At 39.5% G+C, this 70,985-nt stretch overlaps 6 protein-coding genes, 1 long non-coding RNA gene and 6 pseudogenes across 10 annotated transcripts in view; 6 read left to right on the plus strand and 7 right to left on the minus strand.

The window, feature by feature from the left end:
- Positions 1-1,477: 1,477 nt before the first annotated feature.
- Positions 1,478-3,133, plus strand: LOC149101909 (uncharacterized; annotated as a pseudogene).
- A 2,305-nt stretch (positions 3,134-5,438) lies between these two features.
- On the minus strand, positions 5,439-10,254 carry LOC149101910 (52 kDa repressor of the inhibitor of the protein kinase-like; annotated as a pseudogene).
- Positions 10,255-11,907: 1,653 nt separating this feature from the next.
- On the plus strand, positions 11,908-14,314 carry LOC149101911 (uncharacterized). Its single transcript, XM_089274851.1, has one exon. The coding sequence runs from the start codon at positions 12,755-12,757 to the stop codon at positions 13,277-13,279; it is 525 nt and encodes a 174-aa protein (XP_089130977.1). The 5' UTR covers positions 11,908-12,754; the 3' UTR covers positions 13,280-14,314.
- Positions 14,315-16,087: 1,773 nt separating this feature from the next.
- Positions 16,088-17,877, plus strand: LOC149101912 (uncharacterized). The gene has a single exon (XM_089274852.1). It carries the CDS (start codon positions 16,247-16,249, stop codon positions 16,760-16,762), a length of 516 nt encoding a protein of 171 aa, XP_089130978.1. The 5' UTR covers positions 16,088-16,246; the 3' UTR covers positions 16,763-17,877.
- A 10,591-nt stretch (positions 17,878-28,468) lies between these two features.
- LOC149101913 (uncharacterized) lies at positions 28,469-33,994 on the minus strand (annotated as a pseudogene).
- A 1,332-nt stretch (positions 33,995-35,326) lies between these two features.
- LOC110064569 (substance-K receptor-like) lies at positions 35,327-37,596 on the minus strand. Its single transcript, XM_020771630.2, has 3 exons — positions 37,425-37,596; positions 36,934-37,045; positions 35,327-36,598 (listed from the first exon to the last, which is right to left on the minus strand). Exons 2-3 carry the CDS (start codon positions 37,013-37,015, stop codon positions 35,637-35,639), a joined length of 1,044 nt encoding a protein of 347 aa, XP_020627289.2. The 5' UTR covers positions 37,016-37,045; positions 37,425-37,596; the 3' UTR covers positions 35,327-35,636.
- A 3,088-nt stretch (positions 37,597-40,684) lies between these two features.
- LOC149101914 (uncharacterized) lies at positions 40,685-41,452 on the plus strand (annotated as a pseudogene).
- A 2,392-nt stretch (positions 41,453-43,844) lies between these two features.
- LOC149101915 (uncharacterized) lies at positions 43,845-55,471 on the minus strand. Its single transcript, XM_089275259.1, has 3 exons — positions 55,448-55,471; positions 55,020-55,355; positions 43,845-44,858 (listed from the first exon to the last, which is right to left on the minus strand). The coding sequence occupies exons 1-3, from the start codon at positions 55,469-55,471 to the stop codon at positions 43,845-43,847; spliced, it is 1,374 nt and encodes a 457-aa protein (XP_089131385.1).
- Positions 47,084-48,277, plus strand: LOC149101916 (uncharacterized; annotated as a pseudogene).
- LOC149101917 (uncharacterized) lies at positions 48,330-51,384 on the minus strand (annotated as a pseudogene). The gene is made up of 2 exons (XR_016202389.1): positions 51,192-51,384; positions 48,330-49,416 (listed from the first exon to the last, which is right to left on the minus strand). The product of XR_016202389.1 is annotated as an uncharacterized LOC149101917 (transcript).
- LOC149101918 (uncharacterized) lies at positions 49,950-52,837 on the plus strand. Of its 3 annotated transcripts, XR_016202397.1 has the most exons (3): positions 50,012-50,190; positions 50,797-51,156; positions 51,484-52,837. It is a non-coding gene; the product is annotated as an uncharacterized LOC149101918 (long non-coding RNA). The 3 variants fall into 3 exon arrangements; XR_016202398.1 differs by having other exon boundaries at positions 49,950-50,596; positions 50,797-52,837; XR_016202396.1 differs by having other exon boundaries at positions 49,950-50,190; positions 50,797-52,837.
- A 7,400-nt stretch (positions 55,472-62,871) lies between the features above and the next one.
- Positions 62,872-63,833, minus strand: LOC149101919 (putative G protein-coupled receptor 19). Its single transcript, XM_089274854.1, has 2 exons — positions 63,609-63,833; positions 62,872-63,328 (listed from the first exon to the last, which is right to left on the minus strand). Exons 1-2 carry the CDS (start codon positions 63,688-63,690, stop codon positions 62,919-62,921), a joined length of 492 nt encoding a protein of 163 aa, XP_089130980.1. The 5' UTR covers positions 63,691-63,833; the 3' UTR covers positions 62,872-62,918.
- Positions 63,834-66,851: 3,018 nt separating this feature from the next.
- LOC110064568 (substance-P receptor-like) overlaps positions 66,852-70,985 on the minus strand; it is a 6,760-nt gene continuing 2,626 nt past the window's right edge. Inside the window, exon 3 of the mRNA XM_089274861.1 lies at positions 66,852-69,419. Coding sequence (XP_089130987.1) covers positions 68,428-69,419 — 992 coding nt within the window. The 3' untranslated portion in view covers positions 66,852-68,427. The remainder of the gene's footprint in view (positions 69,420-70,985) is intronic.

Below are 70,985 nucleotides of genomic sequence, written 5' to 3' on the forward strand. Positions count from 1 at the left end.
CCTTATCTTCATGGCTTATTTTCGCGGCTTGTTTGAATACTTCATGGAAAGACAAACCATAGGACTCTCCATCTTGCTTGTCACATAATACTCTGCTGACTGCTTGATAGCATAGTTTCTTTATTGAAAATAACTTAATTTAAAAGATAAGGGAAATCATCGTTTCTGTTGAACGTAATGTCCAAAAACAGTTCCTCTGCTTCGCCCAGCAGTTTACACTAATATGGTGACATAAAAAAGGCGTGTTTTCTTCTAGGTTTAAATAGATACTCCACACCCTCCATTTGGTACTTGCCCATCATTTTGTTCACTTGTTCACTTAGTTCAGATTCTGAGGCTTCTTGTTCCTTTTCGACTTTTTGTCATATCTTGTAAAAATCAAGGATTTTTAGTAGTGGCATGAGCTCTTTACTAGATTGGCTTGTTGTAGGAAGAATATTTGATCTTTCATGAGGGACCCTCTCAGGATTTGCAGCAGCCAGCAACACTTCCCCAGGTATAATGCCAATGCCGCACCGTTTTTGCACATCTTTGGTTGTTAAGAAAGTGTCCATTTTCAGAGCATGTCCAATTTGACACTTGACCTCTTGGCTGATACAATGTGGTGTTGGCTTTCTGTGATTGTGCTTTAAATCGGGACCGGAAATGAAGCCCATCCACCTCTGACCATCATCATTTGTTGGCCAAGCATATGAAATTTGAGCTGGACAAGGAACAGTCATTTGAAGCGTGTGTGTTTTAGCATGACTTTTAGATTTGTTTCTCTTCTGGCGATTTGACACTGAGTAATTGAAATCTGGATAACTGCACACTTTTATCCCCTCATGTGGTGCTCGCTTAAGGGTGATGCCGGTATTGTTGCCTGCTATTTTTATTTGACTTTTTTTTGTTGTTGTGTGCCTCTTCGACAGCTGGTTATCAGCCCACATGAAATGGGGTCTCTGGTGTGAACGAAATCCTTTCATAGCTTTAATATTCTTGCAGTAGGCAACATCTTTTGAGGATTGTGAGTAACCTGGATATTCGTAATCTCCCTTTGTCATCTCGCACCAGTTATCTGCAGAACTTAAAGCCGTTCGTATTTTGGGTAGGTGGTGAAGAGCCCTTCCCTCTCGATTTACTTGTTGCTTGTTTACCGAGGGAGCCTTCTTCCCAGGTTTGAAAGGGTCAACGGAAGGGGACAGAACAAGCAGATCTGAGGGGTTTTTAAGAAACTCTTCTCCCTCTTTAGACACTCTGTGCTTTCTCGAGGTTGCTTAAAACGTTTGGTTCCTGATGATCTTGGAGTTAATCACAACCAATCTCAAGCTGATAAGTTGGCGGAGATGCCTTGACCACCTTGACCATTCAAGTGTTTCATTTTCATACATTCTCCCTTTTCTAAATGTCGATAATTTGTCAATGGCACTTTGGATTTCCGGCTTAGAAATCCAATCTCTTTTTGCACCAAGAAGCCTGGACACAATGTTGTCTTCGTTTACGCCATCACTTGTGCAGAATATTTTCTCTAATTCCTTTATTGCTGTCAGCAGTAAAATGGCAAGATCCTTGGTATTTAAGTCTTTTTCCTGTTCAATGTCACAACTGCTGCAACATTCTCCTTCTGTTTGATCAAGGATGACGGTTGTTTCCTCATAGGACCAAAGGAAAGTTTCTCTGAGACAAGTCCAGTTGTACACCATAAATCCATCTGCAGGAGTCCTCGCAGTTTTTCTCAATGCTTTCCAGTTCTTGGCTATTACATCGCATTGTCAAGTAAGTCAAGCGCTGGTCATCTTTATATTCGTTGAACCAAAGGTATCGATCACCTCCTTCACCTACTCTCCCAGCTCTTCCGAATTTTTGTAACAGCACCCCTAGGTTCTGCATACTACCCAACCGTGTTACACTGTGCACATGCGGACTATGCGTACCAACTTCATACGACTCAGTAGCCACAAGCAGTTGGAAATCGTTTTTTCTGAATTGGGTATCTGCAGTCATCTTTTCAAGGTGTGATAAGCCTCTACCAATCCCAGACAAAAGTAGTTGGGACAGTTGAGCTAGATCACATATTCCCCGTCCCCCCTAATCAATGTTGGAAAACGTCGTGTTTTTTTCAACAAAAAGGGAAAAAATCTCCTGATTATCAACATTGTAAGTGGGGGAGGGGAGAATTGCCTCGTGTCCCAACTTTTTTGTCTGGGATTGTCTGAAAGGAGAATTTACAGAATGTCACACCACTCGCTGTAAAAGGGGAGTTGTAATGTCTCACAGGTACAGCTAATGAGCACTACTAAAAAGAAACAGCATGCAACGACAAGTTTTACCTGGGTAGGCACGTAAGAACGTAAAGTCATCTTTCTAAATGACCTTCTACGGTAGACGATTGATAGGTCGGTGTCATGAACCTCTATTGTTTCTTGAGGGGCCAACGGCGCACTTGCTTGCCCTTAAAATCCAACTATGCAACACTTTAGCACACCGGTTACGTGGACCAGTCCTGTACTGCAGCTTTCTGTGGCAGTCAACGGGAGAATGTCTTTTAAAGAATTTGGTGACCTGCTTATACCTCTTTACGGCGATAACATTGTCTCAGATGAAGAGATTTTACTTCTGTACGATACTTTCAAAACAAAAAATCCTGAATTTCCTCATGGAAACTACAAGCAATTTGATCTGGATTCTATGAACTCTCTTGAATGCAAAAGCAGCGTTTCGGGTCGAGAAGCAAGACCTCCATTGCCTGGTTGCAGCACTCCAACTACCACCGGTGTTGAGATGTGAACAGAGAAGTACCGGTATTTGTGACGACATAGAAGGGCTAAGCATGCTTCTCAAAAGAGTTGCCTACCGATACCAGCTCAGGGATATGATTCCGCGATTTGGCTGACCAGTTTCTGTAATAAGTCTGATCACAAACGATGTGATCGACTATATCTATGACGTTCATGGGCACCTTATAACCCAGTGGAATCAAGATCTTCTGAACCATGGGGCTTTACAGCATTATGCAGATGCTATATCAGGACATGGAGCTCCATACATACATACATACAACCTTTATTTATACACGATGAAAGACGTCAAAGCTAACAAGCTTGTGGGGTCGTGTACTAATAAGATACATAAAATAACTACAATTAATAGATAAGTAATTAATACATTTAATAAAAAATTAATACAAGAATTAAGTAATTCTTATAAAAAATATAATTTTGATAACAATGAATGAGATCAATAGTTAAAAATAAATAAAATTTTCCGATCTTTTGTTAATTATTTGTGGGGCTAAAACATTAAAATTAAATTCCTTAAAAGTGTTACAATTAACAACATTCTTCTTCGATTGCTTCGGTTTCGTCGATGGGACTGTCAGACCCATTTCAAGACCTGATGAACGTCAGAGAATTGTTTATAATGGTCATAAGAGGGTCCACGCCTTGAAATTCCAATCGTTGTCTCTACTTAATGGACTCATTGGAAATTTATACGGACCAGTTGGTGAGTTTTTTTTAAAGAAAATTCTTGGTATTGTTATGTTAACTTTCTAAGCAACTTCTATTCTCATCTTTGTTTTAGAGGGGCATAAACATGACACAGGGATGTTAGCAGATTCTGGACTATTACATGACCTCCAACGGCATGGTTTTTCTCCAGCAGGTCAACCAATGTGCATATATGGTGATTTGGTGTACCCTCTGTACGTGCATCTTCAAACCCCGTTTAGCCATGTCCCACTTGCACACCTCATGCAGGAGTGTAACGAAGCTATGAGCGCTTTAAGGATTTCATTGGAATGGCTTTTCAGGGATGTCATCAATTCATTTAAATTTCTTGACTATAAAAAGAATTTGAAGATCGGACTTAGCAATGTGGGTAAAATGTACATTGTCTGCGCACTGCTTCGTAATGCCATAACATGCCTTTACGGTAATACCACCAGTGATTATTTTGGTATTGAGCCGCCCACTCTGGAACAATACTTTCACTAATTCGGGCATAAAATATAGAATGTAGGGAGGGTACATCACACACTGCAGAGACACAAAAAAACAGACCACCCTCTTCTACAAATAATGGCCCTTTAGCCCAAGTTGGCTTGGGCATTGTTGTTTTTCTTGGGCCTGGGGGTGGGCTCAAAGTTTCCCACCACCACCCTCCTAAATGAAAATATATATTTATAAAAGGGGAAGGGCCATTATGTTCAAAACGGCTTAAATGTGTGGGAAAGAGGCAGATAAAACACAAAATGTTAAAATTTGGCCAAAGCTTTGTTGCCATGGAAATGCCAAGTAACATAGACATGAAATTGTCATACGAGAATGTCTCCACATAAATCTCAGAAAAAGTCAAAAAATGTGGACCTCAACCAATGATAACAGTTCCATTGCTCAGCATAAATTATCATATCTTAAGAAACAGATTATGTTACAACATTTAAAGTTCCGCCATCCCCAGCCCCCTCCCTCACTGCCCCCCAGGAAATACAGTTAAATATCCCAAGACCACATAGCAATAACAGTCCGATTCGTCAAGAAAGCACTCAAAAGCAGATGTTTAATGTAATTTCAAGATTAACAATGATTCTGTACCTCAATTTCATTCTTAAATTGTAAGAAATGGAGGATATCTTCATTAAGTTCCTAAATTAAACCCTAAATGACAGCTCCAATTTCAAAACTTCAGTATAATTTATTGAATCCTGGGTGGAAACCATGTTAATTTTTAATTGCTATTCCAATTTAAAGCTATCCAGAAGTACTTTCATGCCCTGCTGTTTTAATTTTTCTCAGTGTACTTTTAGCAAAATGAAACTTGGAATGTTGATCTTTTCAACTCGTACAATGTAGGAGTGAAAAGGTTCACTTAAGTTACTTTAGCTTCAACTATATATCTTTGATTACTGTAGACATTCTATTTCCCACACATTGTCATTCTTTTTAGTAAGAGTATTTGAATTTTCTTTCCCTTCTAAATCAGCCGCCTGTTCTTTTTCTATGATTTCAGACAATGCTATCTCTATTTCTGTTTCATCATTACATGCAATGCCAGAACCTTGCTCTTCCTCTCTCATCTTTTCTTTGTATTTGGCAAGCAAAAGAGTAAGCATGTCCCTCACAGAGGGCTTACTAACTTTGAATTTCTGTGAACTGATGCTATTCGAGCTTAGTGCTATTTCACCCCAGATTTCCCCTCGCTCTTCACTTTGTCTTGGGTGCTTAAATGGTTCAAGAAGAAGAACCTCCCTACAAAGCATAACATCATGTTCTTCTCACCACTTTATGGAATAATTTCTGAAAACAAATGCGATTTTTATTACGTAAGGAATTACATCTCCTACTTATTGTTATTGCAATAAACTTTATCCTATGGTAAAATTAATTTCATTTTGTGTACTTAAGCTTATTTATAAGCTGTAAATATTTGTAAATTAATTTTTGTTTTAATTTATTTTCTTAAGTTTTCAGTCGCCGCAATGTGCTAAACGTTTGCTCACATTCTGCAGAGGTAATTGGCAATGTACATAAGATGCGCAACAACTTATGTACGTTTGGAAAGAATTCATGGTTGCATTCTTCTAATGCCTGAACTGCACTGCTGGGTAGGTCTTGATCTGCGTTTAGCCACTTGCGCGGCCAACGGAAAAGTTCCACATCAAAAACCTGGGGTGATGGTAGGTCATCTGCATAGTACTGCAAAGCGGCTTGTACAGGGTTTCGTTCTCCAGAAACTAGCAAGGCTGGAAGTAGGCACAGGAGGGAAGACATCACAGCATCATTATTGGGGTCAAATTATGTGTCTATCTCAGTAATAAGATGATCCAACAGAGGAATTGTGAGCGCTCTTTTGTAGTAATCCTTCGGTGTTCCTGCTTCAACATTGCTTCGGTACTGTTGCCGACCAACAATGCGTGACATAGATGGCTCGATGTTTGCTTTCCTCGCTGTGGTGGTAGCCATGCTGTACCAATCCGAGCAATATTTCTCGATGTCTGCTCTGATATCTTGTAGCTCACCTTTTAAATCTCTGATGTGGCTGCATGCTTCATAGACATCGATGTCTCGCTTTTGCAGCTTGATACTGAGTGGCTTCAGTATCGAAAGGTATTTCGTCGTCGTAATCTGGGTGATGATAAATTCAAATTAAAACAGGCTGTTTGCCTTGCTTTTGCTGTCACTGTTTCAATTCCAGGCAGGTTCCCCGAATTGATTTGCAAACAGCCGCTCATTTGACATACCTTCTAGTGCTCTTAGTATGGCAAAAGCGCAAAGAAAACTTCATGTGCCTCATGCCTTTCAACCCACCGTGTTCGACACAAGCTGAGCAACGTTGTTTTACTTATTTTAGGATTCGTACAAGTACACGTGCTTAACAATAGGACATAAGTCCCCTACTTGGTTAATACACCCACACCCAACCCCCTAAAAAAAATATCCCGAAAAATATCTCAATTACGGCAAGCAAAAACTTGTTATGCTTCGGTGAATACCTAAAAAATTGCAAACGGCTTCATTGAAAATTCCAAGCATGTTTCTGATAAGGGGTTTATCACAAGAGTGAACGATTGTAAGGTTTAGACAGTGAGCCCAGCAGTGTGTGTACACAGCCTTTGGAATTTTTTCCCGTGTCAGTGCCTGTGTACCGTGCTAAGAGGATGATATATTAGACGCTCCAGCGTACCCTTGTCCCTGACAGTTTTTATGTCTAAGTTCCACTGTGGTAGGGTATCCAGTATCGAGCTAGCGATCGCCTTCCCCGTTATCCTCTGCAGACTGTTGAATCCTAAAAATTCCCCGTGAATATATCCATCACTGTCAACAAAGCGTAGGACAAGTGATAGCCAATTTATGCACCCGTATAATATTGTAACCTGCGATAGAGCATGTGATGCCTTTTATATTGATTTTCTTTTGTTCTTCTTCAAAAACGAAAATCTCGTCTCGCGGAATTTCGAAAGGGGGGTTCCGATACTTTTTTCCTCTTGAAATAATATTAATTTTCATAACCCAAAAGGGGGGTTCCAGAACCCCTGGAACCCTCCCCTGGCTACGCCCCTGTCAAGGGTATCAGTTAACCTGCTAGGATTAATTGTGGGCCGTCTTCCTTGTCGAACGTGGTGAAAAATTAGATCGGTTGAAGACACTTCACCTTCCCAAGGGTGGGACCGCTCAGGCATGATAAACTCAATCATCACCATGCCCATGCTGTAAACATCACTTGGGAAGTTTCTTTTAGCGCCGAGCTCGATCAGTTCTGGTGCTGTATACGGCGCTGTCCCAACTTTGTTTCATTCACTTGAACCCCCTGTTGCTACAAAAGTGCTGGTTTGCATGAACGAACACTTACCAAAATCTTCAACCGATCTAATTTTTCACCATGTTCGACAAGGAAGACGGCCCACAATTAATCCTAGCAGGTTAACTGATACCCTTAACAGGGGCGTAGCCAGGGGAGGGTTCCAGGGGTTCTGGAACCCCCCTTTTGGGTTATGAAAATAAATATTATTTCAAGAGGAAAAACCTATCGGAACCCCCCTTTCGAAATTCCGCGAGACGAGATTTTCGTTTTTGAAGAAGAACAAAAGAAAATCCATATAAAAGGCATCACATGCTCTATCGCAGGTTACAATATACGAGTGCATAAATTGGCTATCAACAAGTACTTTTGCAAGGTTCCATCTGAACATGCATCTGATCTGCCTAAAACAGATCGCCGTGCTTCGTCTTATGTGAATAGGAAAAAATGCACGTTCCACTTCACTAAAGTAAGTGAAATGGAGGTCTTTTTACTATTAGCATTGATTGTAAAAAAACATTTGGTTTTGATAAGATTCATCCTTTCTTATTGTTCTCTGCAGCGTTGGAAATATTTAAACCACTGACATACATTACAAATTTAACACTTGAACAACGTATATTTCCAAATAGTTTAAAAATTGCCAAGGTTATCCCGATTTTCAAACAAGGCTCTCGTTCCTCATGCAATAACTACCGGCCCATATCAGTCCTTTCTGCGTTAAGTAAAATTTTTGAGAAGTGCATTCTTAATCAACTAAAATTTTATTTTATGACCGAGAATATCTTAGTATCTAATCAATATGGCTTTAGATCTGGGAGCACTACAACTGATTACTTGGTAGAATTAATGGATGAGACAACAAAAGCCCTTGATGAAGAAAAATATGCGGTTTCTATTTTTCTCGATTTAAGTAAAGCATTTGACACGGTTAATCACTCTATTCTGTTGTCCAAACTTGACTCATATGGTATTCGAAGCATTGAAAATCAGTGGTTTAAGTCTTACTTAAGCAACAGGAAACAAAAAGTATTTGTTAACGGTATCGAGTCTAGCTCTCTTTTAATAAGCTCAGGTGTACTGCAAGGGTCGAGTTTAGGTCCTTTTCTTTTTCTAATTTATATTAATGATATTGTTAAATCAACCAACTACTTCTCCGTAAGACTGTTTGCTGATGACACTTCTTTAACTGCGACTGGTAAAGATTTAGACGTACTTTTACATAGAATAAACTCTGAATTGCCTGCTATTTATGAATGGTTATGCTCAAACAGATTAACCTTGAATTTAAGTAAGACAAAACACCTGGTTTTTCAACCACGACAAGAAAGAAATTATAATTTACATATCCCTCTTAAACTAGCAGGCCGGTACCTAGAACAGTCTTCCAGTGTTAATTATTTAGGACTCATTATTGATTGCTCACTGTCTTGGCACGACCATATCGATTATATAAGTAATAAAATTAGCAAAAGTGTAAATGTTATTGCAAAACTAAAACCCTATGTGACATCCCAATCCCTAACAAGTATTTATTATGCACTTATATATCCCTATTTAACTTATGGTTGCGTACTTGTGGGGTAATAATTACGAGGCTCCATTGTCACAATTGGTGAGACTACAAAACAAAGCTATTAGAATAATCAACAATGTGCCACTTCGTGGTCATATCACTCTCCATTATGTAAACCTTGGTCTTATTAAGCTTCCTGACATTGTTAAACTATATACCTGCCAGCTATTATATGACCGCTTAATTGATGAAAAACCGCCTAATTACACCTTATCTCTGGTATCTGAGCAACATAACTACGTTACTCGAAGTGCATCCCTACAACACTTAAATCCCGGTTTCTCCAGAATAAATATAAGGAAATTTTGCCCCACTGTTATTGGATGTTACTACTGGAATGACCTTCCTTTATCTATACGTAACTTAGCGACTAGAAAACGTTTTAAAAAAGCACTCTTCCAGTATTATTTTGCTCAGTATTAATTAATTCATACCTCTTCCTCTCCTATGTTAAGTTAACTTTTTTTACCCTAATTATTATTGTCAATTAAACAAGGGCATCTAATTAGCTTGCTATATTTTTGCCCTTTTCCATTTCTCCTCTTACTTGTCTACTTTATATTTATCTTTGTAATTTTAGAATGGAATAAATAAATAAAATGAAAAATGAAATGACCAAAATCGAAATTTGCCTGCCCGAAATCACCAACGTTTTCAACATATTCACTCTCGCAACCACCTCCTGTGAAAATGTTGCCAGCTTTAACATCACAGTGAACAAGGTCGTTCTCGTAAAGGTACTCTAAGCCTGCGCAGGCTTTATGCACGATATCCAATCGATGTACCCATGGTATATCATCTTCTAAGGTGTCGAGTAGCTGCCGTGCATTGTGAACATACTCGATTTCCCCATCCCCAAGTCTTACTTCTTTCCACAAAAACTCGGTGACGAGTATTGACCTTTCGAATTCCAGACCAAAGGGCCGCAAAACATTAGGGTGGTTCAACTTCATCATGCACTTGACTTCTTTTTCTATCCGGCGTTTATATCTCTAGGTCATTTTTACCAAGTATTCTTTGCAGGCAACATCTAAACTGACTCTGTTCCTTTGCAGTGAGCCTTTGAAGATCCTGCATGTTGCCCCAGAATCGAATGGATTCTTATCTAAGACAGGGTCTGCACTGGCAATGTATACGTTTTCTGTCTCCCCTCCTGCGGGAACCATAAGGCTGTCGCATACTGGTTTTGTTATCTCCTCACTGGGATAACAATTTTTGTATTCCCAGAGTCCAGACGGCGTCATGCGAGGTCTAAAGGCTCCAGGAAGATTGACATGGACATATTTACAGTAAATAACACCGCAGGTGTTTTGGGATTTCTTGGCGTCAGCAGCATAAGAAGTAGGGTAATACCTATCGAACCACTTTGCGCATTTCATTAGGTCATCAAACGTGCACATGGATTCTTCAACACAATCGAAACTGCAAGGCTTGTTTGCTTTGTATAGCACCTGTAAGGAAAGGGCGAGACATGGTTAGTGGTTTTTCTTCATGTAAATAGTTGATAGTTGTGTTGCGGGGTACGTTCTAACTGAGCAGGTAGAGGTGTAGGAAGTGTAGAACAAAACCGATGAAAAACTTTACGCTAGGCCGGAATCGCTCGTCTATCATAGAAACTTGTAAATACATTTCGCTCAGGACATTTCCGGTGTGACGAGTATTTAGAGGTAAGAGGATTGACTGATACAGTTTTACAATCTGAGAGAAAAATAAATCACTCCTTTCTAGTTTATTTTTCTTGAGGTGTCTTAATAGTGGAACTGTAAAGTTCCGTTAAAAACTACCCTCGTTACGCGGAATCAATTTGCAAGATGCCTCGTTAGAGAGTTTATGACCCAGTTTATCGTCAACAAGGGCGCAGATCTGTTAAAAACTTACATGGATTGGACAAATTATTTGTTCAACCGTTAAAAGGAAGAAACAGTAAAAGGTTTGAGCCTAGTGTTCTTGGTGTTGTCCGAGTGAGAGTAGTGCCGAGCAAACTTCACTTTACTGATTGTCTGAGGAGTCGCATTGTCATCTTCGGAGTCAGTTGAATACTGCTAATTGCCAAAGTATAGTGGAATAAGGTTATTGACCAGATTGCGTTGCTTTGTTTTGATGCGATTGCTAGTAAACAGCTCAGTGTGATTGCCTGAAGTTGTGTGAAATAGTGTCCCCGTTTTTTTGTTGTTAGTGCCTTTTGTTCTGATGTTTCAGTTTCTGCTGATATTTGTTGGGTTGTTTAAGATAGTGAATAAATCGTCCATTTGTGAGGTGCAAGAGGTCAATTGTGTCGTTCGGCTTATAGCTGTCCACTGTAATTCTTCATTGGTTGTTGTTTCTTTCATAATTCCATTCCGTTTTTTGTTTTTTGATAGCGTTCCGCGATTTAAATGTTAATGCAGTTCCAGTCACTTGTTTGCAATGACAGTAATAACTCTTGATGAATCAAGCAGGCGTGTCTGTGATCAGGCTGGAAAACAAGAGTACCTATGGTAATTGGTTCTTGAATGTGGAACTTTATCAGTATGCGTGTGAATTTAATTGCCTGCTAGTCCAAAGCATTGAAGATAGCTCTGGACTTCCATCTGCTGCCACTACACCATAGTGTAGCTAGTACAACATGTAGAGTCCCATTACTTTCCTCCTGCTTTGAATCGATTTCCATCCCAGCCGATCAAGTATTTCTCCTACACTAGCCGTTGATCATTGTATTGATTTGATAAACGTATGTAAAACATCGATTGCGTCAAGTCTTAGAGTGCGTTCGTACGGAATATTGCTGCTGTGTTTAGTAAAGTGTCGGATATTACGAAGACATGATGAATCATCGCAGTTAGATACACAACGTTATATGGTCCTATATTCACAACTTGCTTAGTTGTGTATGTGACTGCGACCTTTCATGCATTTACTTGTATCTTCACCATCTACAGGTATATTGCGAACTCACAATGTGACCAACTCCCAGTTGGCTTAACATCTCAGTTGGTAGAGCACTGCACCAGTATCGCAGAGGTCATGGGGCTCGAATCCCATTCAAGCCTGAATGTTTTTTGCGAGCTTTAATTTCAAAAATGCTAAGTTGTGTGTATAACTGAAATGATCAATCCGCATGTCTTGATATCTTTCTCCGCAGTTCAAATGTTTGATATTTCATATATTCACTTGTATCAGATATTACTAAACAATCTCTCCTCTTGCCGTTGCTTGTCGTCTTTGCTTAGTGCCTGAGGATCGTACTCCTTTCAATTTCCTTCCCCGTATTTGAAAATAGACGATATTGCGGCTCAAGTAATGATTCTTATATCAAGTGTTTTTTTTTTCTTTAGAATGAAATGAACTAACTGCTTGTCACGTACGAGAAACCGAATGACACTGGGACAATTGAAATCCTTCTTCCAAGACAAAATAAATGTAACCCGGCAAGGAGCCTGTCAAAACTAAGAATCTTTTGTAGAAAGAACCTTCAAATGCGAGACACAACCGCAAGGCTACATTGCCAAATGGAAACCTACCGAAACTGACTGATGATAATAAATTGAATAACTGATGGCAATTAAAAAAAAAAAAAAAAAAAAAGCCCAGTTATGGATGAGCTATATTCAGAGATGGTTCCCACGGTACAAGGTGTCTTTTATGTTCGTTTATGACTATTATCTTGAAAACAAGTCACCCTCAGGCAACAATATTCGGATAATAACGGGATGTCGGCACTTGATTTAAATGTGACATCACGTAGCGAAATTTCTTTATAGCCTGAAGCTGTTACTTTCTCGCCATACAAATTGTTCGCGTTTGTAACAAACCACAAGGCACTTAAATCCATCAACAGCAAGATGTGCCTTTGTAAGAATGATCTTCTGAAGGAACGCTAGAAACTTTTCTAGTCTCTACAAAGAACACCCAGCCTGGAACATGAAATCGAGTAACGAAAGGCCGTCGTCGAAACTGCTATCAAAGAGAAACGCGAGAAGTTTACTTGTTCGAAATGCAATTGATGCGGCAACGTTGGAGAAAGAGGCAAGGCTGCTACAGTCAGAAAGAAAGTCTGAGGAAAGGTTATTTCGCAAGAAAAAAGAAGTCATTCTACATCGGCAGTCCAGAATTTTGGAAAGACAAATGTCTTCGGTTTCTTTGCCTGAGAAAGAATCAAACCCTTCTCCAAGCAAGGAAAAGTTGTCGTCTTTGAGACGTAGTCATTCTCTGATCACTCTTCCTGATATACATGCTGCACAAAGAAAAATAGTAAGGCAGTCAAAGAAACACAGTGACACAGACGTGAAGCCATGGCAAGTGAGGAAGAATGGAGAAGGGTTTTCCACAGAGCTTTGTCCCATAGAAGACTGGACAGAGTTAAGAAAGTGTAGGTATTTGCGCTCTTGTTCAAGAACCCAAAAAATGTTAGATGTCGAGCAATTATCTGACCGGTTATCCCTTTAACGACGACCTCTCGTCGATTTAACCATAAAACGAAAATACTGGAAAGTTTGGGAAACACTTTCAAATAGTGATGTCTGCAGACATCGAAGACAGTAGGTCATTAACGTTGAAAAAATATTCTGCTACTATTTATTTAGACACTTAACAGTAATGAACCATGTACGACCTACTTTGCCAAGTTCTTGGTTGAGTTTCTTGACTTAATCGATTAAATTAATATCGCATTTTATTTTGCCCCTTTCAAGCTAGTTTGATACTGATTGTTGACGGGTTTATGCACTTAAAATTTTATTTCACGCAGTTTTGTGAGGTCGCTATGCAGAGATGAAGTAAGGTTGTACTCATTTAAAGACTTATTGAGAGAATGACAAAGGACTTTGTAGAAATATTGGGCAGAGCAAGTTGATAACAGTACGTGACGATCATTGATCGGTAGGCTTCTATTGTTAAATCGTTTTATATGTAGCCACAATGATATTAGCCGACCAGCACAGCGGACCCCCAGTGCTATTTCCTGTCGTAATGCAAAGATCAAACACTAATTGTTGTTGCTGTGAGCAGACTCTAGACTTCGTTTGGCGAGAATTCGTCTCGGGGTAGGGGGAGAGGTTACTCCGGTGACGGAAGCTTTTATTTATGCATCTAAACTAAACCCCCAAAATCCTCCATACCGTGAATGATCCACGGTAACGTAGCATGCATGTACCGCATTGTTATTTGTACTGACATTTTAAGGCCAAAAGGTTAAAGGGTAAAGTCGTAAAATCGGAAACTAGTAGCAGAAAATAGCATAATCGGAGAATGAGTGTAAAAACTTTAGTGGTAAATCGGAGAATAGTAACCATAAATCGGTATACTATTCCTCCGATTTAGCCGCAATAGCACTACTCTCGATCGAGCGAGTGAGCGACTGATTTCTAGTAACCGGTATAAATTCGCATCTACGAGTTTAAAAATGATTTCACCTGATTACTTCCTTACTGAATTAAGCAGCAATCAATCACTAAAGAAATACAGTTAGGATATTATACCTTATCACTTGACTACTTGATGTTGTTTATGCTTTCCCTTGCTCTTTGCCCCGCTCACCAGAACCTCGCAACCAAGCCGCCACTTTGTTCGTGGAAGCCCTGGCATCAGTGTTTTGTGTATCCCCCATGGGGGATACACATATCTCAGGCCGCCATTTTGGAGGGGATACACATATCAATGTGACACCGGTCTCTTTGAACATTTGGTACATTTTGGTCATTTTTGATACTGTCAAACCAACCGGTCGCACGAGAAAAACCTGTGTGACGACAGATGTTTTTGTGAGACAAACCACATTTTACGCTAGTGCGACCCGGCGCTTAGTTTAGATCCAAAATATTTTGTAGCAGGGTTGGCCTTTACGTAACATAGGGTGTGAAATATGACTTTACTGGCACCATTTGGTCCAGTTCAAAAGCGAAAAGTCGCCCAAATCGTCAATTCCGCCAGGCCGATTTCGCTTTGACAAACAAGACAAAATCGTCAAGAAAGTCAGTTTGAAGAAATTTCATCAAATCCGTCATTTTCTTTCCTGCGTGCATATATGGACAACACTGGAAGATTTCAAGACTCAGTTGAGTCCACGGGAATAGGGGATGCGTTGAGGGTTCAGATGCATTTTTCAAGTGCTCAGTACGCGATGTCTTGATGTCCCCAGTTTGTACACAAGGCAGCAATACAATAAACCATATTCGTAATCCCGTTAGTGGACTGGAACTAGCTTGCAATGGAGGCTCATGTTGGGGAATATCATGAAAAAGAGATAAATGTCATTTGCGTTTGAGAAGACTCCCTGCGTTAGCCTCAGTTCAGTGCAAGCTAGTTCCAGTCCAACACCGAGAACACTAATATTGTCTTCAGTGAAACATGTACGACTGTATTTCAATGACGTTTGAATTCTTTTCTGTTATTCGTTTCATTTGCATTGTAACATTTTTAAGATGTCGCGTTGAGTCCTCGCTACACCAGGAACGGCGGCCGTTTTGAGAAATATCTCGGCGTTCATTAAATTCGCCTTAGAGTCAGAGAAGGGTTGGTGAATGAGGAACTACATCTGAGTGAAATGCAAAGCCGTTAGATCACTTCAGCGGGCGGGTTTTGTTATTTTCTTGTTGAGCGGGTGGAGAATCATATCCTCTAATAACAAGTTTAGTTGTTGAGTTGTTGGTTAGAATGAAGTGCATGAACTGCTTGTGACGTAGGACAAAACGCATGACGCTAAATTACTAAGTCATTTCCGAGTTGCTCTTTGGCTTTGTATCAAAACGAGTCCGACTTCGTGACAAGCAATTGTTATGAAAACGCGTTTCATCTGTAAGTTCAGTCATTCTCGTGCAAATCAAACTCATTTTCATAAGAAAGGTTTTGCACGAGGACTCGTTGTTAAACAGGGGCAAAAGGCAACTCGGAAATGGCCTATTGAAAACCTTCTTCCATGACAGAATAAATGTGGCCCGGCGAAGGGCCTGTCGAAACAAAGAATATTTTGTGTAAAAACCTTCATACACGAGACACAAGCGCAAGGCCACACTGACAGATAGAAACCTTCCGAAACTGACGGATAAGAATAAATTGGAAGAATATTTTGAAAGCCCAGACAAGGATGAGATATATGCAGAGATGGTTCCCACGATGCACGGTGTCTTTTATGTTATTTATGACTTATCGTCTTGAAAGCCAGTCACCCTCAAGCAATAATATTCAGATAATAACGGGATGTCGGCACTTGATTTAAATGTGACGTCACCAAGCGAAACTTCTTTATAGCCTGAAGCTGTTACTTTCTCGCTATATATATAATTATATTGTTCGTGTTTGGAACAAACCACAAGGCACTTACGTCCATCAACAACAAGATGTACGTTTGTAAGAATGATCTTCTGAAGGAACGCTAGAAACTTTTCTAGTCTCTACAAAGAACACCCAGCCTGGAACATGAAATCAAGCAACGAAAAGCCTTCACCGATACTGCTATCAAAGAGAAACGCGAGAAGTTTACTTGTTCGAAATGCGATTGACGCGGCGACGTCAGAGAAAGAGGCAAGGCTACTACAGTCAGAAAGAAAGTCTGAAGAAAGATTATTTCGCAGGAAAAAAGAAGTCATTCTGCAACGGCAGTCCAGAATTTTGGAAAGACAAACGTCCTCGGTTTCTTTGCCTGAGAAAGAATCAAACCCTTCTCCAAGCAAGGAAAAGTTGTCGTCTTTGAGACGTAGTCATTCTCTGATCACTCTTCCTGATATAAATGCTGCACAAAGGAAAATAGAAAGGCATTCAAAGAAACACAGTGACACGGACGTGAAGCGGTGGCAGGTGAATGGAAAAGGGTTTTCCACCGATACTTGTCCCATAGAAGACTGGACAGAGTTAAGAAAGTGTAGGTATTTGCGGTCTTGCTCAAGGAACAAAATGTTAGATGTCGACCAATTACCTGACCGGATATCTCTTTAACGGTGACCTCGCCGATTTATTGACAATTCTACTAGGAGAAATGAGGAAGGAAGCACAAAATGAAAATACTGGAAAGTTTGGGAATCATTTTCAAATAGCGATTTGATGTCATCTGCAGACATAGAAGACAGTGGGTCATTAACGTTGAAAAAATATTCTGTTTCTATTTATATCTTCCACTTGCTCTGATAGAAACTTAATAGTAATGAACTATGTATGACCTACTTTGCATGCAAGTTCTTGGTGAGAGACAATAACATTTGAGTTTCTTGACCTAATCGAGTAAATTAATAATGTGTTTTAATTTGTCACCTCCAAACTAGTTTGGTACTGATTGTTGCCGGTTTTATGCACTTAAAATTTTATTTCATGGCGTTTTGTGTAGTCGCTATGCAAAGATGAAGTCAGGTTGTACTCATTTAAAGACTTATTGAGGAGAGAGACAAAGGGCTTTGTAGAAATATTGGGCGGAGCAGATTAATAGCCGTAACGATCATTAATCTTCGATTGTGGAGCCATTGGTAGGCTTCTGTTGTTAAATTGCTTTTATGTAACCACTATGATATTAGCCGACCAGCATAGCGGACCTCCAGTGCTATTTCCTGTCGTAATGCAAAGATCATACACTCATTGTCGTTGCTGTAGGCAGATTCTGAACTATGCTTGGCGAGAGTTCGTCCCGGGGTGCGGGTGAGAAGGTACTCCGGTGGCGGAAGGTACAAACTCAGGCCCTTATTTATCGATTAAAATTAAACCCTAAAAATCTTCGATATATTGTGAATCATCCACCAGACAGGAGGCTTTTTCCAAGCTTGGAGACAAAATGAAGCACAGCATGCATGTACCGCATTGTTATTTGTGCAAGATTTTGAAAGCAGTGTTGATACGAAAAGCTGAAATTTTCTCACATGAAGTTTATTTGTTGATATATTATACTGAAGGATGGTAATTAATAATAATAAAACGAATTTTTAAACAGGATAAACCATCAGTACTAATAGTACTGTTATCAAAGGGGCCCTGCAATACTTAACAATTAACAAACGTAAGAATTTAGCAAACTACGTCAGTACAAAGCACATAAAAAATCAGATATCAAAACTACAAATGACAAAGTTCCTTGACGTCTTGTTTAACAAAAACTCTAGAATTCATATTTCTAACCTCTAACGGTAAGCTATTTAAAGATTTAAGCACCAAAAGGAAGCTGGAAAGGAAACACTTTATGACCTCTAATGATGTCTATGGTTTGCGTGCAGACATTCATTTCCTTTTAAGCGGAATAAGTGACGTCTGCACGCAAGCTTATGATGTACAAATCGATATTCATCTTCACCTCCCAAAACAACTGTAAAAATGCTGGCCGAAAGGTTAAACCCTAAGAATCTCAAAATTGCCATTTAAACCCCTTCCGGCCTGCTCAGGGGAGAGGGGGAGAGTTGGTGAGCGTATTTGGTTTCAAGGAGTCTCATATTGAATCAGCCATGTTAATCTCCATCGTACCCAGGGATCGCTTTTTCTAGGCAGGATTTTCTTTCAGCGGCGCAAGGTAATATGTCTTGGTTACTGCGTGACCTAGCGTGAAGCCATGATTGCCTTAGATTATCTCTTTATTGCGAGTTTGTGGACCGAAACATAGTCGAGGTCAATAAACAAGCACAAGAAGAACGAGGCCGATATCCAGCCATCGTGACCGATCAAGCTTGGTCAATAAAGAATTTATGACATGGCAGTAAGAACATCATTTCCTGTGGGACACCGCGGGTAACACTGAGCGGGCATGGTCCTGGCCGCTCGGGTAACCAATCACAGATCGGGATTTGGTTCACCTCTCAAGCTGACGGAGCTTTTCCAGCTATAACCAACGGAGCTATTCCAGCTATAACCCATGAGGTTGGTTACGACTTCCCTTAATCTTTTAAATCCCAGTGAACATCAGGCTAAGAGGCATTTGTTTCCTGCAGTTCGGTTTGTTACTGGAAGTTTGGAATTTAAGGATATTTTCATAGTTCGGGGCATGCGCAAGCTGGTACCTTTTCCGCTTTCTTACTGAATCAAATGTAGTTCAGCCATCACAGCATTTGTGCAACTCAGAAATCCCTTCTGAACCCACGCGTGGGTTTTCTCAGCACGCATCCGGTGTAGGTGACACGAATAATTTTAAAGTGAACAGCTTTACAATAGATCTTTTGTTCTTGCCACTACTCATTAGCGATTTTCTGTGTTTTTGTGTGTTGCCATCGCCACATTTGTACAACTCGTTGTCCTTCTTATCACCTTCAGCCATCTCTTTTGTGACCAGGTTTCGCATAAGGCCCCTACAGAGCGCTTCTTGTCTTCTCTGACCGCTACAGACAGAGCATGATTTCCAGGCCGCCCCGTTCCTTTCTTTCTCTACTGTAGGACCTCCAGGTGGTTATATATTCTAATTATTTGTGTCACCTACACCGCTTTTTATACCACGCACAGTGGAATATTTTCTTTACAATACCTGACGATGCCGAAGATCGACGAAAGCTTGGAATTAAAAGAGTAACAGCTACTCAAGGCCTCAATCCAATCGTCTATTTAATCAACATGCTACTGAAGGAACGTGACAACTCCAAACGTTTACTTTTCGCTGACTGTTTAGCTTTCCTGAAAAAAACTAAATAAGCAGCTTCGATGACCGTTTTCCGTTTCCCGTTTCCAGGCATGGGAGGAAAGAAGTAAAGACTGCCCACATAGATAGATAGATAGATAGATAAACCTTATTTCAACGCGATAATAATTAAAGCTAAAAGCTTGTGGGGTCGTGTATTTAAATTTAACTTTGCTAAAAATTTAAAATTACGATTAAAATGTTTAAATTACAATTCCTAGATTTACAATAAAATTAATTATTTAATTAATTGCTAACTAGAACTATTACTAAGTTAATCTACTATATGATTACAATAAACTAACTAAAACTAATTGTATATAAAGTCACTATGTCTGTGGCGGGTTGTCGAAGCCGACAGGGCGTTAAAGTTAAAATCTTTAAAATAGGCTCTATTTGCAACCTGCTTTCTAAGGTCGAAAAAGCTTGAAAAACTTTTATGTTGTTCGTGGTATAAAACTATGTTCCAAAGGACAGATCCCTTATATCTAAGTGAGTCTTTCATAAATCGCGAGTTAAATCGTGGTATAGAAGAAAGTACTTTCCCTCGGAGCGAATAGCCGTGGCTGGAGTATTCAAGTATCGATTTCATCAGGGGCTCGGGCAGGCTGTCGTTGTTTGCCTTATAAAATAGTCTTAGGATGTCGAGCTTATAATACAGGGAAAAGGTAGACCACTGATCATATTTGAGCACGTCATTTGTCGACATGTCCTTGGGCAAGTTGAAAATGATTCTTGCCGCCCTACAATGTAGTCTTTCTATAGAATCAAGTATGTCGGAGTTATAACACGATCCCCACAAAGCTAAACCGTATTTTACAGAGGGTAGTATTACTTTAAAATAAAAATCCTTTAGCGCGCCCTTTGGAAGAAATCTGGATCGTTTCAGTAAGTTCAGCTTATTAGCCCAACTTTTCTTGGTCTCAAGTGCCTGAGGTATCCAGCTTAGATTTCGATCGACAGTCATACCTAGCAGGCGCGTTTTTGTAACGCATCCTAAGAATTGAGGTTCCTAGTTGAATTGGTGCATGTGGTCCCATCGGGGTTCCTTTACTAAGTAGCATCACTTCACTCTTTCCTGGGTGAGGTGTTAAACGATTTGTTAGACACCACGTGTATACCTCCTTCAGGGTCTTGTTTAACTGCGCAATAGCGATGTCCATAGTTTCTCCTATACATTAAGACGTTGTGTCATCTGCGTACATGTACAGGGACCCCGAGCTGACTGAAGCAGGAGGGTCGTTTGTGAATAGCGTGAATAAAGTCGATCCCAGCACCGAACCCTGGGGAATGCCGAAAGACACCCGTGAGCGTTCCGACTTGACTCCGTTTAATACTGTAAACTGTTGTCTTCCGTGTAAATAGCTCTTTAGCCAGTCAAGGAGCGTGCCGGTAATTCCGAAATCTCGGTTTGACTTCATCTCCAGTATCTCGTGAGAAACACTGTCAAATGCTTTCTTAAAGTCAATAAAGGCCACGGCCACCGTCTTCCCTGAGTCTATAGCTGTTCTCCACGTTTCTTTTAAGTGCGTCAACAGTAATTCTGTTGAGTAACCGGTGCGGTATGCCCACTGCTTATTTGAAACCAAGTTGTTATCCTTGAAAACGTGTCGCACTAAGGTATCGTTAACTTCCGATTCCATAATTTTACTTGGCACACTGAGTAGGGAAACCGGACGATAGTTCCCACAGTCTGTTTCGTCATCCTTTTTGTAGATAGGTGTTAGTCTGGCTATTTTCCAATCAGAGTAGACAGCTCTACATTTAATGCTTTCATGATAGAGGCTGACTAACGATGGGACTATTGCATTTCCCGCAAGTTTTATGAGCTTTGGAGAGATGCTATCGGGGCCTGGGGACTTGTTAGTGTTGAGTGAGTTGACTTTTTCGCCTACCGACTGCGATGAAATCGTTATCTCCATGAGTGGTGGTGGTTCGTCGAAGATATCCGTAGCATTTTGGCATTCTCTTTTCCTAGGTAGTGGGCGCGCATCAGCTAGCTTTTCGCCAACCAACGCAAAATGTGAATTCATTAGGCGTGCTTTCTTATCATCAGCGACTACCAGGCTGCCATCACTTCTCTTAAGAGGACCAATGTTCTTCATGTGCACTCTCGAGTTTGTAGCATTACTGATCAAGTTCCAATAAGCACTCGTTTTCTTTACTTCTTTAAACATTTTTGAGAAATGGGAGGCTTTAGCTTTTCTTAGGTCCGAAGTAACTTCGTTTCTGACTTTTTTGTACTCTTGCCAAAGCAGGGGACATTTGGTCGTAGTTGCCTTCTTGAATAATTTGTATCGTCTGTTCATTTTAAATCGAATATCACTTGTTATCTATGGTGCAGATGAACTTCTTATTTTAACTTCTTTCCATGGAGCGTGGTCGTCGCAGATGTTGGTAAAAAGCTTCTGCCAAGCCCAAAGAATGTCATCTGCGTCGTCGAAAACTGATGCAACATGGAATGGTGCAGACTCAATATCGCCTCTAAATTTCTCGGGGTCCAGTTTCTTATAATCTCTCGTTCTGATATATTTTGGTGGCGGCCTTTTGTTCTTTAGTCGTATAGTTGCATATATCAGATCATGGTCCGAGATACCCAAGGGAAAGGCGCCTGAAATGCTAATAAGATCTTTTCTTGTAGTGACGATAAGGTCAATTAGAGTTCGCGATGTAATAGTTGTTCTTGTCGCCTCTTGTACAACGTTTTGCATCCCAAACAGGTCGAAAACAGCGCAGAGTTTTTCTGCATTTGTGTACACAGGAATTTCCGGACTGCCTCTGTGTAAAAGGTCACAGTTAAAATCTCCCAGTAAAATGATGTTTGATGATTTCAGCCAAGCCTTTTCGAGCGTAGGTCCGATGCGGCAACCTCGTTCCCAGGGTCTCTCATCTTACCGCCCCCAGGAGCGAGCGAGGAGAGACCCTGGTTGGGTCTGGTCACGTGTCTCCCAGAATCTGGGAGATGACAATTAAATGATTGAAGGGATGGGCGGCCTAGTAGGAATTTTGTCTATACTTAGCCTACGGGAGTGCGGGATGTCTTGTCATCAAAGTAAACCAAGAACGATATGATGTTCTGCGGTAATATCCGGTGGTTATATTCTGCAAACGCCGAAGAAAACTTATCCATCATCTGAGAGTGGAAATCCAAGTCGCTGAAGGTTGTATGGTTCAGTGAAGGACGTTACATATTGTAAAAATCTCCTCAAGAAGGCGAATGGAGAATTCCACACCACGGCCGAGGCTGTGTATGGAAGATCTTCGACTCATCTTTACCTCAGAATGAAGTGTAGCTAGGTCTTGTGAACGGCGATTAAATAATTTTAGAGAATTCAGGGCCTTTTAATTGATCACTGAAAGCCAAAGTCACTTCGAAAGGAGCGAAAGGGTGAAAAGGTTTATTGAAGTTTCACCGTGCCGTCGGCGCCCCGAACTTTGCAGCGCAGAGCGCGAAGGATAATACAACGAACTCGTCGTGGTATGCGTTTCGCCATCGTTGCTGATAAACTGGATTTATCTTCGACCGAAAGGAGGCTAGAAAAAGAAAAATATAATTTTTATCCCACAAGAGTCCGTTTTAAGGCTCTTTAATGTTTATCAGAACAAAACTTAAATGTCAGGCTGAGTTCACTTGTTATCTACTCATGATCACACGATCAATCCTTGTTTTGAATTTGCTTTGTCATACCAGCAAAAAGCTTCATAAATTCCCCCATGAACTGCACTTGTTGGGTTTGAGCGGCCTCCATTGAGGTCACGATACCCTGCATTGTATCCACCATTTTAGCTCCTTGATTTTCCAGGTTCTCCATGGTCTTCTCGAATTTCTTGGCCCTCTTGGTTTCCTCCTCTTCATTGAAACTGTCGTCGAGGGAAGGCTTAGCAGATCTTTTTAATTTTCTCTCTCTTCTTGTCTGCTTTGCAGCCTTTCCTTTTGCTTTTATCGCTTCATCGTCGCCGTCGCCTTTTTCCTCGTCACGCTTCTCACTTTGCTGCTCTTGATCCTCTTGATCCTCTTGGGGCGGCGTGGGGCTTGGGTTTCCCGCCGAAACAACATGCTTAAATGTTACAGAGTCCTTTTTGCCAATAATCTCATTGATTTTGTCAAAATAAGGGCAGCTCTTCGTTTTCGTTTTTTTACTTTTATTGCAATATCTTACATTACATTACATACAAAAATTACCTACTACTTACAATGTCAACGTAACTTACAATTTAACGATAATAACAAAACTTACAATACTAACATTATTTACGATTTTAATAACTTACATTACAGTAATATCTTACATTACAATTTGTTAATATCTTTCATATAACTGAGGGGTTAGCTACAATAGGAGGCTTTCTCACATATTAATTTGTGACTTAGATTTATGTTTCTCAATTTTAATTTTGTTTGTCAACATCGCCAAGAAAGCATCGAAATAAAACTCTTCTTCTTTTCTTGAGGCGGTATATAAATAATATTTGGCTATAATAATGCAGAGGTTTAAGCCAAGATGACGAGCGAAGTTATCTGTCACGCCATATATTATTTCATTTTTATCGAGAGTGGTCCTATCCCCGTTTTTGGAGCTCCACCAATTAGTAAAGAGAGACCAAAAAATGCTGAGCTTCAGAACAGGTAACAAAAAGGTGGGTTAACGTTTGTCTTTCTCCACAGAGGTGACATTTATCATGTTCCTTGAATGAATCTCTAAAAAGTGTCGAATTTGTGGGTAGAATGTGATGAATTATTTTGTATTGGAAAATGGCGAGTCTAGCTAGTGTCTTTTGTAACATTAAATGGAAGGCTATAAATGAGTTGTATTGTATGTTCTTTTAGACTGGCTTCTTTCATCCTTCGTTCAGCTGTAGGCGTAACGAATTTACTCTTAACAAAGAATTTAGTTGCGGATCTGCAAGAGGGTTTATCTGAAGATATCTTATCCTTCTCAAAACGTTTTTCCAAGGGTTCAGTAACATTTCCTTTGAGAATATTGATCCATTTTTGAGGGACTGCGTGGCATAGACCGAAATAGTTTAAGAAGTTTGTGTTAATTTTGAACTTGCTACGAAATTCCTCAAAAGTTAGGAATCTGTTACCTTGAAAAAAGTCTTCCTATTACAGCTCTTCCTATTACCTCCTGTCTTCTTTCTGTTCCAGTCGTTCACTTTTTTAAACTGTTCTTTGAAATAGCGGATTTTGCGCTGGATCTGGTTGACAGACCACGAAGACCGAAATTTGTTGTTTAAGCGCTCTAATATTTTTATCCAGTATCGTCGACTTTGAGCACTCTCCAGCTCGTTGTTATATTCTCCCCACAGGTCTATGAGGAAACACTCTTGTGGTTCGGTCCACTTGTCGTAGGACCTTCGGCTTCCTTCGCTTTCTTCTTCTTCGTTTACTGGTACCGGTGGTGAGTCAGATGAGCTCGAAGAATTACCCCAGAAATCTGCAGTATTCTGAGTATTGTAGCCATACTGGACCCGAGATGGAACACTAGACAGCTGACTAGATAAGGGATGGTACAATGGCTGAATAAAACGCCGATTTTCTTCTTCGAAACCCGCTCTGGTAGAGTAGAAATCTCCAACATAAGGAAAGGGAAAGTTGCCGTCTGCCATTTTGCGTGGAATAGGCGCGAAAGCGTAACCTTACCTTTTATTTAATGCTGCACTCCATTGCGTTTATTTGACATTTAGATCTTGTAATGTATACAAAAGTTGTTATTTTAACTTGTTTTGTCGCTAATGGCGTGCCTCAGAGGCAAGCCGACGGAACCTTTGAAGTTTGCTCGCCGCAGCACAATCTTGTCGCGGGACGAAATTACGTCCGCACTGGCGTTGTGACTTGTTTGACAAATTCTGTCAATCACTGCGACTTATAAAAACAGACTTGTCGCTAGTGCGGATCAGCCCTAACTTTGTTATGGCAATATTGATACCCGAAGGAATTCAATGTGCTAATTATTCCTCCTTGGCAAGCAGACGGGTTAATTTGTTGTTGTTTCCCAGAATAGATTATTTTAATGCGTGGGAATACGTGACTCAACAGATTAGGCCGGGCACGTCCGCCTCTCCATACAAACACTGCCATTTGGAATTCTTCTCAGTCTGTGACAAAGCAGTTTCTCCCAGCATCTGTTTGTGGAGTTTGTGTCTGTGGAGATGTCCGCTTTCAATTCTTTGCCCGAATTAGTTTTGTCCAAGAATTGTGCGAAATATCTACTTGCAAGAAACGCCAGTGAGATGGCACTCTTTAACAAACAGTCTTGGTTGATAGACAAAACGAAATCGAAGGAAGAGAAAGCGTTTGGCAGAGAAAGGGAGCGGCTTTTACAACGCCGTCACTCAAGAATGCAAGAGATCGGTCAAACACCTCAGCCTCGCGAAAGAGTGAGTGTGGTCCAAATGATTTCAAGAACTGAGGCTTCAGAGAGCGATAAATGGGAGGTACAGAGTGACACACCATGTTACAAGACACAGCGAAGAAAACAAGGAGTCTCGAAGTCGCCATTGTGGTCATCTGATGAATCTCTGTTGCTCTCAGCGTCCTCAGCTGATCAAACCAGTACAGTGCGGCAAACGGCCATGTCACATCAGGCTCAAGAAAACAGTCCGAGAAGTTTGCGGTCTTTGAGTTGTGTTCTTCCACCCATTTCACTTCATCGGACAAATTCTGCTAGAAAGTAGAAAAGAGACTTTTGGATGGGTACAAGCAAAGTTATTTAACGAACCTCGACTGACAGAATTCATAGCTCCTATTATATTTTAAGTGGAAGACAGAAGATGTAAGATATATAACGAGGCTCGAATCAAGAGTCATATCAAAGATTGCATCGTTATTTTATAGAGTGTAAATATAGATTACAGAGAGGAATGTCAAAATTAGAACGCGATCGTGATAATTCTACGTGAAATAAAATATCGATTACCAGAAAGTATGTAATATACAACGGGTGTTAATTCATTTGTGGACAAACAATGCGTGACTCTTGTTGACCCAAGTTTGTAAAATAATTGACGTCAATCTCGCCGATTTCGTTAAGAACGCGTGGGTTTGTAAACATTGATATTTAATTCAAGCTGGATAGAGTTCAAAATTATTTATTGCCGCAAACCGGTACTCAAATGAGCGAATGGTTGTATAAAATACTTAAAAATCTTATGTGGAAACATTAAAATACTCGATCACGCGAAATTCTGCCTCAGAGTCAAATGTTCTTTTCTATTCACAAGATTAAAACTTATACAGTGGTAATCTGCATTCCCAAAATTCCTAAATTGCTTTGCAATGGATGCAAATGTGTAAACAAAATACACTAGATGATTGTTTGAATGATCATCAGACCAAGAATACCCGCCCATCGACCCCGTAGGCTGCATATATATTATTACTGACCTGCGGTAGGAGTACCGGACGATGAAATATTTTGCGAACTTTCTACGACATTCCCGAATGCCTCGGCGACTCATCGTATCGACTCGTCGTATCGTTAACTATAGTTTGCTTGGGTTGGGCTTTAGTTCAATGACGTTGGACTTAACAGTAGTTAGCGCCTGTTCCCTCGTCTGCATGTATCTCTTATACCGTGCAATCTTCCCTTTGATTTGAAAATCCAGTGCGTTTTCCCGCGAGTGTATGTATTTTTCGTACTCTGCAATCTTCTCGCTGAGTTGAATAGCGGTGACGCATTGAAGGTCATTGTCCTGTTCTAGCCATCTTCTTTCTGAATTCATGCCATCAATTTTCTGTGTTTGGATCTTAATCGTCATTTCTAGGTCAGCGTATGACGCCATTCTGAAAATAATTTGGTCAACTAACATGTAGCTTTTACCGTAGAAGTGTATGAAGGTTTAAACATTCTTCTCCTTCAACCTAGTCCTCTAGCTAATTAGTGCCACTACATTGTAACTACAAGGATTGCAACCTTAGCTTTCCCCTGTCATAAAGTCTGCCATTGTATATTGATAGCTTTAACATTAATTAAAACTGTAAGTTTTGATTAGTCTTTAAAGTAGTTCATGACAGCCATAATTTGGTGATCTGTGCATCCAGTGGGTAGAACTAGAGTTTATTTGTATTTGATTTGGATCATCGAAGCATGGATTTCCTAACTATATTTAGAGTGGATAGAAAAGAGGTCACGCTATCGCACTGCTAACCGACAAAAGTTATCAATGTCCTAACTTTGTTTTATGGCACTGATGTAACCACAACCAACATGTAATACAATCTCGTTAATAACCTCGCTGATACTTTGATTCTCCGTAAAACGATGGAAAAAAACACAACATTCCAAGGCCTAACCTATTTTTGAGTTTCTCAAACACCATTATATTTGAGTTATTCAAAAAACCTCGTCACTTTGGAATTAAGCAACCATTTCCTATCCTTAAGTGTCACTGTCAGTAAGGACCAGGCAGGGTCCACGGATCGAGGTCGGCCGATTCCCTCCAAACTTTCAGCATTTTTCCTCTATCAGGTAAGATAACGACTGGTGGTATTTTTAATAAAATAAAATAAATTTCATAGAATTTAGACCACCCCCCTAGTTTTTGGTGCTATTTTGGCAACGTGAGACGGGAGATTTGGGTAAACTTCCACGAATGATTTTACGCTTTTCGCATTAGCCTTATTCATTTATACGAACTGGACATACTTCCTAGCCAATAAACAGCTCATGTCTCCAATATAAACGAATTTGGTTGAAAATAACTTGCTTTGGAGTGGTTCCAAATATCATCACTTAGAGGCTATCGTAAGTAAGAAGAATTTTGGCAATTTTCAAAGCTGGTCTTCTCTAAAGTGCGGCAGTTTATTTCCAGATCAAAACTACTTTTTATTAGTCTGGCTTAAATTCTTTACAAACATGCAAACTCTCATTTGGCAAGGTAAAATCCTGTCGCGTGAGCTTTCTCGCGACTTTAACCTAATTTCCTAATTTGCATAATTGTAGATTTTCTGGGAAAAATTTCCTCTTGATTTGCGACATGTTGGAGGCGTTTATTGGCTTTTTTACTATGACTAAGAGAAAAATATAACTTTTTCCGGTAAGTGGCTATGCTTCAACCGCGTATTTTGTCATTTGGTGGGTCAAAATCCCCTCCCGTAAGCTTTCTTCAAATTTGACTAATTTGCATGTTGTCGATTTTTCCCCGGAAAACTTCGCGTATTTGTTGATATTATATTCAAGCGATGATGACCCTACACCTAATGAAACAAATTTTAAGTTCTTGTTTTTGAAACTATTGTTGTTTCGATCTTGTAGACGTTGACAGTCCACAACGAACATGATATTTCGCGAATCGAATTCTGTCATTTTAATAACCACGGACATGCAAATTAGTATGCCAGACAGACTCAAGATTGTGTTTTGTAAGTTAGTGAACAGTTTTGGAGACTACCAGAGTTATTTTTTCACCACATGTGATGGAAGGCAAACAAGTTGCCGAAATGATAGTCAATTCGGTGGAAGAGGAAACGTAATTCGAACATTAAGTAACATGGCTGTGCAAATTAGTGAGTCCAAACTTAATACACTGTTACGTAGTAGATTCCTGGCTGGGAAAGTGAAACAACGTTACTAAAGCTGATCAATCCGTGTTTATTGCTGCTGAAATCTTCCTCCTATTTCTTTAAGCACAGCTTTTTCGTCGATGAAGAAAACCCGGATTGGTTTTATCCATGATAGCATTTAAGCATGGAAACGGACAGCTGGCGTTTAGCAATACGTAAAAATCCTTGCAGTTTTCGTTTTACTGTGTTTACCAAAGCATTCATTCAGATTTCAGTCTTAAATTTCGTACAATTTACAAGTATTTATAAACCCTGTTGTGTAACGGTCCCTGCACCTATCTAAAAGGCCCCAGTAGAGAAGATGGGGGTAGAAGCAAAGAGATCCTCCCTAGTAAAACCATGTGACGTTATTTTTGAAAACATGCGCAACTCTCAGAAAATTTTTCAATGGCCTCAAAGAAAGTCTTTTTTCTTGACAGTGTTCCACTTGTGGTCAAGTGTAGCTGATTGCAGATTTCTTTCAGAACTGCCAGTTTGAGTGAGTCAAGGTTCTTGTTCTTTACAAGTTCGCAGATATTGCTAACACCCACGATGATTGGATGGCTTGCATTGGTCTACCCGTATCATCCATCACCAAACTTCTAAGGGTGTTAAGGGCCATTTCCGACTCTGCGGCCTCGATGTCTTCCTCAGGGATTTCCTCCGCATCAATACCCCTATGACGCAGCGTCGCTGTCTGACGTGAAAACAGGCTGCTGATTTGCTGCGCAGTCCTCCACTCTTCGGGCTTAAACGTGAGCGCTCCGTCTTCATTTCTGAGGGTCTTCATCTCCCTCGCTACCTGCACAGGATCGGCCTTGTTTCCAGTTCTTGCACCCCCTTCAAATTTCTTCATCAAGAAGGTCTTGATGTTATCAGTCATTCTGATGGGTCGTTTTGTTATCTTCAGAGCCCACCCCAATGGTCTAGGGTATCCTCTGACAGCGCTGCCACTATCCTGACCTTGCGATGAGGTTGATGGCTCATCCGGAGCAAACGTCACCCCTGTCGTAATTCCCGCCCATTTCGTCGCGGTCATCCATGGACTCGCAGTCAACCTCAAGACGGTGCTTACCCGTCTGCTTGCCTCTGCTTGGGTCTTGAACGTGAGGACGCATCCAGTCTCTTGGCAAGAGTAGATCTCGGACTGGTACCTGACGCTCACTTCCCTTGTGTGTAGCTTGACCAAATGGCTTTATCACCCTTAGCCCAGTCTCTCCTTGTGGTGTAACTCCAAGACCACTATATGGGATGAGGCGTCCAGGGCCGATGTCGTACGCTTTCCACACACGGATGCCACACTCCTCATACTGGAAATTGTTCAACACACTAATACCTGGTATCTTGCCATCTTTGTTTCTCTCCCTGGTCGTGTCCACCTCGACGACCGCTGCTCTGCACCATTTAATACCACCATGGGATTCTAGTGCTGTTTTCATATCCTCAGCAGTGACGACGTCGTGCCTCTCGTTAACCCAGCGCTTTATGTGTGCCTTCATAGCAGCAGTCTTCCTATCGCAGATGTCCTTACCAGCCTGTGGCTCTGAGAAATCATATCGCACTGGCCTGACACCGGATCTCACCCCCACTTCTCTGAGACTTAGCAACAGATGCCCATTGTGGTAACGTCCAGCGTTATCTGATCGGAGGTAGGCTGTTGTCACAACTGGATACTCCTGTTTGACTTTGTGCAGCAAGTCCTCTGTGATTGAAAGAACGGCAAAGCTATTTTGGAAGCAGTTGTTGAAAATGTGTACAAAACACTCGACTTCATGCTTGCTCTCCACTGTTGTTCTAGTGATTACCGCGCTGATATGCCAGCTTCTTCCCCTCTTGCCAAAAAAATCACTCATTTGTTCTCTGTATTACACAGGCAGAAACTTCATTGCCCAGTCCATTATGACAAGACACGAGTTCTCGTCTAACGTCTGGAGGATATGTTGCTTGGCTTCGTCCTGGTTACTTGACCGTAGCAAGTGAGCCTTCCAAGCCTGTATGTTGCGCACACACTCTGTGTACTCAAACCTCAGCCTACCCCTCACCTCTTCTGTCATGTCCGCTTTCTCTTCCATCTCTGCCACCTCTCTCAGTACTCCTTCCAGACTCTCACAGCGCTCACATTCGTAGCAGTGTTGGTGATCACATTCGCTCCTAACCTCCCATACACTACTGTCACTTAGTGCGTGGACCGTGCGGTGATCACCGCAATGTTCACCTCGTCCGATACGTGTCTTGAAATCATTCTTTAAGTACCTTTTTCCATCCTTTAGTAATTTCTGAGTGGCAGTCACGCTGATGCCCTGATCTGCTAAGCCCTTCAACATCAAAAATACCTGGTCAAATGCCTCTGTACCCTCTGCAGTGGTGTTGTCAAGTCCCTGAAGGGATTTCTGCATAGAGGCCGAACACACCTCAATCATTCGGTAGGGAGAAAGCTGGCTCGCTGGCTCGAACTCTTGTTCTTTACAATAGTCTAAATATTGTCTGATGATGCTTGAAGGGATGACGGTCCTAATGACCGCTGGTATGATAATCTTCTCTCCTGAGTCAAGCTTGAGAGTTTTTGTCCCGAACGCCACGTCCTGGACAAATTCTGGTCTGGAGATATATTCAGTGAAATGATCCACCTTTTCGTGCTCAATTCTTGTACGGAAACTAGGAATTTCGGGGAGCGGTTGGCCTTTTCCGGCTACTGTTGCATGCTGGCGAGCTTGATCAATGCGCCATTTGGAGAGCCCAGGGATCATCTCTTGAAGCTCAGCTCTTGAAAAGTCGTCTGCAAAGAGGGAGAGGATCTGTCGCTTTGTTTGCCAATGACCTGCTTGCCCATAGGCCTTGACTAAAATGTCGACAAGACCAGGGTTGGGATCAAAACGCTTGCGCTTTCCTTGGTTGTCTCTGTTTGGATCCAAATGTACCTCCGTTTGTAACGCCTTCCAAACCAGGCTTCTTGGCCGGGAGTGATGACAGACAATGAGGTCGCTATAGTCTCTTTAGCTTTGCGGATGTAATATCGCTGCTGGGTGTCAGAGACGTCGTCCCAGGTCGTGTTCAGGGTGGACATTACAGGGCTGTACCGGCCACCTGATATGCTGTGGACAGCTTCGTTTAATTTCTGCCGTTTGCTGTTTTGTTCCTCCATCTCGTCAACCCATATACTAATCTCTTCTTCTGGTACCGAGGCTTGGGACGAATGGGACTGCAAAGAGACTGTTTCTGACCCCTCACCAGTGCCTGAGACCTCTGCACACACCGTGGCTGGCATTGTGCTCTCCTCACAAACGGTATAAGGATAATTTATAAGGCTATGAGACAATGCAACAGAATCAAGCAATGCCTTTGTATATTTAAACGAGTCGACTAAAAGCTAAAAGCTCATTCAAATACAAAAACCAATGGCATGGGATTACGTCTGGCTTCCTTCCCTTGACATATTCCAATAAAAACTAAAATTTATGTACTGCCCATATGAACACGCACAAAGTAAAATACGCACCTTCGAAATAAAGTTTTCGTTTGTATTTACCAGTCAAGCCCACCCCGCAATTCTGAGGATTATGGCTGCGGTCTGGCTGCACTCAGTTTGCACTTACCCGAGCCGATGGGAACTGTGGCATGGTGAAATTGATAAATTTCTTCTGACAAGGTGGCGTTTACGAGGCGCGGTTTCTTTATAGTTTTCCGCGGTCCTCGATGACTTGGATACGAGCATGTGTTGCTCTTTCTGCCAGCCTAGTCTGTAGTTAATTTTTTTCTATGTCTCGGGCATATTGTCATTGATATTTTCTCGTTTTCGGTTGCAACAAAGTATCCAGCTCTATTCAGGATCAGGTCAACCTCATTAACTTTTTCGTCTACGGTGCGCTGTTGCCCTGAGCTCACCCCCAGGCCTAATAGATGTGCGGTTATGTCTAACTTACATGCCAACAGGGGTACAATATGCGACCCCGTGCCCTCCAAACTACAGGCAGAATCAGGATAACTGAACGAGCAAGTCAAAGTAACATTCATATTGCAAACAGCAACATCAGCTGAATTGGATCAGTGTAAAGGATCGACTACAGCTGTCTGCAGATGATAAGATAAGGAATGGAAAATTATCCTTCCTGAAGTGTACTTCTACCAAAAATCAGAACCGCTCCATATTTCAAAGAGTTTCACAAAATGCTCCGGTGAGGTATACTAAGCAAAGCCACTGTACTAATCTGAAAAAGTAATGTGTTGCTCTTAGGGCCTGATTACATGACGAATTTCAGCCCGGGCTGAAATTTCAGCCTGGTTAGCCGGGCTGAAATTTCAGCCCGGCTTCTGAAACAAATTCTCATGAAATCAAATTGGCGATTACATGAAGAAGGATTCGGCCCGGGCTGAAAATCCTAGCCCGGTTTTTCAAACCGGGCTAGGATTTTCAGCCCGGGCAAACGGACTGAAAAGTCTGAAAAAATCCCATATAATCGAAACGGAATTTCAGCCCGGGCTGAAAAGCAGGAAGTAAGATGGGTGCCGCTACGAAGTAGAAGCGATTTCAGTGAAATAAAGGCGATAAAATAGAGAATCTCTCTAATTTCGAAGCTTAGATGGGATATAAGAACATCGAGACAAGGTTAAACAGCACGAGGCTGTCGGGGAAGCCATGAACTCGGCAAGCTTGAGGACATATTTTCTTTCTATAAAAGTACGTCTTTCTGGCTGAGAGACAGGTTTCGTTTCAGTTCCATCATCATTGTAGGGTGTTACTATCCCAAAAAGTTAAAAATTGATCGCCAACAAATGGTCAAACTACGAGAGGAGCAATGCGCCTATTTTCACGATTCGTGTTCTCGGTGCCATTTTGATTCTCTGGAGACTTTTCGCACACAATTTCATATTTGGCGCCGAGGCTAATATTTCAACCCGGGCTGAAATTCGTTATGTAATCGCAACAAAATTTCAACCCCCCTAGCCGGGCTGAAATTCTCCATGTAATCAAGCCCTTAAATACCTGGAATGTGTCACAAATTAGTCAAGCGTGAAATATTCCGGGAAAAATTACAATTATGCAAATTAGGAAATTAGGTTAAAGTCGTGGAAAGTTCACCGACAGGATTTTAACTTGCCAAATGAGAGTGCGTATTTTTAAAGACTTTAAGACAGACTAATAAAAAATAGTTTTGATCTGGAAATAAACTGCCGCACTTTAGAGAAAACCAGCTTTAAAAATTGCCAAAATTCTTCTTACCCACGATAGCCTCTAAGTGATGATATTTGGAACCACTCCAAAGCAAGTTCTTTTTAACCAAATTAGTTTATATTGGAGATGCGAGCTGTTTATAGGCTGGGAAGTATGCACAGTTCGTATAAATGAATAAGGCTGATGCAAAGTACGTAAAATCGTTCGTGGAAGTTTACCTAAATTTCCCGTCTCGCGTGACCAAAATAGCACCAAAAACTAGGGGGGTGGTCTAAATTCTATGAAATTTATTTTATTTTACTAAAAATACCACCGGTCGTTATCTTATCTGATAGAGAAAAAATGCTAAGAGTTCGGAGGGAATCGGCCGACCTCGATCCGTGGACCCTGCCTGGTCCCTAGTGACAATGACACTTAATTTCACAGAGCTGAAATTTTAGGGTCGCAAAAAGCGTGTGCAGTAGATGGGCTGACCGATGTACGTGACAAATATTACAGCTTAATCAGGTGGTTTTGTTTGAATGAAAATTTCAAATGACTGAGTCTACATAATGTTTCATCGAAATTAGGGGCGGTTACTTACTCTCATTGGCTATTCGATAGTATTGAACCAAATTTATGGCAAGTTTCTCACTGAGGCAACAGCGCAAATTAGTTTTGCCCAATATTTCAAGTGGCAACATCTGCACTGAAAGACAGTTTTATAAACATTCCATCGTACTCCCTCGTGACCAAATTATGCTTGTCGAATAAACAACACACCAAGCCCACGCCAGTGCAAAATTTTCTTTAAATGTCGAGATATAAACGATGATTGCAAAGGTTGAGTGACACCATGATAGCGTTCAGCTGCAATTGTCCGAAGGATCTTTTGAAAAGACAGGTCAAATAAAGACAAAAAATGTTTGAACTTGCAGGTGGGAAGACCTGCTTTTCCTCCAAACCACAGTTTGCAGTATAAAGCAATAATGGAAAACACTCATTACCAGCGTTGAAGTAATCCAAACAAAAGCTTGTTTTTTAAATGTTTTATCTCTGGAAGGCAGTAGCAAGGAATGCCGGATGGATATTTAAGATACAGCCGTTCATAAAATTGTCATTCGCTGATTCCATTCTTGTCGTAAACGCGTTTTTGTTATTGAAATACCATTTTTTTTACCGTCTTTGCAAGTAAGCGTATGTTACAATTACGTTATATTTTAGACATGCTGTGTTATATTTCTGTTTAATTTTTTTCACTACAGTCAAAAGTTGTTTTATGCTCAAGTATAAGCACATTCTCCTCCACGGAGCTTTTCGAGTTCACATAGATACAAAATATATTTTCAAAGCTAAATTTATTACTCCTTAGCTTAAGACCAAGGATTACATACATTGTACCGCCTGGGTAGAGTTATGCTTATAAATCAAACTGTCGTTTTCCAATTATAAATAGTTATAGTTCAAGTATTAAATTATTCTTCCTTACTACCACGAATCTCTTTACCGCCCTTGATAAACAATTCTCTCCGTGAACGGCCTATGTTTGCTGAAGGTCGACGCGTCGGGATCGAAAATGAACAATGTTATGAAATTTGATTTTTCGTAAGCAATTTCCAAACAAAGTTTTAAATCCATTTCGAAACTTCTGGTTAAAGGTAAGATAAATGTATGGATTGAGTCCACTATAAGCAAATGCTATCACAAAAAGAGATAAAAATATAAAATCTGACTTATCTTCTACATAATCAAAATGGTAGAGGCTTTTTCCTGCAAAAAAGGGAAGGAAACACAGCACATATAAAACCACAACAGTTATCATCATCCGGGTAACTTTACTGGCTGTTTTCACGACTTCAGCTTGTCTTTGATTCTGATTGGTTCCTTCTCCTGGTACCTCACGTGACCAAAGTTTGCGACAAACAATGATGTAAAGAACTGCTGTTATGAAAAGAGGCAGGAAGACATTCAAAGAAACAGTCAAAATATAAAATGTTATCTGTTGTTGCGGGAAATGAATTGCACGACAAGAGTAGTCTTGTTTTGTTTTGTGCAAACTTCCTGTAATGAAGACTTCCACGAAACATGCAACGGACCAACTCCACAATATTATGACTATCTTTTTAAAATGTCGAGATAAAGGCGAGGACCGGAAAGGTCGACTAACGGTTGGGAGAATCCAGACTGAAAAGATGGCCGGAATAAACAAGTTCGCCAGAAATAACTTGCAAGTGATCAGACCTACAATGCCTCCGAACCAGCGCCCTCCCATAAGATGATATGAAATATGTAGAGATTCCATTAATGTTCTGTAGAGATCAGCGCACGCTTGATTCAAAATCAAATAATTGGTAGTGGTCTTCATGGAGTTGTCTGCTCGTATAATTTTAATGATAACTGAGTTGCCGAATAGTGACGCGGTCAATAAAACGACGTAGGCAGTAGATATCAGACCTGATATAAGCTGGATATCTGTCGTCCTCGCGGCGCTAGTCTCATTCCCTGTAAATAACAAGATTGAAAAATATCAGTGACATTCGCTGAAATATGACTGATTGACTTGGTTAATTATGGTGAATATGATGCTAAATATTACGGAAACCGGAATAAACGCAGCAGTAAGGGAAACAATTTATGCAAAATTTATTTCGACATCTACAGCTCGAGGCCTGAAACATGGACTACCGCGTCCCTTTTAAGGACCGACTTTTTAAAACATCGAACACGGCACTGCTGACGAAAGTTTACGTTAGAAACACATCTTACTAGTAGCGTAACATGGAAGAATAATCAAGTGAACACTAAGTCGAGAGTAATTATAAGCACTAAATTATTACCTGTAGATCGAATATCACTTCTTCTGTTAAGAACAGGTTGCATGTCGAGACCACTGCAATTTGTACCAAACTTCAACTTCATCTCACTCCCAAGAAGCTCTTTATATTTTACCTATAATTAAAAATCAGGCCAGCTTTAAAACTTTGTTGTAATCGAAAACCTCACCTTTGAGCATCCAAGCTGAACATCATAACATGATCACAGCTGGAAAGCGCGCCCAAGCATAAGTCAATTTCTTGAAAGGTGTACCTGATAATGTAAGACTATTGCAAACCTTTGCTAGAAAACAGAATGATTCTGTTTTATAAATTACTTTTTGACTGATCGACAAAGCAGGAAGAATACAGACTGAGTAACAGTGAAGCAAAATGTGGTACTATTTATGCCGTGCGAAGAAAGTGCGCTTTTATCCTTTAGCTTCAATTTTATCCATGGCCTTATAAGATGTATATTTTTCGCTGTTTTTGTGTATCTCTATATTACAACTTACATTATGTTATCCTTGATCCTCTTGGTCCTACCAGAGCCACAATGCTGCACTTTCGCCTAACTCTGAAAAAACTGCGTGATGCATAATTTGTTTCATTCTTTTGCTGGTTTTTCGTATCTGTTATCTATCCATCCTCAACGCAAAAGCCTGCTTTTTAACCATTGAATAGTAGTTTGAGAGACCAAATTTCCGTTTTTTATCAATTTGTTGATCTATAACTGTGAGAGTTATTAGGTTTTGTTTGATTTACAGGTTTTTTTTAATGAAAGTGGTTGGATGGCTCCTTTGTTTTGATGGACAAAGTGATTTGAACGTCACCAAAGAGGCGTTGTTTTGCTTTCTTTTAATCAAATATTAAGGTAAAAAAAGAAAATATTGAAAAGCAGGTGTTTAATGGGGATGGCCTTGTCACATTCATAGCTGAAGGCAATTGAATTATGGAGATTTCGCACCCAATGGAGTTTGCACCCAACTTTTGGAGCTCGTACCGAGATGTCGAGTTCGTTGAGAGTAGTTATTTTTATTTTGGGATCTGGCAGACTGTAATTGTTTTGAACCTAAACCGAGATTACATCTAGATATAGGCTAAGACAAGGTAGGGAGCGAACTCCGGCGGTCGACCTCTCAGAAATGTATGATGAGAAGAACTTGATTGAGTGCTCGATGAGAATCGATGTGATTGGATTTAATTAATAATATGGTTAATAATTTTATTAATTTACCACAAAAATTAAAATTTCATGCCAGTTGTGAATCAAAAGAAAGAAAAAACAATATGAAATAAGAGTAAGATTTTGATTTTCTAATGAATCCACGAGGGATTGGCAAGTTGCCTAAATTGCACTTTTTTGGACGAAGGTTTTTTTCCTTATTTTATCCAACCGTTTATAAGAGGGTTGTTGTTTATACCAAAAGCTAATAGACGTAGAAACCGAAATTGCATTGTAATTGTCACTGGGGTAACTCGGCTTCGGTTGGTCCTTGATTTCTGGTTCGCGGTCATTCGTTCTGGTTCCTCCGATTACTCTCTTACAGATGAGATAGTCCATTGCGTTTAAATGATGCACTATTTGATTATCATGCATCCGTTGATCAAGGAGTGCCCGGATGCAAAGGGACCCAAGCCGATCAGTAAACTTCTTTGATGAGTTTTTTACATACTTTTAAAATCATGGTTCGAAATGTAGTGGAGAAACGCTCAAGGATAAAAGAAAGTCTTCAGGCCCACGGAAACGTAGTACACGTTCGTCTGAGGTAATCTACAACAGCCCGAAAAGGCCAGGATCGTCAGCCGGCGGAGAGAGTGTTGAACGAGGAAAGTTAGAGCTCAAGGTTATCTGTCGTCCGGTTGGTTTTGTTTGATCAGCGTTTGTGTATTATCGATTGCTTCAAGTCTTAAAAGAGTGCTCCTCCTACAGAGCATTGCTGATGTGTTTAGTAAAGTATCAGATATTACATTTTAAAATCATGTTCTACACAATCTCTTCTCCTGCCGTTTCTTGTCGTCAGACACATTCAATTTGTTTGGTAATGACTGAGGATTCTACGCCTTTTCCTTCCCCTTACTTGAAGAGAGACGATATTGCGGCTCAGGTAATGCCGTTAGAGTGAAATGAATTAACTGCTTGTGACGTACGAGAAACCGAATGACGCTTGGACAATTGAAATCCTCCTTCCATGACAAAATAAATGTAACCCGGCGAAGAGTCTGTCGAAACTACGAATATTTTGTCTAATGAACCTCCATACACGAGACACAAGCGCAAGGCCACACTGTCAAATGGAAACCTACCGAAACTGACTGATAAGAATAAACTTAATAACTGATGGAAATAATTTTTTAAAAGCCCAGTTATGGATTAGCTATATTCAGAGATGGTTCCCACGGTAGGGGAAAAATTAACGCCCGGGCGGAGTGTGGGGGTATTCAGCGGGCATACTTTTAAATAAAAAATATGTTGTGTAAGCGTCACGGAATATTTAAGTACCGTTCACACAGATCTTTAAAGTTAATTACTTTATTTAGGTGTCATCAATTGTCATCAAATGACGCTTAAAGTGTGCATTCGCTCAATGTTGCACACCTGGTATCATTTTTACCTCTGTTTGCGAATTTATAATACTCAATTTTTTTTCCCCTCTTCTGTGCATAAGTTACAATTACGCCATTGCGGTGGATAGTCTGGCAAAAATCCATTACAATCGAGTGGTAGCATTCAGAGTTCTGCATTGATATAGAGCGGACAAACGTGGCCTTTTTCCGAGGCATACTGAAGTAAGTTGTTCTATCACTGTGGCAGCTGACTAAGGTTTAATTAATTTAACGGCAAAGAAAAAAAGAAGAGTATTTTCTTAGTTTCACTTTTAGGTTTACTGACATGGAATCGATATAATGTCATGCCGTGTTCAAAACAACTGGTAAGAGTTCAAGAATTTTACAAATGGAATTGAAACTCGTTTCAAAACAAAAATCTTGTTTAAGACAAATAATCTGGGGCTAGTTTATAATGCAATCAACTATAAAAATGGTCGCCAATGAGGGCAAAAAAAGAACGGCTGTGAGAGGACTTTGGAATAACTGACACCGAGGCAGTTCGCATGGAAATATTAGGCGCACCCGTCGCAGCCCACCCAGTCTTCTCCGTCATCATCTCGGCAAATCTTGCATAAATTCGCATTCCTCCTGCAGGTAAGATTCCTTACTAACGCGATCTGACAGAACAAAGCAGCTTGAATTCGAAGACGTGCATTCTTCGAGAAATTCTTTAAGATCACCCTCGAAAAAACCGATGACATAGCCATTTTCTTTTCTGTAATCATGCAAACGCAGACGGAGATATTCCTCGTCCACTTTGTCCGCCATATTTACATTTTACGCGGGAAAAGTATTCTCTATTTTCCAATTGCCCGTAATTCACTCTGTTTGCCCCCTAAATTTTGCATAAACTATTGTTGTGAAATGCTCTTGGGAATATGCAGACCTCCCAAGAGTGTTTCACAACAATAGTTTATGCGAAATTTGGGGGGTAAACAGAGTGAATTATGAGCAATTGGAATATAGAGAATGTCTTGCTACGTATGTACATGTGAAGTGTCCTTTAATTTTACGGGATCACTTACACAACGTATTTTTAAATAAAAGTGCGTCCGCTGAATACCCCCACACTCCGCCCGGGCGTTAATTTTTCCCCCACGGTAGAAGGTGTCTTTTATGTTTTTGTTTTTACGACTTATTGTCTTGAAAGCCAGTCATCTTCAGGCAATAACATTCAGATAATAACGGGATGTCGTCACTTGCATGAACTATGACGTCACACAACGAAATTTGTTTATAGCCTCAAGCTGTTATTACTGATCAAGCTATATATGTTGATCGTGTTTGCAGCAAACCACAAGGCACTTACCTCTATCAACAGCAAGATGTACCTTTGTAAGAGTGATCTTCTTAAGGAACGCTAGAAACTTTTCTAGTCTCTACAAAGAACACCCAGCCTGGAACATGAAATCAAGCAACGAAAAGCCTTCGCCGATACTGCTATCAAAGAGAAACGCAAGAAGTTTACTTGTTCGAAATGCGGTTGATGCGGCGACGTTAGAGAAAGAGGCCAGACTGCTACAGTCAAAGGAATTCTGAAGAAAAATTATTTTGCAAGAAAAATGAAGTCATTCTGCAAGGGCAGTCCAGAATTTTCGAAAGACAAATGTCCGCGGTTTCTTTGCCTGAGAAAGAATCAAACCCTTCTCGAAGCAAGGAAAAGTTGTCGTCTTTGAGACTTAGTCATTCTCTGATCACTCTTCCTGATATACATGCTGCACAAACAAAACTGGAGAGGCATTCAGAGAAAGACAGTGCCACGGACGTGGGACGATGGCAAGTGTCCTACACGGAGAACAATGGAGAAGGGTTTTCCACAGGGACTTGTCCCATAGAAGACTGGATAGAGTTAAGAAAGCGCAGGTATTTGCGGTCTTGTTTAAGGAACAAAGAAATGTTAGATGTCGAGCAATTATCTGACCAGTTTGTATAGGTAATCAGACGGTTTCGAGTTCCATTTGGAATTAATTTGCACGAGTGAGTTTTTCAAAAAGCTGAAATTGCACGAGTCAGTTCGGCGAGTGCAATTTCAGGTTTTTGAAAAACTCACAAGTCCAAATTAATTCCAAACTGAACGAGAAAAACCGTATGATTACTTATTAATAATATTAACATGAAAAACTCGCATGGAGGAAGTGCTGGAAGATCTTTCTCGAAGCCATTTTTTCTCATTCGAGAAAACTTTTTTCAAAGTTTTAGCACAAAATTTTCGTCATTATTTTACGTGATATCATTTTCTTTGAAAAGTTCCTATTGTCTTTCAGTCAATCATTATCCAGAATTACGATATGTAATTTGCACTGGTGTTACACTTTTTGCACTGATGTTACACTTTTTGCACTGGTGTTACACTTGAACTGCACTGCTCTTAGCCAATCAGAATCGAGTAATTTTTTCATGTATATTATTATCCCTGTAACAACGACTCCTCGCCGATTTATTGACAATTCTATTAGTAGAAATGAGGAAGGAAGCACAAAATGAAAATACTGCGAAGTTTGGGAGTCATTTTTAAATAGCGATTTGATGTCGTTTGCAGACATAGAAGACAGTGGCTCATTAGCGTTGAAAAACTATTCTGTTTCCTTTTATATCTTCCACTTACTCTGATGTTAGACACTTAACAGTAATGAACTATGTATGACCTACTTTGCCAACCTTTCCGTGAGGGAGAATAAATTTGAGTTTCTTGACTTAATCGATTAAATTCATAACGTATTTTGTTGTCTAATTACTCTGCAGTGAAACGAAAACAAAATAATTTCTAACTTACTCTAAGTAAGAAAACATCAGTCATATAGGAGGGGGCATCTCGTTTATTGATCAGACATAAATTGCCCTTGGATAGTTATTAACACAATAAACGTAGTAAACAAAAACACGGAAATTTACTAAAACGAAATTTCCAAAATGAGCTGATCAAAGCGGAGATGCCGTCGAAGTGACAACTCCTAAAGGATAAACTCCTTGAATATTAACTTCTTAGCATAATTGCGTAACCTGCATACCAAGGAATCTACATACCAGTACAAAACTATCTTACAATAACAACGTGAAAAATTATATTTATTTTGTCACTTCCAAGCTAGTTTGGCACTAATTATTGCTGGGTTTTTTGCACTTTATATTTTATTTCACGGAGTTTCATGAAGTCGTTATGCAGAGATGAAGTCAGTTTGTACTCATTTAAAGACGTATTGAGAAGAGAATGACAAAGGGCTTTGTAGGATATTGGGCAGAGCAAGTTAATCACAGTGACGATCATTAATCTTCGATTGTGGAGCGATTGGTAGACTTCTGTTGTTAAATTGTTTATATCTGACCACAATGATATTAGTCTAGCAGCATAGCGGACCTCCAGTGCTCTTTCCTGTCGTAGTGCAAAGATCAAACAGTGATTGTCTTTGTATGCTGTTAGCTGACTCTGAACATCGTTTGGCGAATGTTCGTCCCGGGGTCGATGCGGAATAAGTGACGTCTGCACGCAAGCTTGTGATGTACAAATCGATAGTCATCTTCAACTCCCAAAACAACTGTAAAAATGCTGGCCAAAAGGTTAGACCAAAGAATCTCAAAATTGCGATTTAAATCCCCACCGGCCTGCTCACGGGGGATGGGGAGAGTTGATGGGCGCATTTGGTTTCAACAGTTTAAGGAGTTTCATATTGAAGCATTAGCCATGTTAATCTCCACCGTACCCGGGGATCGTTTTTCCAGGCAGGCGTTGCTTTCAGGGGCGCAAGGGAATGTGTTGGTTATTGCAAGACCTAGCCAAGGTTGCCTTAGATTGCCCTATATTATACGGCATCAAGAACACCACGGGTAATGTTCGCTCGGGTAGCCAATCAGAGCGCAGGATTTGGCTCACCAGCTATAACCCTAACGTAACCCACAAGGTTGGAAACGACTTCCCTTGATCTTTTAAATCCCAATGAGCGCCAGACTAAGAGGCATTTGTTTCCTGCAGTTCGATTTGTTACTGGAAGTTTGGAATTTAAAGATAGTTTCATAGTCCAGGGTATGCGCAAGCTGGTACCTTTTCCGCTTTCTTACTAAATCAAATGTAGTTACGTTCTAATTCGCTTCGCTCAAGCGAACGTAAATCATTTTACCCTTAAATTCCCGTAATACAAACAAATCACACGAGAAATATGGTAGGATGCGCAAGCGGATCCAAAACAGTTTATTATAAGATAGATAGTTACTAACACAGAGTGGACTGCAAAAAAAGAAATTACAAAGTTGTTGTTGTTGTTGTTTGTTTGTTTTTTTACAATTTTTTACACACTACTGTATGGAGAAATTAATATACGCTCGATAATGCATTACAAACCTAAATACTTAGTTACTTGTAACCTGTTTTCAAGGCTTTCTTCAACATACATATCCTTGGCAGAATCAGATTTCCATCTACCATGTATTTTAAGAAGTCTTTCTAGAATCGAGTTACTACTATTACGTACCGCAGATGTAATACCACCGGATCTTAGACTATGAAGACCATAATCATTAGGGTTGAGGCCCAGCTGACTTAAGGTATCCCTTAAGATATCTCTACAAATAGTATAAGAAATCTTTCCACTTCTCAGGATATAGCTAGAACTACTACGGTGAAAAACAAGCGGTCTAAATAAAGGGAGAGAACTACATAAGTCAATACCAGATAAATCTAAATACCGTTGTAAAACACCAACAGGACAGTACTTAGACCTGGATTCACTTATAAAGACGAAATTCCCTTCCCTATAAACATCTGTCTTACTAGGAGGTACAAAGATTCTTATGTAATCGCTGTGAAATTCAATATGCTTAGGAACAATATTGCATAATTCGTCGTAACGAAAAAATCCTGCAAAAGCTAAAGAGCATAACGCAGCGATACGAAGATTCTTTAAATTAGCATCTTTCTTGTTATGAGTATCTAAAATACTCCTTGTGATGTCTGTGGTAATAGGCTTCTTTTTCATAACTGGCTGTGATTTCTGGCGTTTAGCAGATTCGATAATATTCCTGCAAAATTCACTATCTAAAGGATTACGATCCAAACTAGGGACAAAAGAATGTAGCCATTTAAGGGCAGCATGGGCTAAAATTACTGAGGAACTAGAGGTGCAAGACTGCTGAACTTCAAATAAATATAGAGAAACAACACTAAGGGGAAAAGGTAACTGCATGTTGAAATGTCCACTTTTAGACCACTCCAAGAACTTTCTAATAGCGCGAACGTATGCTTTAGTAGTTGTATCCGCCCTGGACTTCAACATAACTTCTAAAACCTCATAAACGTTGATTGAAGAAAATTGTTGAAAGCCTTTCCAGGAATTACTTGATAAGATTACCTGGAAAGACAAGAGCAAAACATATATAATAAAAGAACAAAAAAGAGCGGTATAAAAATCGATCATTGTTGGGACCAGTGCCACATAAGACGATAGACTATTGAATGGACCAGTGCCCCGTAAATCAAAAACCATTGGTTGGGCCAGCGCCACATAAATCAACTATACGCTGTTTAAGACAGCGCCACATGAAATGACAGACTATTAATTAGGCCAGTGCCACATAGATAAACAACATATTGCTTTGGCCAGCGCTACCAAATGTAAATAATCGTTAGGTTAATGGACACACCGTCCAATAAATTACTCAGTAAATTTCAATCTGAAGGCAATAATATTTCCTGTGAAAAGACCAGACCCTAAGAGCGAATTAAGGTTTCTTCCGCGGGTTAGAACCTCATTTCCGATATGAATACTGTGAGCCACAAGATAACTACTATACTTGTGTGTAATTAAAGGCCAAAGAGGTACAACGAGCGTACCAACGGCCCGCTGAGATTTCAAATAATGCAATACGCGTGGGACGATACCAACTGGAGGGACTACTAGGCAATTTTCTCCTCGAAGAGACTGAAAGAAAAAATCAACACCCGAAGTATTGGGGTTCCAAAACCTCGAAAAATATTTGGGGAGCTTGTGATTGTAATAATTGGCAAAACAATCAACACTATGCGGGCCCCACCGGCCATCAAGAAAAAGAAAAAATTCTTCAGTAATTTGCCAATCATCAGTATCAATTAAACGACTTATATAATCAGCTTGCTAATTCGAAGTGCGAGGGATCCATTGCACTTCTAAATGAATCCCCGATCGAATACAAATATAAAAATCCTTCGGGCCATCTTATGCAAACCTAATTTCATGCTGCCCACTTCAACAATCTTCGCAGCTGCTTGGCTATCAGTAAACCACTTAACGTGTGATCCTTCCAACACTGAGGCAAATGATTGCAATGAAAACTCAATAACAGACAACTCCCTCCACGTTGAACTTTGAACTCTCTCGTTCTCCGACCACATTTTGTGGCACACAAAATCATTGTTAAAGTCAATAATTGCTCCACCTCCGGTAGCACTGGCATCCGAATATACAAAAAAACTAGGATCTTTACTTACAAAGCAATACCTAGAGTTGATATTAACCATATTTTCCTTCCAAAAATACAGTTCTTCCTTGCAGTAATCGTCGAGACGGAATATAGAATCCCAGTTATCTTTGCACAAGGTGGACAAGACACAATGTCTGGTCATTATCCTGCCAATGTTACCAACTACAGGCCCGGTGGAAATAATTTGGCCTGTGAAGGAGGCCAACTCTCTGGCAGACACTTTGAAATCGGCTTCAATAATATGATCAATTGTATTGATGACCTTAAGAATTCTTCTTTCTACAATTTTTAAAGTACCCAGTGCAGAATTCCAGGTTATACCCAACCAGTCCAATACTTGGGTGGGTTCCCATACCGATTTGTCTTCGTTAACGACAAAACCCGCGTTATACAAATCCCCCCTTACAGCTAGGGCCTTAGTGCGACAACTTTCTCTATCCTGAACAATCGCCCAACCATCGTCCAAGAAGATGGCTATACAAAGACCCTGTATTCTCCAATACTTTTCTAAAGGCTTCAAAACCTTTGTGAAAACGTAAGGGGCAGAGGAAAGACCGAACGGGAGCACAGCGAAAACATAAAATACTTCATTAATGGAATCAGACGCCCGCCATGAAAACCCCAGAAAAGTTTGGTGTTCTTGTGCAATGTCGATATGGTGATAACCGCTTTTTAAATCAAAGGAAAACATGTACGCGTCTTTCGCAAAATAAGCCATAGCAATTTTCCAGTCCTCGTACTTAACGCTTTGCTTAATTAATGACTTATTGACATGGCGCAAATCAAGAATTAACCTCTTTTTACCGCATGGCTGTATAGAAACTGACAAGGGATTTACAACAAAAGACTGCTCATTAACCGTACGCACCCGACCAGAGTTAACAAGCTCAAGAACAGCTTGGTCCACAAAATCAGCATGAAGTCGAGCTGACTTATTAGGGACCTTAAGCATAGACGACGAAGAAGAAGACGACGACGAATAGTACCGCGTGAAGACTGGGACGGAACGGTCCGTTCACGGTGCGAAAACGGCGGGAAATCCGAAACTTAGCTTCGCTCGACGAGAACGTGAACGTAAACAAAAAATCACAGCACAGTAAATCAATTTTTCGTCGAGATGGTTTCTTTTCACGAGCTTCAAGAACTTTTTCTCTTTAGTCACGCTCAAGGCATTTTAGATGATGAAGAACTGTTGTTGTTGTATGAGGAATACTCGCCAAAAAATCCTGATTTTTGCTATGAGAATTTTGGAAGGTTTTCTCTGGAAGATATGAACGATGCAGAGTGTTTGGCAGAATTTAGATTCAGGAAGCACGACCTTTCACTTCTTGCCGAAGTCCTTCAAATACCAGACAGCTTTACGTGTTACCAAAGAACCGTATCAAGTGGAATGGAAGCGCTTTGTATTCTTCTGAGAAGATTATCTTACCCCTGCAGATTCAGTGATATCATTCCACGATTTGGTCGACCGGTTCCAGTGTTAAGCATGGTTAGCAACCAGGTGCTTGACTACATATACGATACACACGGTCACAGAATCACTCAGTGGAATCACCAAATTCTCTCTCAGCCCTTGCTGTAACTGTATAGTGACACTATTGCTGCCCAGGGTTCTCCCTTGGACAATTGTTTTGGATTTGTTGACGGGACGGTTCGTCCAATTTGCAGACCTGCAGAGCATCAGAGAGCAGTCTATAACGGCCACAAAAGAGTACATGCTTTGAAGTTTCAGTGTGTTGCCCTTCCCAATGGTCTGATAGGTCATCTATATGGCTCCGTAGGTAAGAAATGGTTCTAATAATTCTTTATTTTGTCATATATTTCTATATCATTCATGAAAACAGTTTTGAATATTTTTCTATTTTTCAGAAGGAAGGAGGCATGATGCAGGCATGCTGGCTGACTCAAGACTCCTTAATGACCTACAAGCTTTTGCAAACTCTCCTTTGGGGAATCCATACTGCATTTATGGTGATCCAGCATACCCTTTAAGGGTACACCTTCAAGCCACTTTCAGGGATAGAGCCTTGACCCGTCAAATGATGGATTTCAACCAGTCAATGAGCAGTGTCAGAGAATCAGTAGAGTGGCTATTCAATGATGTCACTAACTACTTCAAGTTTTTGGACTTTAAAAAAAACTTTAAAATTGGTCTCAGTAGTGTGGGTAAAATGTATGTGGTCAGTGCCCTACTTAGAAATGCCCTCACATGTCTCTATGCAAATCAGACATCAAGTTTTTTTCAGCTGGAACCTCTTTCCTCAGAAGACTACTTTTCTTAATAACCTTTTTTAATTACTTTTTGTGGTAACTTTGTAACATGGTGCCTGGGCATTATGTATAATATGTAAAATCACAGCAAATGAGAATTCAAAATGTGGTTTAATTTTACCAACATGCTTTTTGTACACTGTTACAGTAATGCCAGATTCACACTATCTGCAAAAAAATGCCAACACAACAGCATGGACATAAGGCAAAAAACCGATCTTCTCTTCAAGTCATTATCTCACTAAGCAAGTGAAGTATGATTTTTGTATTGAAATAAAGAAACAAGTTTCCTGCATCACAAAATCATGTTGAAAAACAGCGGAAAATATTTGTTAACTAAAATTTCAACATAGTTCAACAAAGTTTAAGTAAATTAATGCTCAACATAGTTTAGGTTTCCAAAAGAAGAGGTGCTAAGATTAATACTCCCCTTTTAAAAATGTAACATGTTTTAGAATAAATTTCCAAAATCTTGAGGAGATTTGTGATAGTCACTTTGTGAATGTAGCTTTTTCCAATAAAGCCATTAATGACTGATTCTGTTGTTGTACCATCTTCATCATTTCTAATTGCTGCTTGTGCATTTGACTCTGCTGATCCATCAACATCTGCTGTTCATTTTTTTTTAACTCCATTTCATCCTTCCTCAGTTTACTTTCTAACTCAAACTTCTCCTTGAGGTATTCAACAGCATCCGAACTTCTTCTCTTCCCTCTTTTACTGGGTTTTCCTTCTTCTGAATCTGCATTTCTTTTTTGGGTTTTGCCAAGACGTTCCATAGCTTGGCGCCTAACCTCTTCGGCACTTGCTTTCTCAATCTAGTGTTTTTTGGTGAGAGTGCCAGCTTGCTCATTCCTTTCCATGTCAGCTGCCTTTTCTTTGTCAAGAATCTCTTCAAGTGCTGCATCTAGCTGGGTCTCCTCACAGTCTATGCCTGATGCTCTTTCTTCTTCTCTTATTTTCTCCTTGTACTTCGTCTGCAAAAGGGTTAGTCGGTCTCTCACTGATCTCTTAGACACTTTGAATATGGGACTTGCAAGACTGTTAAGATTAAGGGCAATCTGCCTCCATACTTCACCCCTTTCTTTGCTGTTTTTGGGATGCTTGAAAGGCTCCTGGAGAAGAACTTCCCCACAGAGGGTTAAGTCATGGTCTTCTGTCCATTTCATAGAGTTGTTTCTGGAGAAGGAAAATGTGAATGTCTTAAAATTCCTTTTACACTTCTGAGCAGGCATTAAGACTAATCCTGCTTTAATTGCATATCATATGTTAATTGCATACACCATGACAGTTAAATCTAAATTAGTGCTAATCAGGCTTACTCTGCCCTGCAATGCATGCAGTTTAGCTTATATTCGTTGATACAAGCAATCCCCAAATTTAAAATTAGGAACGTTTCAAGTCTGCGATCTACAGGACTGTTATTTCAATCTCTTGGAATTCGAGCCTGCTATAACGACGTGGCTTTTTGCTTCTGGGATTTATCGCTATATATATATATATATATATATATATATATATATATATTAGAAACAACTTTATCTGTTTATTACTAGACAAAGCTTATATGTTCAGACAGATCGAGCAATGAATAAAGTTGAACTTGATAACTCAGTCAATATTTATAAAGCTGCAAATGCTCTGCTTTTATTCTCGAGGAACGCTGCAGAAACGATAGACTGAACCACAAATTTAACCGTCCCGAAGCGACTGTTATTTTTCACAAGGAAATTAAGCTCATCATGAACGATCCAATTTACTAAGACTTTAGATCTTACCCTGACGCAACACCGCGGCAAAACGTATGCGCATGCGTCAAGTTCAGCATTTCCGGTTTGCCCGTGTTGTTCGGTGGTTCAGATTAATTTTGTTGTTCGCCTCGCGGTGTTTAAGCTTGTTGTTGTGAATCAGCAGCCACAGATGAAAGAAGAAAGGACCACAAATACAAAAAAGGTATGTAGACAATAACTTGTTGCAATTACTGGTCCTGGAAATGTTCGTTGGACCCTTTAAGAAATGCTCCGCAGTGGCCGTCATTACTGATTAGTAAGCCTTTTGTCAGTTCGTGTTGTACATACGTACATTTATTTGATAAGTAGGTTTTAAAAGTATGCAACTGTACAGCTGATGTGGACCTACTACTACTAAGTCTGGATAAGGAAAACAGAAATTTGCAATGCAATCGTCATAATACTAAAAATAGTGTACAATAATGGTTAAAAAGAGGGGTCAAATAATTTAAAAACATCTAAAGTTGGGTTCTTCTTCTTATTTATGCCTGTTTTTTTTTTTCCAATTTGTTGCTTGGACTGCTACAAGATTATATCCGTTGAAAAATTTTTTCATGGTGACAGAGAAGGTTCGTAAGTCTATTCGTTGTTTATCGATTTTATTTAGCCTATAATACTACGAATTTCACAATGGAAGTGATCTCACGATTTCAACTTGTGGAGCTGATCACGAGAAGCTCACTTAAAACTCAAGCTACATGTAATGGTCAAGCACCTGCATGAAAATACAAATTTTTGGTTTGGAAATAAATTTCAATTTTACTTTCAGAATTTCATGATTACAACAGCGGCAAGATTGCCTTCTTTGGTGAGCCATTCTAAATAAAATGCCAGAGAACTTTGAGGTACCATTGGATTTTCATTCAGGATGGATAGGTCAAAGGAGTCTTCAAGTTGTACATTGCCAGTAATAAGAGGCAGAACACCATTACAGAACTGTGTAGTAACTCACTCATTTGAAACAAATTTATTAAAATTTAAAATCATTTCAGTGACTTATATGATTTTCTATGTTACAATAACATGTTTCCTTTATGCGCCACTGTTTTGCTAGCCTATCCATATGTACACAAAAAGACTGTTCAACTAACCGGACAAGTTTTTAATTCACAGTATTTTAAAGTTATAGGTTTCAGATTTTAAACTACCGTACTTTAAACTCACTTGAAGTACATTTGAAATCTGAAAGTTTACAAACATTGGCTTCTCCCTGAGGAGCCTGCTTTTTTGACCATCCACATCCCTTCGGCTTGTGCTGAAACCTCAAATTCTTCCAGAATTGATAACATCTCAGAATGCCCCATGTTGCTGGATAAATAATCCCTCTTCTCTTTGAAGTGTATTTGTTTTCTGAGATCTATAAAAAGAATGGCATTGTTGCAAGTTAGTTCACTGGAACTACTTTTATGTCCTTACCTTTCAAGGGGTTAAATGTGAAGAAAGGTAAAACATTTAGTAATTTTACTTCATTATATAATAGAACTGACATTTATATTGGGGTAAAGCTGTGTCTGCTGTTGTAGTTAAGAAACATGCAATAATTATTTAAACAGACTTTTTAAACTGAGTGGCCTTATGGTCTTCCAAGGAGACCTGTATTTTAAATACAAATAAGAATAAAACAGGGCGAAGTACGTGAAATATGCTATTGTGCACAACAAAACAAGAGTTCTTTTTTCCTCTAATACACGGTGTTCTTCACTCAATCTTGGATCTTCCCAGAGAATAGACTGCAAAATGACATTGAAAAGACCAGGTGCAGTTTTGTCAGCAAACTCTTTCATCTGTCCAGGAGCATCCAGTGGCAAGGCATCACTGCTTTCATAATGATGTTGCAATGATATTTAAAATTTTCCGATCAGCTGGTCAAATGAATTTTCTGAAATTAATAGAAAAGGTAAATATCTATTTTACTAATTTAAATAAATTATTGAAATAATTTTATTTATTAAATTTAAATATTTAATTCTCTGCTTGTGTCAATCACTGTCATGTATTGGTCTTAACACATCCTCTTACTTATTGGATTGCACAAATACAATACCTGTATCAGAAATATAATCTTGAAATGGTGTCTGTTACCCTTACCGGTCACCTAAACAACATGTTATTTTGATTGTTACCTAAGTCACTAGTCAATATTCGAACAAAAATAATTATCAGTTTTCCAAATCATTGAAAGGATGAGACTTGAATAGTTTGTGGCAACTCTGACGCAGCATTTTTTTTCTTGGCCAAGAGACTCCTCAGATAACTCTTCCAAATCATTGCCATAATAATTGAGAAGTCCTCTAAATCCTTCTCATTAGTGCTTATGACTTCAACTGAATGATAAAACTTATGATATTGTCATTGACCATGTGCAATACATGTAAATAATGATAATCTGTTTGAATGAGTTTTGGTCAGATGGTGTTATTATAGTGTGCCATGGATTATCATGATGTCAAACAATTATCCTTCAAAATACTTGTATCTTGTATGTCTTGTATCTTTACATTTCAGGTAAGTGATACTAACCTGATAGTTGAGTTAAGTCATGGATTTCTGTTGTCATCCTGTTACAAACTGTTTTATCCATTGTAAATTCACAATAGCAATTTATTTTTACCACCCCAAATGATGTTTGTATTTCTGCCATGGATGTTTGCTGGCTTTTTGGGTACTGCAGGTCTATTCCACAAGCCTCTTCTAGAAATTTAAGTCTTTAGAACAGCAATTGGAAATGGTTCTGAACTTTTTGGAGGCCTTCACTACTGCTGTGTTGCTGCTTTAAGTTCTTGTGTAGTCCTAAAATTGGTAAATTGCAAGATCTAAATAAAAAATTTAAAAAAAAATAAGAAATAAACATATTAGTGATGAGTTTGTTTGTATCCAGATACTGAAAATGGATGTCCAAAAAGCATATCCCCCCACTAATGAAAAATGGAGTAGGTAAATTTTTAGTGAAATTTTTCATGAAGTGGGTGCTCATAGGGTTCCTGGACACCCCTCTAACTGAATCCTTGGTGTGGAGACAACATTGCAGTACTACTGAATTTCAATAAGTATATGTGAAACTGACATTAATTTTAGACGATATTATTGGTGCAATTTTATGGGTTTGGTCTTAGGAAAGATAAGTTTGTCAAGTGGCATAAAGTTCTTGTTTTGCTGTCTTTAAAATTATTATTTTTCTTTAAATTTGCTTGGCAGTTAATTTTTCAAAATAATATTTCCCAGCTTCTGTGCTACCTTTTTCTTTCCATAATATACCAATTGACTGAACTGCCTGAGGTGGCTTTTTGCTACCTGCACCCCAACAATTAAGTTTAGTGAAGCAATTGACAGTACTGTACTGTAGTCAAGAAGAGTAAAATAAAAATGTGAGGTACATTAATGCAAATAACACTCCAACATCAGTAGTGCGAGATAATTTTATAGGTACCTTTTGAAGTTTGTCATCTGAGGTCTGTTTATTTCCATCTTAGTGGAGAACCATACATGCGTAAGACTTGGATCATTTAACACAAAATATAATTAAATTTATAATGAATTTTTTGGTATCATGTCTATTTTGCCCCAAATTTTACAAAATTTGATACAAACAACTTGTTTATTGTTGCCACAAAAATCTTTGAAAGAGTATGCTTTCCTTTTCCTTAATTTCATTTAATTTGCTGGTAAGGATATTCCGAAAATCCTTGCAGCAATCCAAGGCAGTGCGAACCTGCGTGTCAATTATAATTAACCGATGTCTAATTAACTGGCCTGCCAGTAGTTCGTAACACCGGCGGCTTCTAGTCAGGATGCGAGGTAAACCTTGTTTCTTCGTCCACTCTGGTACAGCATTTGTAGCACCACCTTGCACCTGGCTTGTACCCATGACATGTTGCTCCTATGGCATCCAGGACTGCAAAAAGTCTTGCAGGAATCCGCTGTTTCCTGACGCCTCGCGAATGGTTTTCTCTAGGAACCGAACATCTGTTGTTGCTCGTCCGTATTTCGTCCCAGTGAACACGGCAAACTGTTGAGCCCACTTGAGTTCGGCAGCTCTGGTTAAATCTTCAGACAGAAAATATCTTTTGCCGTTACATTTACGGCTGCTTTTGTTGGCTTTCCCACATTTTTCTGCGAAGGAACCGCACAACCAAACCAACGCAACAAGGAGAACTACGTAAAAAAAAAAATGCTCTTGTCGAGCACGAACGCGCCCGAAATTCTCTCATATTTTGTTGTTGGTGCAAACACCAAACCCCTGGGTGCAAGCGCTTGAAACTCAAATGAAAAATAAACTTTTCAACGAGACAAACCTTTCCCCTACTTTCTTTTGCTAACTCTTACTTTTTGTTTTCAAACTTCGCGGTACGAGATTTTATCTTGTTTACATTGGATTTTAATACGTAACCGGAAATGCATAATTTACCGGAAGCTCAAATTTGTACTCATGCGCAGTGCGTTTTACCGCGGTGTTCCCTGACGCGGGAGTTTGACACGCCATGTGCAGTTCCTGCAAAAGAAGTTTACAGAGGCTAATTACTTTAAGTTTGAGCTAAAAAACAAAAGAAACTTTCGTATACTAAATTCAAACCCTTGATTGCTAAGCTTTTGCTCAATTAAACCTCTAAAAGGCTAAGAAATAGACTGACAAATACTTACGTAGAGCAGAGGACGGCAACACAGCTTTTCTCACGTTCTCGACGTTCGGTGGACGACGAATGACGTCAGCGAAGACAAGACATGACATGCGCAGTATCATCTTGTGGTTCAAAGTTACTTCCGGTTCGTACTCGTCCGCCGTTCTCGTCGTCTATGCTTAAGGTCTCTATTATTTCTTAGCTTTACGGCCAACGGAAAACTGATGAACGGCAGCCTGTAGCCGTTTTCAATAATAGACAAAATAAAATCCGGAGCACATATAGATCTCCAGAAACCTAAATTATTCTTCAAATTACCCTTAACACTTAATGAATGTCCGCTTTCAAGTTCGTAATTCTGTGTAATTTGATCTACCTGCGCCAAGTCATCTTCATTGCTTTGGTTGAGTTGATTGGGCTGCGGTTGGCTTGTTGTAGGAGATTCCAGGGCAAGAATTGTAGCTAGGGGACTGGTAACTTCCCGGCCAGAACATGGATCTACAGTCCTTGGCCCAGTGTCCAAATTTGCCGCATTTGAAACAGCGAAAGAAGTCGCCAGAAGCGGCTCTACGGCCTGAAAGATAAAAGCAATGACGAAACCTGTAGTAAACGGGAGGGGGGTGGGGGTGGGGGGCGTAAACCAGAAAGATGAATAAACTGTATGGAACCGCGAGCGTGAATGGTACTCAAGAGACAGCGGAGAGTATAAATACTAATAACTGGCCAATCAGGACATCCATGCAAAACAGAATGCACAATAGTGGGTGCGGCAGATGTGAGACGAAAACAACTGCGACTAATTACTTGGTATAACAGCGGAAAATACATTTTTGTGCGACTCAGAAATCCCTTCTGAACCCACGCGCGGGTTTTCTCAGTACTGGCATCCGGTGTAGATGACACGAATAAGTTTAAAGAGAACAGCTTTACAATATATCTTTGTTCTTTCTACTACTCATTAGCGATTTTCTATGTTTTTGCGTGTTGCCATCGCCACATTTATGCAACCGGTTGTTCTTCTTATCACCTTCAGCCATCTCATTTATGACCAGGTATCGCATAAGGCCTCTCCATAGCGCTTCTAGTCTTCTCTGACTGCTGCAGACAGAGCATGATTTCCAGGCCGCCCCGTTCCTTTCTTTCTCTACTGTAGGACCTCCAGGTGGTTATATATTCTAATTATTTGTCACCTACACCGCTTTTTATACCACGCACAGTGGAATATTTTCTTTACAATACCTGACGATGCCGAAGATCGACGAAAGCTTGGAATTAAAAGAATAACAGCTACTCAAGGCCTCAATCCAATCGTCTATTTAATCAACATGCTACTGAAGGACAACTCCAAACGTTTACTTTTCGCTGACTGTTTAGCTTTCCTGAAAAAAACTAAATAAGCAGTTTCGACGACCGTTTTCCGTTTCCCGTTTCCAAGAATGGGAGGAAAGAACTAACACTGCCGACATTTTACAAAGACACCGTGAATAATAGCAATAGAACATCACGAAGACCCTGCCATCGGTTATGGATAAACTGCTTTAGCCGATCGCGAGATAAATAGAAAGATCCAACACACTACATTCGCTTCTTAAAGAAAACAGCTATATCTTATGCTATTGGCACTTGGCCGCGGACGGCCTTAGACACATTCAATGACCTACTTTTGTAGCTTTTTGTTGTCATTCTGTACGTGCCTCTTCTGCAGAACAAATAATACTAATAATTGTTTTTTTTAGTGTTATGAGAGATAATGAAATCAACAGATGCCACAAGCTGAACCAATAGCAATGATAGCAAGAAAGGCTGCTACAGAACAAATAATAATAATAATTGTTTTTTCCCGTACTTTCTACTAAAGGCGACATAAGCAATGGCCAAAGTTCCGCGTGAAACAGCGTAGCTTGTGATCATAGTTAGTGGTAGTATTCCCCTCCACTAACTATGTTGTGATTAATAACGTTTTTGCAATACTCCAAGGATCTTTGGAATAAAAAGAAATATAACAGCAGACTTCAGGATTGTTTGAAACTTCTTGCCATCATTGTTAGGTCAATATTAATACACGAAGGAATTCAATGTGCTAATCATTCCTCCTTGGCAAACAGACAGGTTAATATATAATCTGTTGTTGTTTCCCAGAATAGAGTATTATAATGCGTGGGAATACGTGACGTCATAGATTAGGCCGGGCACGTCCGCCTCTCCATATAAACACTGTCATTTCGAATTATTCTTAGTCTGTGTACAAAGCAGTTTCTCCCGGCATCTGTTTGTGGAGTTTTTGAAACTTTTTCTGTGGAGATGTCCGCTTTCAATTCTTCACCCGAATTAGTTTTGTCTAAGAACTGTGCGAAATATCTACTTGCAAGAAATGCCGGTGAGAAGGCACTCTTTAACAAACAGTCTTGGTTGATAGACAAAGCCAAATCGAAGGAAGAGAGAGCGTTTGGCAGAGAAAGGGAGCGGCTTTTACAACGCCGTCAATCAAGAATGCAAGAGATCGGTCAAACACCTCAGCCTCGCGAAAGAGTGAGTGTGGTCCAAAAGATTTCAAGAACTGAGGCTTCGGAGAGCGATAGATGGGAGGTACAGAGTGACACACCATGTTACAAGACACAGCGAAGAAAACAAGGAGTCTCGAAGTCGCCATTGTGGTCATCTGATGAATCTCTGTTGCTTTCAGCGTCCTCAGCTGATCGAACCAGTACAGTGAGGCAAACGGCCATGTCACATCAGGCTCAAGAAAACAGTCCGAGAAGTTTGCGGTCTTTGAGTTGTGTTCTTCCACCCATTTCACTTCAACGAACAAATTCTGTTAGAAAGTAGAAAAGAGATTTGTGGATGGATACAAGCAAAGAACCCAGGACTAAGATATTTAACGAACCTTGACTGAGAGAATTCATAGCTCCTATTATATTTTAAGTGGAACATAGGAGATGTAAGATATATAAGTCATATATATAACGAGGCTCGAATCATGGGTCAAATGAAAGATTGTAAAATGTTTTTATGGAGTGTAAATGTAGATTACAGAGAGGAATGATGTCAAAATTAGAACGTGATCATGACAATTCTACGTGATGCAAAATATCGATTACCAGAAAGTATGTAATATACAACGGGTTTTTATTTATTAGTGGACAAACAATGCGTGACTCTTGTTGACCCAAGTTTGTAAAATAATTGACGTCAATCTCGGCGATTCTTTAAGAACGCGTGGGTCTGTAAACATAGATGTTTAATTCAAGCTGGTATAGAGTTCAAAATTATTTATTGCCGCAAACCGGTACTTAAATGTGCGAATGGTTGTATAAAACATTCAAAAATCTTATATGAAAACATTAAAACACTTTATCACGCGAAATTCTGCCTCAGGTGTCAAGTGTTCTTTTCTATTCAGAAGATTAAAACTTATACAATGGGAGTCTACATTCCCAAAATTCCTAAATTGCTTTGCAATGGATGCAAATGTTTAAACAAAATACACTAGATGATTGTTTGAATGATCATCAGACCAAGAATACCCGCCCATCGACCCCGTAGGCTGCATATTGTTAATATTGACCTACAGTAGGAGTACCGGACGATGAAATATTTCACGAACTTTCTACGACATTTCCGAATACCTGTTGACTTATAGCTACTCATGTTACTGAGTGTATGGCTAACTCTAATTGTAGCTCTGTCAATGGCCGTGATCACATCATCACCGTTAATTATAGTTTGCTCGTTGCCGGCTCGGGTTGGTCTTAAGTTAAACGGCGTTAGACTTAACAGTAGTCAGTGGCTGTCCGCTCGACTGCATGTAACTCCTATACTGTGTAATCTCCGTTTTGATTTGAAAATCCATTGCCTGTTCCCGCCTGTGTATGTGTCTCTCATACTCTGCAATTTCTCTCAGATGAATAACTGTGGCGCGTTGAAGGTCATTCTCCTGTTCTAGCCATCTTCTTTATGAATTCATGCTATCGATTTTCTGTGTTTGGATCTTAATCGTTCTTTCTAAGTCAGCGCGTGACGCCATTCTGAAAATAATTTGATTTATTGGCATGGAGCTTTTACTTGGAGCTTTAAAAATTCTTCTCGTTTAACCTAGTTAGTGGGAGTTAGTGCCACCACATTGTAACTAGAAGGATTGCCACCTTAGTGTCTCACTCCGCATCATAAAGTCTGTCATTGTATATTGATAGCGTTAACATTAACTAAAGCTACAAGTTCTGATTAGTCTTATAAGTAGTTCATGACAATCACATATAATTGGCTTTACATTTGCCCATGCAGCCAGCGGGTAGATAGAACTATAGCTTATTTGTTTCAGATCATCGAAGCATGGATTTCCAAGTATATTTAGAGTGGATAAAGAAGAGGTCACGCTATCGCACTGGCTGACTAAACTTATCAACCTCCTAACTTTAGTTTATGGCCTGGATATACGTAACCAGTATGTGATATAACTCCGTTAATAACCTCGCTTACTTTGATTCTTCGTAAAAGCATAGAAAAGACAGCATTACATGATAATAGGGGAAACTAACCAAGCCCTAAAATATTTATTTGAGTTATTCGACGAGCCTTGTCGCTATGGAATAGGCCACGTTCGGTATATCAATATTCTAACATGGCTCCGCGGATTTCAGATCAAAATTGTGAATTTTTTAAAGGTCAAATAAACAAAAATTTAGACATGTTTTCATTCGAGTCTACTGTGTTCATTGAGTTTAAAATAAACATATTCTGAAGTTTCAAACGAATCGAACGAAGCATTGCGGAGATATTGGAATGTTAAATTGATCACTGTTTTTTGTCCTTCATAATCGTAGAGCGGTCGGGAAAATTGTCGGATATCAATTGTCGGAAATAAAACCTGTGACGTCACTGTTGGTGAGCTCAAGAAATGCGGGAAATTTGAAACTGTTTTGGTTCCAAGTTCACAGTGAACTTCAGAGGAAAACCACTCTGCTGCCTTTGTAATTATATCTGCAAATGGTTAGATGTTTAAGTCTTCTCGGATAAGGACTATAAATCGTAGGCGCCGTCTCCTGCATCTTCATTGTTACATGCCAGTAGCAGGGGACGTTAAAGAACCCACACACTTATCGAAAAGATTAGGGCACGTAGTTCCCGGTGTTGTGGTCTGGGCTTGTCTCACGAGTTGGTGCTTAACATAGGTTCAACCCTATTGCACTTTCCCCCTTAGACAGAATCGTCCAAGAAAAATTGCTAAATGTACTCAAAATGTAAAGTTAGCACTTCCAAGTTCACCCAGGACCCAAAAGCTAAAAGAGAATGGCTTATAAAAATAAAAAGAGAATGCTTTACGCCCTCGAAGCGTTCGCAAGTTTGTGCAGAACACTTTACCGAAGACAGCCTAGCACAAAATCTTATAGTAAGGAGTTTTTGGGACCCTCTTTCATGCTTCGTCAACTTGTACTCAAGAAAGACGCGGTACCGACGATTTTTAACTTCACTATGGAACGTTGCAAGCCGGCAATTGGACAAGAAACAACGAAAAACGAGCGAATAATGCCCGCCAAAGAGCGGGCGAACTCCTCGGCCATTTCCCAAGTAAAATAAGGTTTTGGATCTACGAACAACTCACTGATGCAGAAACGCAGCAATGTTCAAGACAACAGTGACTTCACAAAGCAGTCTCAGTCCCATTCCTTTCGTTAAAGTGCGCGGTCATTTTAAGAGGCCATCGGCTGTCTTCGTACTTTTAACTTTTTTAGTTATTTACACCACTCAGAAATAAAAATTTCCGCGTAATTTGCCTTAAATGTTCTTTTTTTATAACGTTTCGAAACTATAAAATGGCTGAAGTAAAGATGTCTAAATTTTGGTTCATTTGACCTTTAAGTTTCTTTTGTCTCTCAATTCCCAAAAGAGACTTGGATACAAAGAAAGCAACACCAAATATAGACGTTTGTCCTGAAAGCCTCGGGAGCCACGCTAGAATATTGATATATCGAACGCGGCCTATTGATCAGCTATTTCCTATTCTTACCTTCACATGGCTTCAATTTTAGGATCGCAAAAACGTGTCCAGTGGATGGGCTGACCCATGTACGTGACAAAATAATCCAGGAATAATTAATGTTAAAGCACAGTCAGGTCGTTTTGAATGAGTCTACATTATTTTTCATCGTAATTAGAGGAAGTTGCATCCTCTCAGTGGCTCAGTGGTAATGAACCAAATTTTTTGCCAGTCGCTGAAGCAACAGCGCAAATTAGTATTGCCCAATATTTCAAGTGGCAGAGCTAATCTTTCACGGCGTCAGGTCTGTGATGAAACACAATTTTATAAACGTTCCACTGTATTCCCCCTTGAACAAATAGGCTTATCGAATAACCAACACACCAAGCCCACGCAAGTGCAAAATTTTCTTTACACGTAAATGTCGAGATATAAGCGATGATTGCGAAGGTCGAGTGACACCATTATAGCGTTAAACACCAATTGTCCGAACGAAATTTTGGAAAGGCAGGCCAAATAAAGACGAAAAATGTTTGAACTTGCAGGTGGGAAGACCTCCTTTTCCTCCAAACCACAGTTTGCAGTATAAAGCAATAATGGAAACATTCATTACCAGCATTAAAGTAATCCAAGCACAAGCTTGATTTAAGGTATTTGATTTGAGAGGCAGTAGCAAGGAATGATAAATATTTGAGATACATCCATTCATGAAATTGTCATTGGCTGACTCCATGCTTTTGGTAAACGCATTGTTCTTACAAAAGTATCATTTTTTAACCGACTTTGCAAGTAAACGCACTGATGCTTCCATTGCTAAATCTTTTTATTCAACTGTAAATACAGTCGAACCTGCCGTAAGCGACCACCCAAAATGTCAAGCCTATGTGGTCGCTTACGGGACGTGGTCGCTTACGAGAACTTAGAGCTGCATATTGGGTCAAAATGTTGCCTCATTAGCACATGGTAATTTTAAGACATTTAGGTCGTCTCTTTTAAGACTGATAGAGTACAGTGTATGTGCGTTTTATCTTTAAATTTTCAATGTTTTATTCGTGTAAAAATCAATTTCGAGAAAAAATCCGATACTACCCAGGAATGCAATATTGTTACAACACCTTATTATCCAATTTTCGCACTATTATCTGTCAAGTGGTCGCTTACGGAAGGTTAAAAACAAAACAAAATTTCAAACTTTAAGCTCTAAAAGTGGTCGCGGTCGCTTACAAGAGGTGGTCGCTTACAGGAGGTGGTCGCTTACAAGAGGTTCTAAATATAGTGATTTCACTAGGAAACTTTTGGTATTTTGGAAAACTGGTCGCTTACGAGAGCTGGTCGCAACCGGGGGTTCCACTGTACGCCAAAATCAAGAGATATCTCTTGACTAAAATACAGTTACGTTATATTTTAGTCATGCTGTGTTATGTTACTGTTGCATTTTTTCCAGTACAATAACAATTTTTTTTTGTACTTAGAAACGCACTTTTTGTCCTCCACGGACAATTTCGGGTACACAGTTCATAGCCGGATTCAATATATATCACTTTTCAGGTCACATTTATTACTCCTCGACTATATACATTTTTAATTATCTGGACAGTGTTATGCGTGTAAATCAAATTGTCGTTTCCTCATATAAATCGTTATTTTTCAAGTATTAAATTATTCTTGCTTATACAGCTATGAGTCTCTTTACCGTCCTTGATAAACAACTCTCTCCGTGGACGGCCTATGTTTGCTGAAGATCGACGCTTTGCGATCGAAAAAAAACAATATTAGGAAATGTGATTTTACTTAAGCAATTTCCAAACAAACTTTTAAATCCATTTCGAAACTTTTGGTTAAAGGTAAGATAAACGTATGGATTGAGCCCACTGTAGGCAAATGCTATTAGAAAAAGCAATAAAAATATAAGATCTGACTCATCTTGTTCATAATCAAAATGGTAGAGGCTACTTCCTACAAAAAAGGGAAAGAAACACAGCATATATAAAATCACAACAGTTATCATCATCCGGGTAACTTTTCTGGCTGTTTTTATGGCTTCAGCTTGTCTTTGATTCTGATTGGTTCCTTCTCCTGGTACCTCACGTGACCAAAGTTTGTGACAAACAATGATGTAAAGAACTGCTGTTATGAAAAGAGGCAGGACAACATTCAAAGAAACAGTCAAAAGATAAAATGCTATCTGTTTTTGTAGTAAATTAATTGTATCGCAAAAATAGTCTTGTTTGCTTTTTTGCAAGCTTCCTCTGACGGAGACTTCTATGGAACAAACAACGGACCAACTCCACGATATTAGGATTATCTTTTTAAAATGTCGAGATAAGGCGAGGACCGGAAAGGTCGAATAACAGCGTAAAAGCGATCAACAGCAGTGGTCGGGAGAATCCAAATTGTAAAGATGGCCGGAATAAACATGTTTGCTAGAAATAACTTGCAAGTGATCAGACCTACAATGCCTCCGAACCAGCGCCCTCCCATAAGATAAAATAAAATATGTAGAGATTCCATTAATGTTCTGTAGAGATCAGCGCAGGCTTGATTCAAAATCAAATAATTGATTGTGGTCTTCATGGAGTTATCTGTTCGTATAATGTGAATGATAACTGAGTTGCCGAATATTGACGCGGTAAATAAAACGACGTACGCAGTAGATATCAGACCCGGTACTAGCTGGATACCTGCTGCCGCCGCAGCACGAGTCTCATTCCCTGTAAATAACAAGATTGAAAAATATCAGTGATATTCGCTGAAATATGACTTAGTGGCTGAATTAATTATGGTGAGTATGATGCTAAACGCTACGGAAACCTGGACACAATTTATGCAAAATTTATTTTCGGCATCTATAGCTCAAGACTTGAAACATGGACTACCGCGTCCTTTTTTATGGACCGACATTTAGTAACATCGAACACGGCACTGACGAAAGTTTACCTAGCATGTAAGTGAACACTAAATCGAGAGTAATTATAAACACTAAATTATTACCTGTACATGGAATATCACTACTTCTGTCAAGATCAGGTTGCATGTCGAGGCCACTGCAATTTGTACCAGACGTCAACTTCATCTCACTCACAAGAAGCTCTTTACATATTATCTATAATTAAAAATCAGGCCTGGTTTAAAACTTTTCTATAATCGAAAACCTCACCTTTGAGCATCCAAGCTGAACATCACAACATGATCACAGCTGGAAAGCGCGCCCAAGCATAACTCAATTTCTTTAAAGGTGTACTTGGTAAGGTAAGATTACTGTAAACATTTGCGAGGAAACAGAATGATTTCGTTTACTGCTTGTTTTAATGAAACTGACCAGTTCTTAATTACTTTTTCCCTGATCCTTTGTTAGCTACAACTTCCTGCATGGCCCTATAAAACATTTATTTCTCACTGTTTTTGGATATCTTTATATCGACTTACATTATTTTATCCTTGATTTTCTTTGTTCTTGCTCAATGCTTGACTTTCGACCAGCTAAAAAACTACATGGCGTGTAATTTGGTTTCTCGTTTTTGCCGTTTTTTCGTGTCTATCATTCAATCATCCTTGACGCATAAGGTCTCAAATTCCATTTATCAGTACTGTATATTGTACTACAACTGTCAGTGAGAGATAATATTTTTCCATTTGATTTAGAGGTTTTCGTAATGAAACTTGTTGGCTCCGTTGTTTTGATAGACATCTAGTCATTTGAACGTCTTGAAAGAGTCATTGTTTGACTTTCTTAAATCCAATATTAAAATAAAAATATTAATAAAAGCAGGTGTTTTATGAGGATGGACTTGTCACATTCATAGCCGAAGGAGATTTCACACCCAATCGAGTTCGTACCAAGATGTCAAGCGAGTTTCGCCACAGCATTCACTTCACGCTTAAACGTGAAATAATCAGTGTTTTCACTTTTAAGAGTAGTTATTTTAATTTTGGTATATGGTGGACTGTAATTTTTTTGAATTTAAATTAAGCTTACTTCTTGATAGACTCACACAGAGAAGGGAGCGAACTCCGGCGGTCAACCCCTCAAAAATGTGTGGTGCAAACTTGGTTAGTGCGAAGTCGATTGGGTGCTCGATAAAACTCGATCAGTGAAATCGAGTACGTTGTAATTTCATATAATTTATAATATGATTAATTGCTTTTTTTACAGAAATTAAAATTTCACCGGAGTAGTGAAAAAAAAACACCCCCCCCCCAAAAAAAAAACTGGTTCAATTTCACCTGTTAACACCCCCCTCCCCTTCCCTTCCCCCCTCGGGCATATCCTCAGGATTTGCCTTTTTTTCTTATTTAGCGGGCTATTAATCTGATCTCGTAAAGAAATTATTTGATGTCCTTTCTGTGTGTGAAAAGGGGCTATTAAATTTTAATTCATACCCTGTTTCGTGCTTCTTGCAAAGGCAAAAGAATGGTAAACCAGAAACTGCAGAAGACCGCCTACGAAAAACGCTGCCATTGTAGGACATACGGTTGCTGACGAGTCCCAATAAGGACGAAACAGCTGTCCACTGTTACGATCTTGCTTTATCAGTTATTGTCATGTTGGTGTCTCGAAACGTCTTTCACGTAGTATCAGTCTTGCAGTCTATTGTTTTCCAAAAGAATGGTACATGTCTTCTTCTTCAGGGCACTCCTTTACTTCCATTTGCTCACTCTTGGAGATAAAATCTGGTAAAAGAGAGGACCCCGTCATCATAAAAGGCAGGCATTTTATAGAAAACTTATAACATTTGCCACAAGAGAACATTTTAAAGAAGCCTTCTTAACACATAAATTGTAACTACCTTGACATAGAGGATGAGGACAGTTCTTCAACCCACAATATCTTAGCATAAAAATTTAATTGGATGGAAGACTGGAATCCATGTAAACTTCTCTGAAGAATTTGAAGAATTTGTAAAAAGGAGTTCCATTTACAGTAGACGGGATGAACAGGTTTGAGGGCGCCCTGGCAAGACATCAATTTTGTAGTTCCACTCTATTTTGAAAACTGTCTCCGCTGCATCTTGTTGTGATAAGGGTTACTTTTGTTGGTAAAGAAATGTGCCTCTTATGCTAACTTATACAAATGAACCTTGTTGCTAGCAGAATTAACAATAGTTGCAACACCCTGATTATCGGTGTACCATTTAACATAATTTCCCTTGAGCAAATGAGAAAAACCTAGTAGAGCATGTTTGACACACAAGCTCTCTCCACGTTGAACTTTGTCTCATTTCAATAGCATCCAATTCTTGTGCGAAACAGGTTTGCTGTTCATGGAGATAAAGGCAGCAAACCAACAGCACTAGCATCAAAAAACACCATGCGAGAGGGCAAAACAGGCTTCCTCCATAGTGGTCTGCAATTTAAACTCCGTAAATGCTCGCGCTAAAATTTAAGTTTTACCTGGACGTCAGCGTCTAAGACAAGCTGCGCATCTCAACCCCTTCTGCATTCAATTAAGTGGTGCAAGGACTTTGTCATGAGCTTACAAACATAACCCATGATCAAAAAATTAGATATAATTCTCCCTGTAACACGAGCAACTATCCTTACAGAAACGCAACAGGACATAATTTCAACAAATTTCTCAAGGATCCCTAAGATTTTCTCCGGTGGTATAAACATACAGTTATTTTTGAAATTCCAAAAAATACCCAGCCAACAAATGACCTGAAGGTCAACCCACTGACACTTATCTTTGTTGGCAACAAACCCAGACTTGAAGAGATCCTACCTAACAAGGAAAGAATTCGCTTCGCATTTGGACAAAATGGTAGAGCCTACTTCCTACAAAAAGAGGAAGACAAACAGCACATATAAACGGAAGTGTAGCAGCTCTCGTAAGCTTGTAATTCTCTTCATTGTTAGCAGCTGTTATTGTTTTAGGGCTAGGGACATTGTTTCTGTTGTTTGTTCTATTGTTCTCTCAAATGGTAGCAAGTCATTCATGTGAGACCTTACGAGACCTGCTACATCACCCTATATAAAACCACAACTTTTATTATCATCCGGGTAACTTTTCTCGCTGTTTTCATGGTTTCATCTTGTCTTTTATTACCGGGCAGAATGGCGAGTTGGCCAAGTGCCCGAACTGACCGCAGGTGAAACATTTGTCGGAGGTTTGCGGCTGTCGAGAACTTCTAAAAGAGTGTAGCCGAAAGGAATGTTGAGGATTTTGCTGATGGCGAAACTGCTGAGAACTAGAGCAATTAGAAGTCCAACGCATCCGCACAAATGAAGCGTGCATTCCTTAACGCGAGAAAATACATTTAATGAGTCTACATTATTTTTTTACCAAAATTCTGACAGTTAGAGGAGGTTGCATACACTCAGTGGCTATTGGATGGTATTAAACCAAACTTATTGCAAGTTTGTCACAGAGGCAACAGCCCCTTTCAAGTGGCAGAGCTAATCTTCACGTGGCCAGATCTGTAATGAAAGACAATTTTATAAACATTCCATCGCACTCCCCCGTGAACTAATAAGCTTGTCGAATAAACAACACACCAAGCCCACGCAAGTGCAAAATTTTCTTTTCAACGTAAATGTCGAGACAAAGCGATGATTACGAAGGTCGAGTGACACCATGATAGCGTTCAACACCAATTGTCCGGAGGAACGTTTGAAAAGACAGGTCAAATAAAGACGAAAAATGTTTGAACTTGCAGGTGGGAAGACCTCCTTTTCCTGCAAACCACAGTTTGCAGTGTAAAGCAATAATGGAAAACATTCATTACCAGCATTAAAGTAATCCAAGCACAAGCTTGATTTAAGGTATTTGATTTGAGAGGCAGTAGCAAGGAATGATAAATATTTGAGATACATCCATTCATAAAATTGTCACTCGCTGATTCCCTTCTTGTGTGTTGTTATTGAAAGATCATTTTGTTACCGCCTTTGCAGGTAAGCGTATAAATAAGAAGTAAGTAACACTTACTTAAAGTGACTGACTCTTAGCTACATAGAAAACTACTTTACAGGTCTAGTCACAGCATAAATAAGAAACTAAAATAAATTACAATGAATAATATTAAAAATGCATAATTACTTAGTGCTAAAATCGATAAACTATAAAAATACATATATACAAATAATTAAACAAAGACAAATCATAAAACATATAGGTGCAGCGGCTGGCCAGGTATACCTTAAGTATACTTTTCTTGAACAATTTAAAGTTACTTATTTTCTTGTATCCGTTTGGTAGTGCGTTCCATGGCTTGGCCCCTTGATATCTTATCAATTTCAATCCATACTTGGTTATATTTACTTCCGGCAATGTCGGAATTGCATCTCCTCGTAGATTATAATGACTTCTCTTAGCGTATGTTACAGTTACCTTATATTTTAGCCATGCGTTGTTATATTTCTGTAGTATTTTTCCAACGAAACCAGATGTCGTTCTATACTCAAGTAAACCTGGCAAAGCCGCACACTGTAGCACTATCTATGTAACCGTATTATTACGTACGAGATGGCCTCAGCTAAAAGCCTGGTGATTTCTAGAGGTCACCTCGCCATACATTGAAACATATATAAATAATTACTATATTAGGTAAAAAGGCAAATAAACAGAATGAATGAATAAGCGCATTCTCCTCAATGGCGCTTTTCGGGTTAACATGGAAGTCATAGATAAATATATATTTCAAAGTCAAATTTGTTACTCCTTAGCTTAAGACCAAGGACTGTATATATTATATCTTGCAATCAAACTGTTGTTTTCTCATATAAATAGCTATAGTTCAAGTATTAAATTATTCTTGCTTACAGCCATGAGTCTCTTTACCTTCCTTGGTAAACAATTCTCTCCGTGGACGGCCTATGTTTGCTGAATATCGACGCTTTGGGATCGAAACTGAACAATATTATGAAATTTGATTTTACGTAAGCAATTTCCAAACAAAGTTTTAAATCCATTTCGAAACTTCTGGTTAAAGGTAAGATAAATGTATGGATTGAGTCCACTATAAGCAAATGCTACTAGAAAAAGACATAAAAACAGAATAGTTGGCTCCAACTCATCTTTTGGAACATCAAAATGGTAGAGGCCATTTCCTACAAAAAAGGGAAGGAAACACAGCACATATACAACCACAACAGTTATCATCATCCGGGTAACTTTTCTGGCTGTTTTCATGGCTTCAGCTTGTCTTTGATTCTGATTGGTTCCTTCTCCTGGTACCTCACGTGACCAAAGTTTGTGACAAACAATGATGTAAAGAACCGCTGTTATGAAAAGAGGCAGGACAACATTCAAAGAAACAGTCAAAATATAAAATGTTATCCATTTTTGTACGGTATAAACTACATCACAAACATAGTCATGTTTGGTTTTGTGCAAGCTTCCTCTAATGGAGACTTCTATGGAACAAACAACGGACCAACTCCACAATATTAGGATTATCTTTTTAAAATGTCGAGATAAAGGCGAGGACCGGAAAGGTCGAATAACAGCGTAAAAGCGATCAACAGCAATGGTTGGGAGAATCCAAATTGTAAAGATGGTCGGAATAAACAAGCTCGCTAGAAATAACTTGCAAGTGATCAGACCTACAATGCCTTCTAACCAGCGTTTTCTGACAAGATGAGATGAAATATTTAGTGATTCCATCAATGTTCTGTAGAGATCAGCGCAGGCTTGATTCAAAATCAAATAATTGGTTGTGTTCTTCATGGAGTTATCTGTTCGTATAATGTGAATGATAACTGAATTGCCGAATAATGACGCGGCAAATACAATGACGTACGCAGCAGTTATCAGACCATATATAAGATGGACATCTGTTTCCTCCGGAGCACTGTTCTCTTTCCCTGTAAATAACAATATTGAAAAATATCCGTGATAGACACTGAAATATGACTGACAGACGTGGTTAATTATAGTGAATATGACGCTAAATGCTACGGAAACCGGGATAAACGCAGCAGTAAGGGACTCAATTTATGCAAAAACTATTTTCGGCATCTATAGCCAAAGCCTGAAACATTGACTATACCGCGTCCCTTTTCAAGGACCGACATTTCGTAACATCGCACACGGCATTGACGAAAGTTAACTTAAGAAATACATACTGCTTTAACGTAACATGTAGGAATGACTAAGTGAACACTAAATCGAGAGAAATTATAAACACTAAATTATTACCTGTACATGGAATATCACTTCTTCTGTTAAGATCAGGTTGCATGTCGAGGCCACTGCAATTTGTACTACTCTTCAACTTCATCTCACTCACAAGAAGCTCTTTATATGTTTTCTATAATTAAAAATCAGGCCAGGTTTAAAACTTTTTTTCAATCGAAAACCTCGTCTTTGGACATCCAAGCTGAACATCACAACTTGCTCAGAGCTGAACAGCGCGCCCAAGCATGACTCAATTTATTTAAAGGTGTACTTGGTGAGGTAAGATTATTACAAACTTTTGGGAGGAAACAGAATGATTACGTTTACGGCTTGTTTTAATGAAACTGACCGGTTGTTAATGACTTTTTCCTTGATTCACTGTAGGCGCGCCCTACTAAAGCTGTTTAATAGTAAAATCGTGCGAAGGAAGCTTATGCTTTAGCTACAACTTCCTGCAGGGCCTTATCAAACATTTACTTCCCACTGTTTTTGGATATCTCTGTAACAACTTACATTATTTTATCCTTGATCTTCTATGTTGTTACTCAATGCTTGATCTTCGCCTCACCAAAAGACTGCATTGGGTCTATAATTTGGTTTCTCGTTTTTGCCGTTTTTTTCGTATCTATTATCCATCCATCCTTGACGCAAAACACCTAAGCTTCAATTATCAATGACCAATGGAGAGTGGTTTGAGAGACCAAATATCGGGCTTTAATTTTTATCGGTACTGTATATTGTACTACAACTGTTAGTAAGAGATAATATTTTCCATTTGATTTAGAAGTTTTCTCAATGAAACCTGTTGGCTCCTTTATTTTGATGGACATAGTCATTTGAAGGTCAGGAAAGCGTCGTTGTTTTACTTTCTTAAATCCAATATTAAAGAAAAAAAACATCAATTAAAAGCAGGTGTTTTATGGGGATGGACTTGTCACATTCATAGCCCAAGGAGATTTCACACCCAATGGAGTTCGTACCAAGATGTTGAGCAAGTTTGGCCACAGCATTCACTTCACGCTTAAAAGTGAAATAATCAATATTTTCACCTTTAAGAGTAGTTATTTTAATTTTGGTATCTGGTAGACTGTAATGTTTTTTTTAACGCAGTCTTACTTCTTGATAGACTAGGGCAGATAAGGGAGCGAACTTTGGCTGTCGACCTCTCAAAAATATGTGTTGCGAACTCGGGCGGTGCGAAGTCGATTGGGTGCTCGATGAAACTCGATGAAACCGAGCACGTTTTGATTTAA

Source organism: Orbicella faveolata, unplaced genomic scaffold (assembly GCF_042242905.1).
Source record: "Orbicella faveolata isolate gen_17 unplaced genomic scaffold, um_ofav_v1 contig_36, whole genome shotgun sequence".
Lineage (NCBI taxonomy): Eukaryota > Metazoa > Cnidaria > Anthozoa > Scleractinia > Merulinidae > Orbicella > Orbicella faveolata.

Excerpts from the sequence above, each read along its gene's own strand:
- LOC149101911 (XM_089274851.1), top strand. The coding sequence starts at position 12,755 with ATGAAATCGAGTAACGAAAGGCCGTCGTCGAAACTGCTATCAAAGAGA.
- LOC149101912 (XM_089274852.1), top strand. The coding sequence starts at position 16,247 with ATGAAATCAAGCAACGAAAAGCCTTCACCGATACTGCTATCAAAGAGA.
- LOC110064569 (XM_020771630.2), bottom strand. The coding sequence starts at position 37,015 with ATGAAGTTGAAGTTTGGTACAAATTGCAGTGGTCTCGACATGCAACCT. Across the intron at positions 36,599-36,933 it reads AAGTGATATTCGATCTACAG|GGAATGAGACTAGCGCCGCG; the intron begins GTAATAATTTAG and ends TGTTATTTACAG.
- LOC149101915 (XM_089275259.1), bottom strand. The coding sequence starts at position 55,471 with ATGTATTTTCCGCTGTTATACCAA. Across the intron at positions 55,356-55,447 it reads ATTTTCCGCTGTTATACCAA|TATTTATACTCTCCGCTGTC; the intron begins GTAATTAGTCGC and ends GCCAGTTATTAG. Across the intron at positions 44,859-55,019 it reads ATGAAGATGACTTGGCGCAG|GTAATCTTATCAAGTAATTC; the intron begins GTAGATCAAATT and ends TTGTCTTTCCAG.
- LOC149101919 (XM_089274854.1), bottom strand. The coding sequence starts at position 63,690 with ATGAAGTTGACGTCTGGTACAAATTGCAGTGGCCTCGACATGCAACCT. Across the intron at positions 63,329-63,608 it reads TAGTGATATTCCATGTACAG|GGAATGAGACTCGTGCTGCG; the intron begins GTAATAATTTAG and ends TGTTATTTACAG.